The sequence below is a fragment of the Musa acuminata genome, unplaced genomic scaffold (assembly GCF_036884655.1).
Source record: "Musa acuminata AAA Group cultivar baxijiao unplaced genomic scaffold, Cavendish_Baxijiao_AAA HiC_scaffold_1137, whole genome shotgun sequence".
Lineage (NCBI taxonomy): Eukaryota > Viridiplantae > Streptophyta > Magnoliopsida > Zingiberales > Musaceae > Musa > Musa acuminata.
Window position 1 is genome coordinate 127,684 of NW_027021349.1, and position 67,295 is coordinate 194,978.

Genomic DNA, 67,295 nt, shown 5'->3' on the forward strand with positions numbered 1-67,295 from the left:
GTAGGCATTGCGATGAGTAGAGGTTCGGATATGAGATATCTGACGGAGCCCTTGTCTTATTGGATGCAGATCCAATACCCATTAGGGAAGGACCCATTAGGGTTTGACACGGGATCTCTATAAATAGGAGGGATTCACAGCCTCATAGGCTAGAGTCTTTGCTTGCCTTTCCTATTCTCCTCTCCCTCTCCACCTTAGAGTAGGCCTGGAGTTTTGAGGAGCGTCGTCGCAACCCTACTGTGTGGATCACCGCTAGAGAGGAGGACGCTTGACCTCCTTCACCCACTCCTAAGGATATGCAAGGAAACAGGGATATACGATCTCCCTAGGTAACACAATCTCTATACGCAGTTTTGTGTTTTGCAGAATTTTGCGCACCAATCTTCGCACGACGACGAACATCTTTTTGGGAATCGGGGATTTTTGTTCCCCAATGATTTCCCAACAGTGGTATCAGAGTCAAGTTGTTCGTGCGAATGAATGGTTTTGAACTGCGTGTGTTGTGTTTAGCGAGAAAGGGCAGCAATAGTTGCTGCCCTCGATCTGCGTGCGTGCAGCGCAGCCGAAGGCGGGCAGCGCAGGGGCTGCGTCTGCAGCAGCCGGCCGACGGCCTGCTTGCAGCAGGCTTGCTGCCGGCGGGGCTGGCAACCCACGGGCAGAGGCGCCGCAGGGCAGCGACGCGCGACGCTTGCCACCGCAGCACCCGCGGGCGAAACCCCCCCCCCACAAGGGCGGCCGCCCGACGGTACAGCACCGCCTGCGGAGGCAGCGGCGCCCGAAGGGGGCGCCCACCCGCAGCGGCATCGCCGCCAGCGGGCGTGCCGCCTGCAGGCTAAGGCAATGCCCTCGCCCCACCGCACAGGCGCACCGGCAGGGTGGCGGCGGTGGGAGCAGCGAAAAGGGGAAAGGGTATTAGGGTTTTCTGGGCAAAAGATAGTTTTGCCCCTCGGAATTTGAGAAATTCCAGTTTCTATCTTTTGTCCAAATTACAAAAATACCCTTAGGAATTGAGAAATTCCCTACATGTCCCTGATTTCAGAAAAATATTAATTAATTAAAAGGTTTAGTTGATTATTATTTTTTTTATTATCTAGTAGTCCTACATGATGATGATTATTTATACATGTGATGTATGATGTGTGGACGGATGATCATAGACCGTGTGATGTGTGTACTTGTGATTATTATTATTGAGGTCTGCGAACCTCCATTATATTTCTCGTTTATTGTCGGGCCTGCGTGCCTATGATTAAGTTGTAATCATATGAGGAGGTGCAGCGGGAGCGTGGATGCGATAGCGGGACCCACGAGACGGACGATTGTGATGTATGGAGATGCATCAAGATGTCGACGAAATCGACGAGGACGAGATGGACGATCACAGGGCATGGAGATGCACCGTTGCACACATAGATCTTGATGTGAGTGATTAGGCCTACTGGCTCGTGCCTAATCATATTAGATTGTGGTCCATGATCATCTGGTGTGATTGCTTATACACATACTAGATATGTATATATATTTGCATGCGATGTAGATATATATTAAATATGTATATGTGTGACATGTCATATTAGGAGACCAAATTATAGAAACATCTCTCGATAATATTAAGTCGGTAAATGTGAGACAATTAGATTGACCCACGTGGCCTTCCATCGTTATGAGTAGGAACCGATTTCCGGTGTAGGTTGAGTTGGTTGAGTCCCTCGAGACTCACCTATATCGCGATTTGCTATCTTGCTTACGACATAGAGATGTCACCGGTGACCTGAGGACATGGTATGCTTGGTCGAGTCCCTCGAGGGTATATCATCAAATCAGAATCATCTTGTAACGAAGGTGTTGACTTAACCAAGCATCATGGTTGGTCGAGTCCCTCGAGGCCATGGTGATTCGGAGGCCGAATAGGACGGGAATCACAAGGAGTTGTGATCGGCAAGAGTTGCCTACCTTTTAGGCTTAGTGTGATTGGTCGAGTCCCTCGAGGTTACACTAAGACGCTGATTGGATCCTGATCCCCACTAGAAGTCTGCCGGAGACTTCCGTTTCACGTGCTGAGGGTGTCGCGTGACTCGTTAGTAAAATAGTGTGAGCATATTAAGATAGAAGTCCATATCTTGATAGTTTATTTCTTGCAAAATCTGCATGTTATTCATTTCTGCTACATCTTTATTTTCAGAAAATGTCGCTTTCAAATCCCTTACGTGGCATACTTGATGTCAACCGCCTCACTGGTCCAAATTATACGGATTGGCTTCGTAACTTGAGAATTGTTCTCACAGCGGAGAAAATCGTGTACGTCCTTGATACAGTGATGCCTACGCCCGAAGAAGGGGCAAGCGAGGATGAGATCGCTCGCTACGTGAAGTACATTGATGACTCCACTCTTGCTCAGTGCTATATGTTGGGCTCTATGACTCCAGAGTTACAGAGACAACATGAAAAGATGGATGCCAGATCCATTCTCCTACATGTCCGCAAATTATTTAAGGAACAGGGAAGGACTCAACGATATGAGATATCCAAGAGCCTTTTCCGCGCTAGGATGACTGAGGGGACACCGGTTCAGAACCATGTCCTAAAGATGATTGAGTGGATAGAGAAACTCACAGGTCTAGGAATTGTCCTAGAGGATAACTTGTGTGTGGACATTGTGCTTCAGTCCCTACCAGATTCCTTTTCACAGTTCATAATGAATTTTAATATGAACAAGCTTAAGGTGACTCTCCCAGAGCTCCTCAATATGTTGAGGGAGGCAGAGAGTACTATTAAGAAAGAGAAGCCAGTTCTCTACACTGGTGAGACCAGAAAGAAAAGGAAAGCAAAAAGGTCCCTTAAGAAGGGAAAGGGCAAGGGCAAACAAGGTAAAGCAAAGGTTGCTAAGAAAGACCCAACAAAGGACAAAGGCCAGTGCTTCCACTGTGGTAAAGATGGGCACTGGAAGAGAAACTGCAAAGAGTACCTTGCAGAAAGGGCGAAACAAAAGCTTGATGAAGCTTCAGGTACATTCATGATCAGTCTCTATTTGTCAGACTCTTATGATAACACATGGGTATTGGATACCGGTAGTGCTTATCATATATGCAATTCGTTGCAGGTTCTGGCAAGGCCTAGGAGACTAGAGAGAGGCGAGATGGACCTCAAGATGGGTAATGGAGCAAAAGTTGCTGTATTAGCTATTGGCGAGGTCGCCCTACATCTGCCTAGTGGAGCTTTTATTGCATTAGATGCATGTTATTTTGTTCCTTCTATTATCAAAAACATTATCTCCACTTCATGTTTAACAGTTAGTGGATATAAATTTGTTTTTTAGAACAATGATTGTTCAATATTATTAGATGATAAGATCATAATGAAAGGAACATTGCATAATGGTTTATTTATGTTAGACACCACTCCACATATCATGAATGTAAATGTGTCCAAAAGGAAACGAGATGAGTTGAACAGTGCATACCTGTGGCATTGTAGGCTAGGTCACATCCATGAAAGAAGGATTCAAAAGTTGCTAAATGATGGATATCAAGATCCATTCGACTATGTGTCATATGCAACTTGCGAGCCTTGCCTTGGTGAAAAACTGACCAACTTTCCATTTAGTGGAACTGGAGAGAGAGCCACTGAGTTGTTGGAACTCATACATAGTGATGTATGTGGACTCATATCAACTCATGCCATTGGAGGTTACTCCTACTTCATTATATTTACTGATGATTTCTCAAGGTATAGGATATGTGTACTTAATGAAGTACAAATCCGAGGCCTTTGAGAAATTCAGAGAGTATAAGAATGAGGTGGAGAACCAGACTAGAAAGAGTATCAAAACTCTTCGATCAGATCGAGGAGGTGAGTACTTAAGTACAGAGTTTACTCAGTTCCTCAAGGACCATGAGATATTATCCCAATGGACACCTCCTTACACACCTCAGCTCAATGGTGTCTCTGAAAGGAGAAATCGTACGTTATTAGATATGGTACGGTCCATGATGAGTTTCGCTGACCTACTTCTAGGGATATGCCCTAGAAACCGTAGCTTACCTTCTGAACAGAGTTTCAACTAAGTCGGTAGTGTCTACACCATATGAGATATGGAAAGGGAAGAAGCCTGATCTTAAGGTTGTTAAGATTTGGGGCTGCCTTGCCCACGTTAAAAGACACAACCCCGATAAGTTAGAATCAAGGACAGAGCGATGCATATTTGTGGGATACCCCAAGGAAACTTGTGGGTATTATTTCTATCATCTCGAGGACAAAAAGGTCTTTGTAGCTAAGAGAGCAGTGTTCCTTGAGAAGGAACACATTCTTGGCGGAGACAGTGGGAGAATGATAGAGTTGAGCGAAGTTAGAGAACCAAGCTCAAGCACCACTCTACAGCCTGAGTCTGTTCAGGTACCTAATACACAAGTTTCAACTTTACGCAGGTCTGATAGAGTATCTCATCCTCCTGAGAGATATGTGGGACATATTAGAGGAGAGGATGCAGAGGATATTGATCCTCAGACCTACGAGGAGGCTATTATGAGTATAGACTCCGAGAAGTGGCAAGAAGCCATGAATTCTGAGATGGATTCTATGTACTCCAATAAGGTTTGGAACCTAGTTGATGTGCCCGAAGGTATTGTACCCATCGGTTGCAAGTGGATCTTTAAGAAAAAGATCGGAGTAGATGGAAAGGTAGAGACCTATAAAGCAAGGCTAGTGGCTAAGGGGTATCGTCAAAGGCAAGGTGTTGACTACGACGAAACCTTCTCACCCGTAGCAATGCTAAAATCCATCAGAATTCTATTGGCTATTGCAGCACACTATGATTATGAGATCTGGCAGATGGATGTGAAAACCGCATTCCTCAATGGGAACCTCGAGGAGGAGGTGTATATGATGCAACCTGACGGATTCATGTCCAAGAACTGCCCAGATAAGGTGTGTAGGTTGCTTAAATCCATTTATGGACTAAAGCAAGCTTCCCGAAGTTGGAACATAAGATTTGGTAAGTCAATCAGATCTTATAACTTCGTTAAGAACGAAGATGAGCCTTGTGTGTACAGGAAGGTAAGTGGGAGCGCTATCACCTTTTTGGTGTTATATGTGGATGACATCCTCATCATTGGGAATGATGTAGGAATGCTATCCACAGTAAAGACTTGGTTATATAGACACTTCTCCATAAAGAACTTAGGGGAAGCATCCTATATCTTGGGGATTAGAATCTATAGAGATAGATCCAAGAGGATGCTTGGCTTGTCCCAGTCCAGGTACATAGAAACCATTGTCAAAAGGTTTGGCATGGAAAATTTCAAAGGGCAAACATGAATATGATACCTTATGCCTCAGCAATACGGTCTATCATGTATGCCATGCTATGTACTAGGCCTGATATAGCGCATGCTCTGAGTGTCACGAGCAGGTATCAGGCGGATCCAGGCTTGGAGCACTGGAAAGCAGTAAAGTGTATCCTTAAGTACTTGAGAAGGACTAAGGATCTTTTACTAGTATATGGAGGTAATAGCCTTAAGGTTGAAGGCTTCACTGACTCAAGTTTTCAGTCTGATGTCGATGATAGCAAGTCGAATTCAGGGTATGTGTACACCTTGAATGGAGGAGCAGTGTGTTGGAAGAGTTCCAAACAAAATACCACTGCTGACTCGACCATAGAGGCGGAGTATATTGCTGCATCAGATGCAGCAAAGGAGGGAGTTTGGGTGAAGAAGTTCATCACAGATTTGGGAGTCGATACAGATAGCGACAAGTCGACTTCCTTATATTGCGACAACTATGGGGTGATTACTCAAATAAGGGAACCCGGGTCTCATCAGAAGTGTTCTGAGGAGGTTCCAACTTATCAGAGAGATCGTAACCCGAGGAGATGTAGCAGTGGAAAGAGTTCCATCCGAAGATAACATTGCAGATCCACTAACAAAGCCGTTGTCTCAGATTATCTTTGAGCGTCACAGGAGTCTGATGGGGATCAGACACATAGGTGATTGGCTTTAGGTCAAGTGGGAGATTGCTAGTCATAGGTGCCCAGCAAGCCAATCACGTGAGTGATGGCACGTGTGACTTGATACAGAATCTTTTTGCTTATTATATTTTGGTGTATATCACTTTATAACTATTGCATAAATGCATATATATATTGTGATGTCCTTGGATTTGTGCAATGGGAATCGGATCGTGATGAGATCACGATAATGAGATCGATTCACCTTTAAACACATATCCTAAATAATCCCGGTCATAGGTTACTCGAGAGGGACATCGTGATAACCGGATAGACTGGTGTGTTGTATACCCGTCCATATGATGGATGCAGCTAGTCTCATAGCTGCTCGTGTAGGGACACTAGGGATACAGTACATATGCTCATTGGAGAATGAGTTCACTGATTGATCCGCTTACGGAATGCTGGATGGTTGATGATGCCTTATTGTCAGACATCGATTCCGTAGTCCTAGTGGTGTATCTGGTCCTTAGACTTGAGACACCAAGGATGTCCTGTATGAGTGCTCCACTCTTTGATACCAGACTTATAGGTTTGGCTATCCCCAGATCTAGTACAACTGGTCATTGGGAGTGGTAGTCGACCTTACGAGGGCTATTGAGTGTCAATAAAGGATCATCCACTCTCGGCGTCATGAGAGGAATATCCTATGTGTTCTTGCTCAGACAAATCCCTGGCCAAGGTCATTCGGGTTGAGAGAGAAAGAGTTCTCCGGGAGAATCCGATTAGAGCGAGACTCGAGTAGAAACCGTATGGGTCTGACAACACCATGCTCGATATACGGTCTCTAGGATATTAGATGGATGAGGGACTATAGGTATATGGTAACTGAGGACAGACAGGTCCAATGGATTGGATTCCCCTGTATCGTCTGGGGACTATGGCGTAGTGACATAGTACGTCCGTAGTCGATGAGTCGAGTGAATTATTACAGAGATAATAATTCACTGAGTTAGAAGGAGTTCTGACAGGTATGACTCACGGCCAGCTCGATATTGGGCCTAGAGGGTCACACATATATGGTAGACATTTCGATGAGTAGAGGTTCGGATATGAGATATCTGACGGAGCCCTTGTCTTATTGGATGCAGATCCAATACCCATTAGGGAAGGACCCATTAGGGTTTGACACGGGATCTCTATAAATAGGAGGGATTCACAGCCTCATAGGCTAGAGTCTTTGCTTGCCTTTCCTATTCTCCTCTCTCTCTCCACCTCAGAGTAGGCCTGGAGTTTTGAGGAGCGTCGTCGCAACCCTGCTGTGTGGATCACCGCTAGAGAGGAGGACGCTTGACCTCCTTCACCCTCTCCTAAGGATCTGCAAGGAAACAGGGATATACGATCTCCCTAGGTAACACAATCTCTATACGCAGTTTTGTGTTTTACGGAATTTTGCGCACCAATCTTCGCACGACGACGAACATCTTTTTGGGAATCGGGGATTTTTGTTTTCTTGTTCTTCCGCTGCGCATATGATGTCGCCCCCCAATGATTTCCCAACAACATCAACTTATCAAGTATGAAAGGTTTGCCTCAAAACCTTCTAGCTTTCCACTGCCTCAACCCAATTTATATATTTTAGCGAGCGATAAGCTATCCTGAAAAAAATTATATAGCAACAAAGTGAGCATATAAAGCTTAGTAAGTGACTAACATATCCATAACAAATAGGATCATTTCGAACAAATAAGATTTCAAAATACAATGCCGAGATACAAGAATTCAAAGATGCCACTCGACAAATGCAGAGTTACAATGTCATTTCATTCGATGTATGTTTTGTTCATAATAATGAAGTAAGGGCTAATTGGTGCATATCAGTGGCAGAAGAAGTATATCCATAGCATATGGTATATTTCAAAGTATATCATAAAGAGTATTTCGGATATCAATGACATATGAAATATTTCGGAATATATTAATGGCAGATGCAATACTTTGGAACGTATCAATGGCATATGGAATGTTTCAGATGTTGGGCTGATGGCCCATATTCAGCCCATGTGGGCTTTATCAGCCCACAGCCCACACCTCCTCTTAACCTAACCCTAATTAAGATTAGGGGGGTGTGGTGGCTACGTTTTAGAGGCAGATTAAAACTATAAAAAGGCAGCAACGAGGCAGATCTTTGGAGCCACGAGATTCCAAAGAGAAGAAGGAGAACAAGACAAAAAAGGAAGAGAAAGAAAGGGAAGAAGACAAGGACAACGCAGAGAGACTGTTCTCAATCATCTAGCAGTGTTCTCATCTCAGGTTAGATCAAATCTACAGTAGGCTCTTGCTGTGATTACTTGGGAGTTTTAGATATTGTGGGCAGTGACGTGATCCTTGTATCCCAGTTATTCTCTTGTGGTTGTTGCTAGGGTTTTGGGCAAGAGATTGAGATTTGTACATTCATTATTCTCATAGTGGATTATCTCTAGTTTGCCCCGTGGTTTTTACCCTTCACATTGAAGGGGTTTTCCACGTATATCTTGGTGTTCTGTTTGATTGTGTTTCCATTTTATTCCGCTGCATATTTTGGTCTTCTAGTATTTGTTCCTATACAAAGGTTATTCCTGTTTATATCCCCATCAACTGGTATGAGAGCGGGGTTTTGGTGATTTAATTTTTTGTATTTGAACATGGAGGCCAGTAATATTTCTCGCATGATTAGTTTGAATGGAAATAACTTGATGATATAGAAACCAAGAATGGAAGATCTCTTGTATTGCAAAGATTTGTATGGACCTTTGCAAGGGAATAGTGCAAAACCTACAACTATGACAGAAGATGAGTGGAAGAGGTTAGATCGAAAAATAATTGGGTTTATTAGACAGTGGCTTGATGATAGTGTCTTTCACAATGTTTCTACTGAAATTTCTGCATATTCTCTTTGGAAAAAATTGGAAAGTCTCTATGAAAGAAAACAGCTGGCAACAAAGCTTTTTTGATCAGAAAACTTGTGAACCTAAAATATAGAGAGGGTGCTTCTATTGCTGAGCATTTGAATGAAATGCAGAGTATTACTAACCAGTTATCCTCTATGAAAATGTCTCTTGATGATGAGTTGCAGGCATTGTTACTTCTCAGTTCATTACCAGAAAGTTGGGAGACACTGGTGGTTTCCCTCAGTAATTCTGCACCAGATGGTATTGTCACTATGAGTCAAGTAACAAACAGTTTGTTGAATGAGGAGTTGAAAAGAAAGAGTTCAGCAACATCTCAGAATGATTCACAGGCACTTATCTCAGAGAACAGAGGAAGGTCAAAGTCCAGAAGCAGTTCACGTATGGGTAGGAGCAAGTCAAGATCAAGAAAAGATATTGTTTGCTATAACTGTGGTGAGAAAGGACATTACAAGAACCAATGTAAGCAACCTAAGAAGAACAAGAAAAAGGGAAAAGAAGTGGAGTCTACGGAGTCAAAGGATAATACTACAGCTATAGTGCAGGGTGGTGATTATTTGATTTTGTCTCCTTCTGATGATATTTTTTCTTGTGTGTGTCAGAATCTTGAGTGGGTGATTGACACAGGTGCTTCTTATCATGCTACACCTCGGAGAGAGTTTTTTGCTACATACAGGTCTGGAAACTTTGGTGTTGTCAAGATGGGCAATTATGACACAGCAGACATCATTGGCATGGGTGATATCCATTTAAAGACCAACCTTGGTTGCAAGTTGGTACTTAAGGATGTGAGGCATGTGGTTGACTTGAGGCTGAATTTAATTTCAGTTGGAAGACTAGATGATGAAGAGTATGAAAGCAGATTTCACAGAGGGCAATGGAAGCTCAGTAAGGGTTCTCTTGTTATAGCTAGTGGAAAGAAATGTCATACTTTGTACAGGTTGCAGGCTAAAGCTTATGGTGAGCAGTTAAATGCTATAGAGAAAGACTTCAGTATGGAGTTGTGGCATAGGCGATTGGGACACATGAGCGAGAAGGGACTGCAAGCTCTTTCCAAGAGAGAGGTATTACCAGATCTCAGAGGTATACATCTGAACCCTTGTATTGATTGTTTGGCTGGTAAACAACATAGAGTTTCATTTGCTAGTGCTGCTTTGTCTAGAAAAATGCATGCCTTGGACCGTGTTTATACAGATGTATATGGTCCTTTGAGGACAAAAACTCCTGGTGGATCTGTTGATGTTCTTGGTATAAGTTGTGCACTTTATTTTGTTACTTTTATAGATGATTTTTCCAGGAAAGTTTGGGCTTATGCTTTGAAGACCAAAGATCAGGTTATTAATGTCTTCAAAGAGTTTCATGCCAGGGTTGAAAGGGAGACAGAAAGGAAATTGAAATGCATAAGATCAGATAATGGTGGTGAGTATATAGGATTGTTTAATGACTATTGCAGGTCACATGGGATCCAACATGAGATGACAGTTCCTGGTACACCTCAGCATAATGCAATTGCAGAGAGGATGAATCGCACCATCATGGAAAAGATCAGATGTATGCTTTCACAAGCCAAGCTACCCAAAAGGTTTTGGGATGAGGCTTTGAGGACTACAGTTGATGTGATCAACTTATCACCATGTACAGCCCTAGATGGTGATGTTGCAGAGCATGTATGGTCAGGGAAGGATGTTTCCTACAGGCATTTGAGAGTGTTTGGTTGTCGCGCATTTGCACATGTTCCAGATAATGAGAGGTCCAAGCTGGATGGTAAGTCTAAAGAATGTATTTTTCTTGGTTACTCACATGATCAGTTTGGTTACAGGCTTTGGGATCCAGAAAAGCAGAAGGTGTTCAGGAGCAGAGATGTGGTCTTCTTTGAGGATCAAACCTTTGAAGATTTGAAGAAGAAGGCACCAGCCAAGACTTCTGTAGAAGGATTAGCAGATTGTGACCCAGTTATTCCTCCAGTATATCAGGGTGATGGGGGAGATGTACAGGAAAATAGTGTAGAGCCTAATGTTGATTTACCTGCAGGACATGTTGAGCAAGAAGAAGTAGGAGAGCAAGTTCCCGCAGAACCTCAGTTGAGAAGATCTTCTAGACAATGTCAACCTTCCAGAAGATACTCTACAGATGAGTATGTGATGCTTACTGATGCAGGTGAACCAGAGAGTTACCAGGAAGCAGTTGAGAGTGAGCAGAAAGAGAAGTGGTTAGTTGCTATGCAGGAAGAGATGGATGCTCTTCAGAAGAACCACACTTATGATTTGGTGCTGCTACTAAATGGAATGAAGGCCTTGAAGAACAAGTGAGTTTTTAGGTTGAAGACTCAAGAATATTGTTCTCAACCAAAGTACAAAGCTAGATTGGTTGTGAAAGGCTTTGGTCAAAAGAAAGGTATTGACTTTGAAGAGATATTTTCTCCTGTTGTTAAAATGTCTTCTATTCGTGTTGCTCTTGGTATTGCTGCTAGCCAGGACTTGGAGGTTGAGCAGTTAGATGTGAAGACAACTTTCCTTCATGGTGATTTGGAGGAGGAAATTTATATGGAGCAACCAGAAGGCTTCAAAGTCAAAGGTAAAGATAATTTTGTCTGTAAGTTGAAGAAGAGCTTGTATGGGCTAAAGCAAGCTCCAAGACAGTGGTACAGAAAGTTTGATTCATTTATGACAGAAAATGGATACAAAAGAACGGCTTCAGATCATTGTGTGTACATCAAATGGTTTAGTGAGGATTTTATTATTCTCTTACTTTATGTTGATGACATGCTTATTCTTGAGAAAGATATGTCTAAAATTGACAGGTTGAAGAAGGAACTGAGTGAGTCTTTTGCAATGAAGGACATGGGGCCAGCAAAACAAATACTAGGCATGCAGATTTCCCGTGACAGGAAAAACAAGAAGATTTGGTTGTCACAGGAGAAATACATCGAGAAGGTATTGAAAAGATTTAGTATGAGCAATGCTAAGCCAGTTGGTTCTCCTCTTGCAGGTCACTTTAAGTTGTGCTCAGAACAGAGTCCGTCAAGTGATGAGGAGAAGGAGAAAATGCAAAAGGTTCCTTATGCTTCAGCAATTGGAAGTTTAATGTATGCAATGGTATGTACGAGGCCAGACATCGCATATGCAGTGGGTGTTACTAGCAGATTTCTTGCAAATCCAGGCAAAGAGCATTGGGCAGCAGTGAAGTGGATTTTTAGATATCTCAGAGGGAGCTCTAAGGATTGTTTAAGCTTTGGAGGTGGACCACCTGTGTTAATAGGTTACACAGATGCAGATATGGCAAGAGATATAGATACGAGGAAATCTACTTCAGGTTATGTACTTACTTTTGCAGGGGGAGCTGTGTCATGGCAATCCAGGTTGCAAAGGTGTATTGCTCTCTCTACCACAGAAGCAGAATATATTGCTGCTACAGAGGTATGCAAAGAAATGTTATGGATGAAAGAATTCTTACAAGAATTGGGGCTGAAACAGGAAAATTATGTGGTGCATTGTGACAGCCAAAGTGCCATCCATTTGTGTAAGAACCCAATGTTTCATTCCAAGTCAAAGCATATAGATGTCAGATACCACTGGATTCGAAATGTATTTGAAGAGAAGCAGTTGCAGCTTCAGAAAATTCATACAGATGACAAAGGAGTAGACATGTTGACGAAGACCTTACCAAAAGAAAGACAGGAGATATGCCGACAGTTGGTCGGCATGGCTTCACATTGAGGAGTCATGGGACAGCCTCCCTTATGGGCTGAAGGGGGAGGTTGTTGGGCTGATGGCCCATATTCAGCCCATGTGGGCTTTATCAGCCCACAGCCCACACCCCCTCTTAACCTAACCCGAATTAAGATTAAGGGGGTGTGGTGGCTACGTTTTAGAGGCAGATTAAAGCTATAAAAAGGCAACAACGAGGCAGATCTTTGGAGCCACGAGATTCCAAAGAGAAGAAGGAGAACAAGGCAGAAAAGGAAGAGAAAGAAAGGGAAGAAGACAAGGACAACGCAGAGAGACTGTTCTCAATCATCTAGCAGTGTTCTCATCTCAGGTTAGATCAAATCTACAGTAGGCTCTTGCTGTGATTACTTGGGAGTTTTAGATATTGTGGGCAGTGACGTGATCCTTGTATCCCAGTTATTCTCTTGTGGTTGTCGCTAGGGTTTTGGGCAAGAGATTGAGATTTGTACATTCATTATTCTCATAGTGGATTATCTCTAGTTTGCCCCGTGGTTTTTACCCTTCACATTGAAGGGGTTTTCCACGTATATCTTGGTGTTCTGTTTGATTGTATTTCCATTTTATTCCGCTGCGTATTTTGGTCTTCTAGTATTTGTTCCTATACAAAGGTTATTCCTGTTTATATCCCCATCATCAGAAGCATAAGAAGTATTTCAGAACATATCAAAGAACAAATACAAAATAGAAGCTCAAACATCGCATTTGATGTTGCATACATTTCATTCTTATCCAAAGCACATATAGAAGCATATAACCAAAGCTTTAGATATCATATCAAACAGATATAAGGTGAAGTGGGATCCCAAACATAATCTTCCATGTTTATATATTCATTATTCTTATAGTGGATTATCTCTAGTTTACCTCATGATTTTTACCTTTCACGTTGGAAGGTTTTTCTACGTAAATCTTGGTATTTTATTTGATTATGATTCCATTTAATTTCGCTGCGTGTTATGACCTGCTAGTATTTGTTCATATACTTCTGTCTTATATCCCATCATTTAATTTCGAAATAATTATGATATTTCGAAAATCTTAACTATCATCGAGGAAAATTTTAAAGTATGTATCTGAAATACAAAACGGTGTTTTGGACCTGCATGTATGACCAAGTTTTAACTTTCGTACAGTGCTAGAATCGCTTAAGAAGCGTTTAATAGGACCTCTAATTTTACATTTGGCTTTATGCATGTCAGATGATCAATGACTGATCGAGTTTACCCGCAAGCTTTGAACAATTATATCGAGTAATAATATATGACATCATATGGAACTTTTATAATCTGCCAAAAGAGTTGTATTTAACCATCATCTCTATTTTCTTTCGCATGAAGCCTCAAATAAAAATAAGGTATCCTAATTTTATATTCTATGTAAAGACTAGAGAATTTTTTGGAAAGCGTGGATCCATGAATGCCCAAGAAAATATGCATAGCTAATTTCAATGTGTCAATAGAATCTTTAATTTTCATGTACATAAATTTAATTTTCATTTATCGTTAGAACTCTATTAGTTTAACTGATTACTGATTAACCTTTCGTTCATCATCATACGATCAACATAACATCATTAGCTGTTGATTAGCCTTTGGTGTTATATATATATATATCATGCGACATAGGGGTATTTGGCTGAATTTTGTCGGGTATGCTTGTAGAATCTCCTCCAATGTATGTGGCCAATATCCTTTTCTTTATGCCATTCAATTTATCGCTCACTTCAGATGATCAATGAACGATCAATGAAAGAGTTATTATAAAAGCGTTATCATAAGCATCCCAATAGTGAGTGAAGAGCTTCAGCGAATATGATTGCCGACATTGATTGAAAACAATGAAACAATTACTTATTTCTCATCTTACAATGTTCATAAAAAAACTTGTGTCTATTAGTATAGAACTAAAGAGCGCACTGAGATACTTGATCCAACTAATGAACGGCATTGGAATATCAATGGAAACCAGCTACTTCATGTCCTAAATCATTTAGAGACTTTGTACCTACACAATTCTCGTGAGCAGGAAATGCACATGGTAGATAGTACAGGAGGTAAGAGGATCCAACAAACGCTGTCCAAGTCCAGTCTTCTTCTTGTCTTGTCAAACTAAATCATCAGAGCTAGAATAACCATTACGTAACATGTGAGAACCATGGCAGATGGTCCTAGGCAACTTCGTGTACGAATTCTCTGCGATCGTGCCACCCAAAGTAGAATGTTAGTCGATTCAAGCCAGCAGCTTCTAATTAATGAATTCACAGGGAAAAAAAATACTGCTAAATTAATCATGCCTCAGTTATCGTTTATACTAATTAATACAATATTGTTTATTCTCAGTTCCAAAAAGCAGAAGCATATTACTAAGAAGAATCCAAGAAACTGATACCGTGAGTGACAAGAGAGATGGAGATGCACTGGAAGGCTTCAGGCCATGTAAGCCAATATTGTAGGATATGCTCCCGTCGGCCTTGAATAGCCCGTAGTGCTTCTCAGAACTCGGTCCTGGCTTTAAATCCTCATTAAACAAAGCAAAAACATAAGCCTTAACCACCATCTTTGGCCTCCGTGGAGTTCCTTTCTTCTTGAAAAGTCGTTTCCGGAGATTAAAATTGTAAGTCCTTGCATTCTGAAGAGTGGCTCCAGCTTCATTTTCATCCCCACCGGATGCCCAACCTGTCTCCGAAACCCGGACTTCCATCTTGTCATAACCGGCGGCTTCGAGAGCAGCATAAGCTGCATCTATTTGAGCATCGAACATGTTGTCATAGTGCAGGCCAGTCTTCGCATCATGGATTCCGGCGTTCGACCGGAAAAGAGCATAATTGATATCGATATGCTCAGGATCACTTTTGTAAGCTAAAAATGGATATGCATTGATATAGAACGGACTACCGATCTGCGAAAAGAAATCCAAGATGGGCCTCATGTAGACGAGGACATCTTCTCTGAAAATGCAAGATGAGGGAGGGAAGGAATTAGCGAACACAGCCGCGGAATGTGGCGTTGACACCTCGATATCACCCGCCAATTTAAGCCTGTCGAGGGCATTGTACACATTTTTTGCGGCACCCAAAAGAGCTCCTGCCAGTTCTTCATCTGTGCCTCCTAAAACTTCGTTCCCGATTGCAATTCCTGTGATGTGGGTGTCCGGCAGAAATGGCTGCACATTTTCCTTGATCCAACTCATAGCATGATCTTCGTACACACTAATGTCTTTTAGATACTCATTGCCGATGGCCACGATCAGTTCGAGCCCAGACCCCTTGAATGCATTGAGCACGCTGTGATCCGCATCGTAGATTCTCACATTCCTTATCTTTGCTAATTTCAAAAGTGTGACGACGCTTTCAGGTGGAGGAAGATTGTCAGCAATCCTGCCATAGTTTATCCCATAGGTTCCAGTAAATGCCTCAACCTTCAGTGGGCCTTCATATCAACAGAAACAGCATGCTTACTAACACAACATTTTTTGTGCCTATATTATTATTATTATTATTATTATTATTATTATTATTGTATGACTCTCATATTTCAACCCTCGATAGAATCATGTTATTAAATTCATTAGCGGACTTTTATAAATTTCGGTTGGATGAAAAAACAAATAAAATTACATTTTGGTGTTTTAAAATATCAAAAGTACCAAAAGGAATAATTGGAAAATGAATGATAAACCAAAAATAAAATGCAAACTGTCATGAGAGAAGATTAAACGGTTCCTAATATGATCAAAAAGCAATCAGCGTTAACATGGAAAGAGTGATGTCAGATGAAAGGTATAATAAAGGAGAAGAGCAGGAGAAGAAAGAATGGAAGCTTTTATGATTGTCTAGTACGATGGAAAATAATAAGGCAGAATTCAACAAGGATTGATAAGAGGTTTCAAGGAGTGACGGGATCATGAGGATTTAACGGAGCAAGTTGTACAATCGAAACAAAAGAGAAAAAAAATCAATTGTTTATAGCAAATTAAAAAGTCCTGATCGATCAAAACTGGGGGATGCAATCGCCTTTAACCAACCGAAGAGAGGGTAGCTTGGGAGTGGGCACGGGAGGTGCAAAAGCTTACCATGATGCGAAAGGGAGAAGAAGACGAGGCACCAGAAGAAGAGCGGAGATCGAGAATCCCGCATGCTTTCCTTAGCAATAGGCAGCGGAGGGGCGTCGTAGCCGCACGAGGACGAGGAGGAGACGGCGATGAGAACTGCAGAGGTTTCGGAGGAGGATGCCATGTGTAGCAACAATGGGATGCTTGCTTTATCTGGGGGCATGCCATAGATCAGATTCTTGGCCTCCAGCCGCCACCAGCACCACGATACGCCGTCGAAAGGAAAGCAAAGAACCAAAAGCAGCAGGGATTGATGGATGGATGGATGGAGAGAAGTAGAAGGTAGAAGGAGAGAGATCGCGACTGAAGCAATCCGACCAAAGGAATCGATTCCTTGGGCCTAACCAATCTCTCGGCATGTCTCTCTTCCTTTGATTCCCACTTCGGAGCAAGGGAGGTAACTACCAACCGTCACAGGAGGAGGGGATGCCCCACAGACCATCGGGGCCACGCTATCTTCTACGAGTCACCAGCCCTCGTTCCCTTGCCTTCCTCATATGGCTGCAGCATGTTGCTGAGGATTTTGTGGATCTATTATTATATTACTTATGGTTACATTGTGCATCTCCTTTAACTCCCACTGTTAGTAAAGGAAAAAAAAGTTGTCGTTACAAGATGTCAATCACAAAGTAGAGTATCTATTGGAATTTTTTTTCGTTTTGAGCCTAGATGACTAAATCCGGAGCTCAACCGTCCATCGAATGTGTTCTTCAGGGCAAAGATGTAAAAGAAAAGTTGGATATTGCATTTGCAAAATTAATGTATGATTGTTTCATTACTGTTAATGTTGTTACAAAGGATCCAACTTTCATAATCTACGTAGTTATCTATTAGGAAAACATGTATTCAACAGCGTTAAATATACTCTTGGAAGCTATATTGTCAAGGACAACCAGTTTCCTTCTTGGATTTGCTTTTTCAGCTAGCGAATCTGCGCTGCAATAATACCAAAAAAAAAGTGATCAACAGCTAAATAAAATACATAATTTCATTGGCATCAATTGGGCAAAAACAAAAAAAATGAGTTTAGAGACTATTTATCGTAAAGGTTCCATGGTTTAAATCATAAATGTTAGCAAGTATTGCATCTAACTTCATGGTAGCAACCAGCCTCGGTGGAGCCACATATAAACTCCTTTGAATATGAATCTACACTTGGATGGCATCATTACTATAATAAAATCTTTCTTGAATCATGATTGAGACCTTTTGGAAGTCCTTCTGAAAGTGGTCTTCTTGTTGCATGAGGAGACTAGCAAAGGCATAAATAAGAAAGGAAACTGGAGTTGCAAGGATTCAGGTTACTGTGTACAAAAAAAAGGTTCTCTCAACGGTAAAAATTTCACCACCAACATCAATCGAACAAATTTCTTTTAAGCATTAAAGACAAACACCACAAGACAAACACAGTGATGCATAAGCCTCTTCTCATAGTGGAACAAAACACAGTAAGTGAATAGAAACTCTGGAGTGATATATGGTGCACAAAAGACCCAGCCAAAATTTCCAATATCAACCTGTCGGATACCAGCATCAACACGTTATCAGAATGCTTAGGCAATGAGGTCCACAAACAGAAAACTGGAAGCACACAGATGGCTATGCTTAATGAACATGTTAATTTGACCCTCGGCAAAACGAATGACTTTAAACTATCCATTCTATCCCACGTGTCCTAATTAAGGAGATCTAAGATTCTAATAGTTGCTCTTGATAAAATATAGAATGACTATGTTATTGTCTAGCCATTAGACTTATGAATACCAGACGAAATATTTTCTCAGCAACAAGCCTTCCTTTCTTCTCTCTCCTCCCCTTTTTCTGTTCCTATGAAATTATCACTTTTTGTCTATAACTATTTGACAATGATTCAGCCATAGTTCTCCATAGAAATTTCAATCAGAAGTCAGTCACAAGTTCCTTAAGAGTTGAAATCCATCAAAATAATGTAACCACTAGATGATGCTATTGCATTATAGCACGGCAATCCTACACGAGACCCCAATTGGTCATCTTCTATGAGGTCTTCAAAATGGTGATTGTTAAATTAAAACTACATGACACATTGAGATGCAAATTGATTGAGCAAACACAAAGTTCAGAGCTCGTTATTTTTGTCAAAGTGATATAAACTGAAGAACATCCTGATACCAAAAGATATCCTGATATCATGATCTGACCAACTGAAGAAAGATTGGAAGATGCATTGAAGATTAAATCCATCAAGAGCGAAAGGGTTCACTGTAAACATTTAGATCTATTTATCCAAAAATAAAAAGTTATGTTTCCTTTCTAAACAATAGTAAAATCAAAGACAGCAATTAATTAGAAAACAAAGTCAAGCTACAGATTTTCACCATAAACTTAGGGAAAATGAAATCCACATTCTAATGCTATGTCGTCTGTTTTACATGAGCATTATGCTGCAATATGTGAAAGAAGCATAGTCTAGTGTCAAAGTTTTTGAAATACCAAAGAGATCAAAGCACCAATCTGAATCCATTTGCTGCATGACCTATCGATTCTAGTATGACTTGTAAGCACATGAAATTGGGAATAGTTTCCCTCAGAATCTCACTTTTCCATCCTACTAGAGACATTTAGAATGTCAAAAGCGTATTACTGATAAGAGATGGTCTAAAAATTTAATCTCTCTACACAGTCAGAGGCATGCATCTAAAAGTCAGTGATAAGATAACACTTCAGGTAAGTAAGATTGACACTTCAGGTAAGTAAGATTGAGTGGCATGTACTGATAATAACTTTTGTCAAAAAATAATGTAAGCTACAAAGAAAGGAACAGTACCTGAACAGGCTAGCTCATGAAGCTCATTCTTATTAACTCCAAAAAGCATTTTAAAAAGAGTTGTTCAGACAATCTTCACCATGTGAAGGAAAAAATACCATGACACAGTTGAAACAATTATTCGACCTACTCAATCTGTAATCTTCTCCTCTTCATCATCATCATAAACTTTATAGTCAGTCATGTCAATGATCACGGAAATTAAGCAAAACTAAACAATTGCCTAATCAAGAGTTAGACTCTTTTTCATAGTCTCATAAACTAGATAAGTAATACTAGCAGATGGTACTACTTTGAGCAGATTCGGAAAAATCCCTTTGTAGAATCCTGAAAATCCTTCATTTCGAAGAGTTTTCCAGAACACATCAGACATTCCATTATAAGCGGTAGATGTATTGGTGCACTGGGCTTGCATTCTGCAAGTAAATAGTAGATTTAACATTATTTAAAGTTATAAACAAATGTGCATTAACTATAGAAGACTACGACAATGTAATCATCAACTACCTTGTTCTGATAACCTGCAAAGGGTAAACACATGTTGCTCCAAGAGCCCCTGAGATAGTTCCACAACCAAGTTGCACAAGCGGACCAGGCTCTACACGATAGCATTTGAGACTACTAGGTCAGATTGCAGAAAGCAAATTATAGAGAAATGTGAAAAAGACCAAATATTAAAAAAGAGCTTACCACTATCCTTCAGAATGTACGTTCTAGACATATCTTTCAATGTCTCATATGCAGTAAGATCTATACCAGCATATGGAATAATTCCAAGAAGCGATGGGACAAGCCCTCTATAGAAAGCTCGAGGCCCTTCATGAACCCATATGTCTTTTGTCAAAGTAGCAAGATTGGGAACTTTACCACCTTCACAGGCATAAGTCTGCAGCCGTGTTTTCACAAGATCTAGTGGATAAATAGCAGTTTGTGCCACCGCACCTGCTAAACCACCAGCGGTCAGACGCCCAGATGCACCAATATCACTCTTCTCTTCACCTTTGGTTTTGACAATGAAATCTTTTAGCATTTCAAATGTATAAAATTTAATTGCACTTTCAGGTGCAACCTTCATCACATTTAAACCATTCCCTCTGAAAAAACCCAGGAAATGCCCCTCTCTCCATATGTCTTTTATTGCAGGCACAATACGTGCTTGTGTTGTCTGTACTTGCAAAACTACCTTAAGACGATCAAGAGGAGCAGTAGCCGTACGAGAAGCTGCTCCAGCTACCCCTCCTGCAATCAAGTATTGGCTTGCATTTACATGTTTACTTATCCCTTCTGGGATAGCGGCTTGTTCACCAATATCCACAAGACAAACCCTTTCCCAGTACTGATAGATGTTCTCAATTGTTGCTTCATGTGGGTAGAGCAGCAGAAAATCTCTCCATTCCTCAAAAGTTATAATCCCATTATTATCCTTATCCACATGCTCCACAAAACGGGCAAGTTCCTCATCATCAATCTCAATTCCTGAGGAAGAGAAACGAACAGGCCTTATATAGTAAAAGAAAATGCTGAACGCATTATAGAAAAGCGATTACAAAAGAAGCATTCACAGTATAATGGAAAGATGAAAAATATGCCTAGATGATCTTATATGCTTCTAATCGTCAAAATGCTCATGTCCGCTGATTCGAAAAACTGTGACAGCCATGATCAGATAACTAATGAACTCTGTTTATGAAAATCAAAGGAAACTGTCTGAACTTTCTTAGAATTGACATTGCTAATGGAATATCGGAGCAAACTATCTTGACCTCACTCAATAAAAAATGAACAGAAACCTCATTCGCTTGAACATGGAGTGGGTAAACAAGCTACGCAGATCTCTTTTACCTCCCCACCAATGCACCCACAATAATAAGTCTTGCTTCAGAAGAGCACAATTTCGATATTGGAGAGAAGAAAATGAAAAATGCAAGTAAACTTACAGTTAAACCCTGCCTTCATTCTCATCTTGGTACTCTTGAACTCTGTATTTATCTCAATTCAGATTTTTCTCCTCCAAATAACTCGTAAAACTTCATGAATTTATACATTCCAAGCATGGTTACCAAATCTTCTAATGATAGTAATTTCTTCTTATACCTACCTACAAGAAGCTCCCCTTCCTCCAATTCATTCCATATCCTTGCTTTCATTCAACTTTATCGATTTTCTACAGGTTTTTAAAAGTTCCACGGCTTTTTACAAACCTGTTTCAATGCAGAAAGCCTACAACAAATTACATGCAATGCAGCCCACTCATAACTGCTAATGAAGTCATGATAGCACGCAAATGATATATGTAAGTGGTTTAATGCAAATCTAATCCAAATATGATCATGAAATCCCAGCTGACAACAAGTTTCAGATAAATAAGCCATGGGCCCTGAATATTAAGGCCAGACATCTGTCTTCTCTCACCAGCATGCACACAGACTAAAATATAGCACCACAATTTGAATGATCTCCCATCCCAACACGTATTGCCCTAGAAGAACCATCGATCATAAAAATGTAATGAGCATTTCTTCAGGTGCAATGACAACCACTAGGAACAATAATTCACAACCAAGCATAACAATAATAATCTGTCGAAGTCAAACAAAAGACACAGGCACCATGCATATCACATAAAATCTGTTTGCTAAACCTCTGTCCTTATACTACGTTGATTCAATGTGAAAAAAATGCGAAAGGACAAGGGAAAACAATTAACAGAAATCGAGGTCAAAATCAACAGTTCAATAATCGGAACAGAAAGAAAATGGGAAGTGAAGAAATGTCATTGTCACTGTTGACATTGAAAGCCCGAAACAGATGCTCGCAAAACATGTCTAGAAAAAAGATGATGAACCACAGATATCAAAAAGATGATCATCAGATTTAGGATGCCAAAGTCATCAAACATCTTATGGCTAAAATTGGTCTATTTATGAAGAAATATTTGACACCAGTGTTATGTAAACTAACCGAGAATCTAGAAATCTTGGTACCGCACAGATAATATGCTTCCCATAAAGCTCATTCGACATGCGTTGCAGACTCCTGTCTTATTTGGGGGGCAAGAAAAGAATGTAGCAGAACAACAGAGTGGACAATTAATTTTACCTGCCTTGATAAGTGCATCCCAGAGCTCCTCCGGCAAGATGCAACCGTTATGCTCGACGTCAATGGCCTGGAAGATGCGGTAGAGCTCAAGCTCCTTGTCGTCCATGTAGCGCCGGAACTCCTGGTAGTCGACACGGCCGTCCCGGTTGGCATCGCACACCTTAAGGAGATCCCTGGCGTACTTGTACTCGGTAGGGATACGAAGGGCGGAGAGGCCGGCCTCGATCTGAGCGTAGTCGAGGTGGCCGACGCCAGCCGCATCGAAAAAGTTGAAAAGGCTCCGGATCCGGACTTCTCTCTCCTCCTTGGTCTCGCGCAGAGCCAGGAGAACGTGGTCCATGGACACTGGCCCCGGCTTCTTCACAGGATTACAACCGCCCGGGCGCCGCTGCTGCTCTCCATCGGCCGCTGGCGCTGTCGCCTCCATCTTTGTGGGGAAGCCAATTCGGTGCTCCACCGCCTTGGCCGCGCCGGACATCTGCCGCCACTAGTTTGGGGAATCAGTAGATAAGGTCGATCCGGGGAGGGGTGGTGGACCGCATCCCCTAACTCAATTCGGGGAGGGGGAGGAGGTGGCTGGAGAGGAGATTGGGCGGAGAAGAAGAGAGTTTACCTAACAAATACTAAATGATGAACGAACGGAAGTATGTCGGAATCAGATGCATAACCCCAATTTTAATCGTAAGATGGGATGCCCATCTAACGAATTGATGGACGGGAGGTCATACGTTCGAATCAGAATGCACGCCCAAATTCTATTCGTGCTCGGAGAAGGATTCGAGAGGAGGAGGACAGAAGGGAAGAAAAGAGCACAAATTGGGGCGTTGGGAGGCAAGGCCGAACAAAAGGAATCGGCAAGGATCGGAGAGGCAGGGTAATACGAAAGAGAAGTTGGCGATCGATCGGCAGAAGCGGAACACGAGGTGAGGAGATTGGATCGGGAGATGGAACATGGAGAAAGAGAAGGCTCTCTCCTACCTATTGCCTGTTGGTAACGAATGGTAGCAGTGCCCTCCCTCCTCTCTCCCGTGTCAATATGATACTTGAATCAGTCTGTACTCGGCCAGATGGTGCAGTGTCGGACGGGGACTGGCGGAGGTGAGGAAGAGAAGAACGGAAAGGAGATGGAAGTGGAGAAGAAAAAAGAGATAAGAAACTCACTCCAATATATTTTTATATATTAATATGATTTCTCATTCCGCTTTTTGGGGTTTGGGGAAGGAATATATTCGTTCAAGTTCATACGTGTAGCCTATAATACAGATCGCTCGTGTGGTAAGGCTCCGTGGCATCTTCTCTTCCTTTTAGTTGTCCAAAAATAAATGCATTTTTAGAGTGAGTTTTGATAAAAAATACTTTTTAAAAAAAAATCAACGTGTTCGAAGTATTTTTTTTTTTAATCTTTTTCACCAAGGGAATATATTCAAAAAGAAAAAAAAAAAGTAGAGTCATCTTTTACTTTTCAAACACAAATACTGACATGCATTTCACGTTCTATACTTTGATTAGAGCGAGCAGAGTGGGAGGCTTGAAGCACGTTCCTCCTTTCCCGTGTCGCAAAATCTATGGCATCTATCTAAGTTCGTTTAACCCATTCGAACGAGTTGATGGTGATTAATCGTTTTCATAATCTACAGTGACAATTCCGATATTCTTGACGCTGGAAAAATCAACATGGAGCAAAAATCTTGGGTGTGTGCATTCATATCAATCCACTTCATCTAATATCCAAATTTATTTAAAATAACTTGATGTGCCTGCGTGTCACATTAAGCATCAGCATCAGAGGTATTGGGACGACAAACTATCACATCGGTAAAAGCATAGTAATTGGGCATCATCACAACTTAAAAGCTTATGTTATTTAAGCTACTATATTCATTTAAAAGTTACTTCTTGGCTAAAGGTTTGAGTTAACTGGGACCGGAAACAAGGATACATTGCCTGCAAATAGAAACTTAACTTGACAGACTATAAGGCCTATCGCCTCAGACAGTCTCTCTGTGTTGGGCAGAAAACTACACACACTTATTAAAAAAAATGACAGAAAAAAAAAAATAAAGAGAACGCAGACTATTCTCAATTTATTGATATAATCCTTGTATCCTAATTATTATTTTAAAATTATTACTTAGATTTTGAATAAAAAATTATAAGATTTATATATTTATTATTTTTATAGTGAATTATCTCTGATTTATCTTGTGATTTTTATCCTTCTTTATGTATATTCCCAAACTATCTAAACATTTTATCTCTAACCCTCCTGTCACAAATAGTTCTCCGTTACACTTAACTTAAACAATCATCTTAGAAACATTTTGATCTTACAGACAACATTCCACTGCCATCGAATTTACAATTTATGACACCTAATCATGTTAAACTACCACGCCGGTGCGTGATGCTTCGACAAGGTTTTGAGTTGTCAAGCAGCATGTTGTATTGCTCCCTCTCCTGGATATTTTCTGCCACTGTTTTATCTATGTAGTCACAAAGTTTGAAGAGAACCAAAAGATACTTACGAAAAACACTAAAATTATTATTCACTCCAATGATTTTTGGTACATGATGAAACATCAAATCCTACGCTAGTTGATGGTATGATATATAAAATGATTAGAACCAGGAACAAATGTAATAAATATGTAAATAATGCTCTATGGTATTAAGAAATAAATATCTCTGATTTGATTTGATATATATGATCTCTTGAATATGATTTAATTTCATGATATGTATGATCTTAATAAATATGATTTGATATTTATAATACATGTAATCATGCTCTCGTAAGACTGATACTCTTATTGAAGAAAGCAACCTGAAATCTAAGTAAGAGAAATTAAGACTTTAATAGAAATTTTATGTGCATAGGGTCTATCATGTATGACATGCTATGTACTAGGCCTAATATAGCGCATGCTCTGAGTGTCACGAGTAGGTATCAGGCGGATCCAGGCTTGGAGCACCGGAAAGCAGTAAAGTGTATCCTTAAGTACTTGAGAAGGACTAAGGATATTTTACTAGTATATGGAGGTAGTAGCCTTAAGGTTGAAGGCTACATAGACTCAAGTTTTCAGTTTGATGTCGATGATAGCAAGTCGAATTTAGGGTATGTGTACACCTTGAATGGAGGAGCAGTGTGCTGGAAGAGTTCCAAGCAAGATACTACTGCTGACTCGACCACATAGGCGGAGTACATTGCTGCATCAGATGCAGCAAAGGAGGGAGTTTGGATGAAGAAGTTCATCACAAATTTGAGAGTCGTGCCAAGTAGCGAGGAGCCGATCTCCTTATATTGCAACAACAACGGGGCGATTACTCAAATAAGGGAACCCGGGTCTCATCAGAAGTGTTCTGAGGAGATTCCAACTTATTAGAGAGATCGTAACCCGAGGAGATATAGGTGCCCAACAAGCCAATCACATGAGTGATGGCACGTGTGACTTGATACAGAATCTTTTTGCTGATTATATTTTAGCGTATATCACTTTATAACTATTATATATATATATATATATATATATATATATATATATATATATATATATATATATATATATATATATATATATATATATATATATATATATATATATATATATATATATATATATATATATATTGTGATGTCCTTGGATTTGTGCAATAGGAATCGGTTCGTGATGAGATCACAATAATGAGATCAATTCACCTTTAAACACATATCCTAAATAATCCCGATCACAGGTTACTCGAGAGGGACATCGTGATAACCGGACAGATTGGTGTTCTGTATACCCATCCATTTGATGGATGCAACTGGTCTCATAGTTGCTCGTGTAGGGACACTAGGAATACAGTACAGGTGCTCATTGGAGAATGAGTTCACTGATTGATCCGCTTACGGAATGCTGGATGGTTGATGATGCCTTATTGTCAGACAACGATTCCGTAATCCTAGTGGTGTATCTGGTCCTTAGACTTGAGACACCAAGGATGTCCTGTATGAGTGCTTCATTCTTTGATACCAGACTTATAGGTTTGACTGTCCCAGATCTAGTACAACTGGTCATTGGGAGTGGTAGTCGACCTTACGAGGGCTATTGAGTGTCGATAGAGGATCATCCACTCTCGACATCATGAGAGGAATATCCCATGTGTTCTTGCTCAGACAAATCCCTGGCTAGGGTCATTCGGGTTGAGAGAGAAAGAGTTCTCTGGGAGAATTCGATTAGAGTGAGACTCGAGTAGAAACCGTATGGGTCTGACAGCACCATGCTCGATATACGGTCTCTGGGATATTAGATGGATGAGGGACTATAGGTACACGGTAACTGAGGACAGACATGTCCAATGGATTGGATTCCCCTGTATCGTATAGGGACTACGGCGTAGTGGCCTAGTACGTCCATAGTCGATGAGTCGAGTGAATTATTACAGAGATAATAATTCACTGAGTTAGAAGAAGTTCTGACAGGTACGACTCACGGCCAGCTCGATATTGGGCCTAAAGGGCAACACACATATGGTAGGCATTGCGATGAGTAGAGGTTCGGATATGAGATATCCAACGGACCCCTTATCTTATTGGATGTAGATCCAATACCCACTAGAGGAGGACCCATTAGAGTTTGACAGGGGACCTCTATAAATAGGAAGGATTTAGAGCCTCATAGGCTAGAGCCTTTGCTTGCCTCTCCTATTCTCCTCTCCCTCTCCACCTCAGAGCAGGCTTGGAGTTTTGAGAAGTGTCGTCGCAGCCCTGCTATGTGGATCACCGCTAGAAAGGAGGACGCTTAACCTCCTTCACTCTCTCCTAAGGATCTGCAAGAAAATAGGGATATACGATCTCCCTATGTAATACAATATACTCTATACGCAGTTTTAAGTTTCGCGGATTTTGCGTACCAATCTTCGCACGACGACGAACATCTCTTTGGGAATCGGGGATTTTATTTTCTTGTCCTTCCGCTGCGCATGTGATATCGCCCCCAAGATTTCCCAACAGGAGGTTGTGCCATGACGGTGCCACCTATTAGGTCACTATTTGGGCATTTCATTAGGCCCAACACAGTCCATACATGGGCCCAAATGGCCCCTAATTGGGTTGGCCTAATTCCAATTCCAATAATATGCTAACTATGAAATTTAAGATATTTACTAAGCTAAACAAGTCCGTAAGTCTAGGTTTCTTCCGGCGAGCTTCTAGTGATCTTCTGGCGAACTTCTAACAATCTCTCGGTAATGTTCCAGCGAACTCCCGGTAAGCTCCTGGACTTCATGACGATCTTCTTAGCGAGTTCTGATGAGCCTCTTTGGCAAGCTCTTGGACTTCTCAGACAATTTCGGTGGAACTTCCGACGAACTCTCGAACTCCCAATGAAATCATGCTCTTGACTCCGGGACTTCATTTTGCTTTATACCTTGCTATCGTAGTTAATCATGTACACATAAAACCTACTTCGATCTAAACAATTATTATAAAGCAAATCAAGTATTGTCCGACATGTCATTGGTTTATCGGTGCTTCGTCCGAATCTTCGGCGCATCGTCCTCTCTTACGGCCTATTGCCCAATCGGTCAATTGACCTCTGCAACTCCGATTTACTTGACTCAATTTTCGCTCTTCTTGGCCCGATGCTCGAACTTATAGCCCAAAGCCTTCTGCTAATATGCCGACCGATCCTTCGGCTTGACGTCCAATCTTCTGACATGTTTTTCTCCGGCCTAACATGATTCTTCTTACTTTAATTGTCTCTCTCTGATTGAAGCATCCTGCATCATTCAAAATGCAGATCAAATCATAAACACTATCAATTGGTTTCATCATCAAAATCTGAGATTCAATATATTGGGTCTCACCTAATGGATCCATTAAAATAGGGATAAAGGAGACTTCTTGGATATCTTATATTTAATTATCTATTCGTCGAGTCATCTGCTATATGTGTGTGACCCTCTAGGCCCAATACTAAGCTGGTCATAAGTTACACCTATCAAAACCCCTTTTTGTTAGGATCAATAGTGGCTCTAAGAGGGGGGGGGTGAATTAGTGCAGTAGAAAATTCTTCGATTTCGTATAAAGTTCATCTCGATTCAAATTGTTCGAAAAGATGTTGAACTTAAAAACTTTCGTAAGAATGTAAGGAGAAGCTCAAGGAGATTTGCAGTAAAGTAAATTTCACAAAAGGAAAAGTAAATCAGAATTTAGAGTGGTTCGGTCAATGAGACCTACATCCACTTCGGATTCTTCCTCCGTCAATGTCACCGGTGTCCACTAAAGGCCTTCCTTCAATAGGCAAAGACCAACCATCTTTTACAACTCTTTCTCCTTTTGTTGGGTTTAGGAGACAGCCCTTATAAGTCTCACTCCTCTTTCTTGGATGGTTACAAGGCTAAGAGAGGGAGAAGGAGAACTCTTCTCACTTTTATAATACTTTTCATACCCCAAACACTTAGAATTTTTCACACATATAATACCACTTTATTACCCTTTCATACAGAAAAGGGTGGGGTATTTATAAGCCCTAATGGCTTCAAATATAGAGCCAAAAAGTGTCTCATCCCGGATTTTCGGGGTACTGGCGGTACCACCGCCATTATTGGGCGGTACTACCGCCTGCAGTTTGACACTAAGCGGTACCACCGCCTAAAAGAGATCGGAGATCGAGCTCTAGTGGTACCATCGCCTAATGGGGCGGTATGTTAGGACTCTTTTTTTTAGCTTTTGAATAATGTTTATTGAGTCAGTTTAGTTCAGTTGTTTATTGAGTCTGTTTAGTTCAGTTAGAGTCGGGTAAAAGTTTATTTAATATTTAATTATTATTAAGAGTCTAAGTCTTGATGGACTTTAGGTAAAACTCTATAAATAGTGATGTAACTTTCTTTAAAACAATCAAGCAATCAATGAAATATTATTCAAGTTTGTTATGACAAACCCTAGGAGACTGATCACCTCAAAGTGATCAAGGAGGTTGATCCCCTCGAAGTGATCAAGGAGGTTGATCCCCTCGAAGCAATCAAGGAGGCCAATCCTCTCGAAGTGATCATTATCATAAGGAGACTGATCCCCTCAAAGTAATCATTATAGCATCCCTATTTTTTCCATTTCTTTAACGATAAGACCTTAGGGTCTTATCATTTGGTATCAGAGCAGGGTACGATAAGACTTTAGGGTCTTATCATTTGGTATCAGAGTAGCGATCCTTGACGTTCTCACTGTAGTATTATCGTAGCTATAAAAAAAAGATAAATTTGTGTGAGGAAGGGTGAATCCGGCAGCCACGAACATCGATCCTTCTCAACCAAGAAGGAACCTCTACGTTTTGGTTAGTGACCATTGTTGCCCATTCTCCACCGTTGTCGCTACTACCCAGCTAGCAGCCGCCACCACCGTTGCTGCCCCCTTGCTGCAGTTACCTTCATCTTCAAAAAATAAAAAAAGAGAGAAGAAGAAGAAGAAGCCACAGCCACCCCTGCTTCCGGCTAGCCCACTCGTCGTCACTGCTCTCCGATCAGTGATCACTGTCGTCGTTGCTTCCCGGCCGAGGGACCACCACTGCCGCCGCTATTGCCTAGCTAACAGCCACCACCACTATCGCTGCCCCCACCCGGCCAACGACCTCTCCTCCTCGCTTCCCCATCTCGCTCGAGCGAGAAGGACCGTCGGTGTCGTTTCCCAGCAAGCGGACCACCTCATCACTGCTTCTACCGTCGACAACGCTGCCCTAGTCCGCCATCGTGTCACCTGCACGCCCCCCCCCCCTTGGGTCGCAGCCACAACCGCCGGTTGCCGCAGCCCCTCCTTGCAGTGGTTGCAGAAATAGAGCTTCCTCTGTTGCCGCAGCCCCTCATCGATCCCAACCAGCGGACCACCCCATCACCGCTTCTACCATCGGTGATGCTGCCCTAGTCCGCCATCGTGCTGCCCCCCCCGCCGCCCCCGCCCCCCCCCCCCCCCTCCCTTGGGTCACAACCGCAGCCACCGGTTGCCTCAGCCCCTCGTCGATCGCAGTCGCGACCCTCGCTGCCTCCTTCTCCACCACCACCGCTGCTTTCTAGCTGCTCAATGATTGTCGGCACTGCTCTCCAACCAGCAACCTCCCCTCCTCGTGGCAACCGAGAAAGGGCCACCACCGCCATTCCTACTAGTGGACCACCCCCTAGCAGCGCCTAGCCTCGATGACCGTTTGTTGCTCCTCACCCTCAACGACCTTGCTCCCAGCTGCACCACCACTGTTACCTCTCAACCCTGGCAGCAACCTTCCCTTCTCGCAGTGATAGAAACAAAGCATTGTTTCTTGTTTCCAGTCGTGCCACCATTGCTTCCTCTGCTTCCGGCTAGCGACCCCTATCGCTGCTGCGCTCCGGCCAGTGACCACCCCTGCTGCAGTCGCCCTCCAGCAGCATACGCAGCAACTGCCTTTGCTGCTCCTCGCCCTCGACGACCTTGCTCCCAACCACACCGTGACACTGTTGCCTCTCAACCCTAGCAGCAACCTTCCCTTCTCGCAGCGATAGAAATAGAGCATTGTTTCCTATTTCCAGCCATGCCACCACTACTTCCTCTACTTCCGGCTAGCGACCACCATCGCCGCTACCCTCTGGCCAATGACCACCACTGCTGCAGCTGCCCTCCAACAGCATATGCAACAACCGCAGCAAGTTCTTGTGCGGCCCTACCTCAAACCCGGCAACGCACACACCGACTCCTCTTTTCAACCTTGGCCGCTTCAACGCCACCCTCCCTCGCTGTTGTTTCCCAACCAGTGGACCAAACCCCTCATCGCTTCTATCGTCGACGATGCTGCCCCCAATCACGCCACCATCGCTGCCTCCCCTTGGGTCATAACTGTTAGGATCGAGAGCACTAAGAGGGGGGGGGTGAATTAGTGCAGCGGAAATCTTTCAGCGATTAAAAATGAAAGCTGCGTTCGTTCAATAAAAACGATTTCGATGTAAAAGCCAATTTTAAGATTACTTAAGATTAAGCGCAGTTTTACTTCTTAACACAGTTTACATCTAAACCCAGTTTGCATCTAAGCGCAATTTACATTTAAATGCAGTTTGCGTCTAAACGCAGTTTTACGTCTAAACGCAGATTTACGTCTAAACTCAGTTTACGTCTAAAACGTCTAAACACAGTTTGGGCAGTTTTACGTCTAAACGTAATTTTACGTCTAGACGCAGTTTCAAAGGGATCTGAACTTAGAAACTCGTTCGTAAAAGCGCAGAAGACAGTTTTGCAGAATCAAGGCGTAAACGTAAACTGCAATGTAAATATCATACGAAAACACTGGTTTACGTCTGAAAGCAGATTCGGACAGATCAGCACTTAGAAACTTGTTCGTGAAGGCGCAGAAGACAGTTTTGCAGAATCAAAACATAAACGTAAACTGTAATGTACGAAAACACCGATTTACGTCTGAATGCAGATTCGGAAAGAACAGCACTTAGAACTTGTTCGTAAAAGCGCAGAGAGCAGTAGTTATGAAGGAGCTTTGCAGTAATGATAAAGTGCTCAAAATAAACGCAAACCAGAGATTTAGAGTGGTTCGGTCAGTCTTGACCTACTCCACTTTTGGCTTCCTCCACCGACGAGGTCACCGACGTCAACTAGAGGCCTTCCTTCAATAGGCGAAGGCCAACTGCCCTTTTACAGTTTCTCTCCTTTTGACAGGCTCAGGAGACAACCTTTACAGACCTTTCTCTCCTCACTTTACAACTCAAAACTTGAAGAACAGAAGGAGGAGACTTAAAGGCTTTACAACACTTTTGAGCTCTTAGAATCACAGAAAAGATCAAGATTTCGGTGTAGGTCTGTATCTTTTCAGTGCTGAATGGGTGGGGTATTTATAGGCCCCAACCCAATTCAAATTTGGAGCTCAAAACGATCAAATGACGGAATTCCGGGATCAGGCGGTTGCACCTCTTGACTGGAGAGGTTGCACCGCCTGGCAGAGCTCGAAGACTGAGCCCAGGCGGTTGCACCTCTCTGTCAGGGGCGGTTGCACCGCCTGAGTCTGGTTCGGAGACTGAGCCCTAGGCGGTGCCACCTCTTGACTGAGGCGGTTGCACCTCTCTACCAGAGCTCGAAGATCGAGCTCAGGCGGTGCCACCTCTCTGTCAGGGAGGTTGCACCGCCCAGTCTTGCTCGAAGACTGAGCTCAGGCGGTGCCACCTCCTGCCTGGGGCTGTTGCACCTCCCAGTCTCGCTGGGAGACATAGCCTGGGCGGTGCTACCTCCAACCCTAGCGGTGCCACCTCTTTCACTATTTCAGCTCACTTGGTTTGGCTCCAAACTTGGTCCAAACCAGTCCGAACTTGGGCCTAATTGACCCCTACTTGGGTTATAGGATTAACACCTAATCCTAACCCTAATTAACGTGCTAACTATGATTTTAAAGACATTTTCTAAGCTATTACAAAGTTCGCAAGTCAAGACTTCTTCTAGCGAGCTTTCGGCAAACTTCCGGCGGTCTTCCGATGAACTCTCGGAAACCATTCTGCGGACTCCCGGCAAGCTCCTAGACTTCACGATTTGATCTTAGCGAGTTCCAACGAGCTTCTTCGGCAAGCTCCGATCTTTCTCGGCGAGCTCCGCGAACTTCCAACGAACCTTCCGGCAAGCTTCCGAAAATCCTTCGGCAAGCTCCCAACTCATTCTTGGCTAGTTCCGGTAGTATTCCCGATGAACCTTCGGACTTCCGTCGAACTCTCGAACTTGCAATAAATCCTTCGCGCTTGACTCCGACACTTTGTTTCGCTTTATGTCTTCATCGTTATCATAGTTAATCCTGCACAATTAAAGCAAAACTTCGATCGAGACAATTAATCCTAAGCAATTAACCAAGTTGTCCGGCATGTCATTGGTCCCTCGACGCTTCGTCCGATTCTTCGGCGCATCGTCCTTTCCTGCAGCCTATTGCCCAATCGGCCTGTTGACTCCGCAACTCCGATATCCTTGGCACAATACCCGCTCTTCTTGGCCCGATGCCCGAGTCCACGGCCCGAAGCCTTCTATCGATACGTCGACCGATCCACCGGCCCGACGTCCAATCTTCTGACATGTTCCTCCGGCACAACATGATTTTCCTGCTTTAATTGTCTCATCCTAATCGAAGCACCCTGCGTCACTCAAAACGCAGATTAAATCATAAACATATATCAAGTAGTTTCATCATCAAAATACGAGATTCAACAATAACTTCAGTCGCTCGACCATCCCTCTAATGGGATATAAAGAGAAATAACTTTTATATATGAACAAATACTAGCAGGCCATAACACACAGCGGAATTAAATGGAACCACAATCAAATAGAACACCAAGATATATATGGAAAACCCCTTCAATGTGAAGGGTAAATACCACTGGACAAACTAGAGATAATCCACTATAATAATAATGAATATACAAATCTCAATCTCTTGCCCAAAACTCTAGCTACAATCACAAGAGAATAACTGGGATACAAGGATCACGTCACTATGCATAATATCTAAATCCTCCCTAATTCTCCCTAAGTAATCACAGTAAGAATCTACTATAGATCTGATCTAACCTGGGATAAAAGCACTGCTAGATAATTGAGAACAGTCTCTTGTCCTTGTCTTCTTCTCTTTCTTTTTCTTCCTTTTCTGCCTTGTTCTCCTCCTTTTCTTTAGAATCTCATGGCTACCAAAAACTACCTCGTTGTTATCTTTTTCTGTCTCTTTTTATAGCAACCATACCCCCTAATATAAATTAGGGTTAGGTTATGAGGGGGTGAGATGTGGGCTGATAAAGCCCACCTTAGGCTAAATATGGGCTGTCAGCCCAATAACCTCCCCCTTCAGCCCATAAAGGAGGCTATCCCATAACTCCTCAATGTGAAGCCATGTCGACCAGCTGTTAGCATATCTCCTATGTTTCTTTTGGTAAGGTCTTTATCAACATGTCTGCTCCGTTGTCATCTGTGTGAATTTTCTGAAGCTGCAACTACTTCTCTTCAAATACATTTCGAATCCAATGGTATCTGACATCTATATGCTTTGACTTGGAATGAAACATTGGGTTCTTACACAAATGGATGACACCCTGATTGTCACAATACATCACATAATTTTTTTGTTTCAGCCCCAATTCTTGTAAGAATTCTTTTATCCATAACATTTCTTTGCAAACCTCTGTAGCAACAATATATTCTGCCTTTGTGATGGAGAGAGCAAAACACCTTTGCAACCTGGATTGTCATGATATAGCTCTCCCTATAAAAGTAAGTACATAACCTGAAGTAGACTTCTTTGTATCTATATCTCTTGCCATATCTGCATCTATGTAACCTAACAACACAGGTGGTCCACCTCCAAAGCTTAAACAAACATTAGAGTTCCCTCTGAGATATCTCAAAATCCACTTCACTATTGCCCAGTGCTCTTTGCCTGGATTTGCAAGAAATCTGCTAGTAACACCCATTACATATGCGATGTCCGGCCTCGTATATACCATCGCGTACATTAAATTTCTAACTACTGAAGCATAAGGAACCTTTTGCATATTCTCCTTCTCCTCATCACTTGACGGACTCTATTCTGAGCACAACTTGAAGTGACCTACAAGAAGAGAACCAACTGGTTTTACATTGCTCATACTGAATCTTTCCAATACCTTCTCGATGTACTTCTCTTGTGACAACCAAATCTTCTTATTTTTCCTGTCACGAGAAATCTGCATGCCTAGTATTTACTTTGTTGGCCTTATGTCCTTCATTGCAAAAGACTCACTTAATTCCTTCTTCAACCTATCAAATTTAGACATATCTTTCCCAAGAATAAGCATGTCATCAACATAAAGGAAGAGAATAATAAAATTCTCACCAAACCATTTAATGTACACACAATGATCTGAAGCTATTCTTTTATATCCATTTTCTATCATAAATAAATCAAACTTTCTATACCACTATCAAGGAGTTTACTTTAGCCCATACAAGCTCTTCTTTAACTTGCAGATAAAGTTCTCTTTACCTTTGACTTTGAAGCCTTCTGGGTGCTCCATATAAATTTTCTCATCCAAATCACCATGAAGGAAAGCTGTCTTCACATCTAACTGCTCAACCTCCAAGTCTTGGCTAGTAGCAATACCAAGAGCAACAAGAATATAAGATATTTTAATAACAGGAGAAAATATCTCTTCAAAGTCAATACCTTTCTTTTGACCAAAGCCTTTCACAACCAATCTAGCTTTGTACTTTGGTTGATAATAATATTCTCGAGTCTTCAACTTAAAAACCCACTTATTCTTAAAGGCCTTCATTCCATTTGGTAGTAGTGTCAAATCATAAGTGTGGTTCTTCTGAAGAGCATTCATCTCTTCCTGCATAGCAACTAACCACTTTTCTTTCTGCTTACTTTCAACTGCTTCCTGGTAACTCTCTGATTCACCTGCATCAGTAAGCATCACATACTCATCTGTAGAGTATCTTCTAGAAGGTTGACGTTGTCTAGAATATCTTCTCAATTGAGGTTCTGTGGGAAGTTGCTCTCCAACTTCTTCTTGCTCAACATGTCCTATAGGTAGATCAACATTAGGCTCTACACTATCTTCCTGCATATCTCTCCCATCACCTTGATAAACTAGAGGAGTAACTGGGTTACAATCTACTAATCCTTCTGCAGAATTCTTGGCCAGTGTCTTCTTCTTTAAATCTTCAAAGGTTTGATCCTCAAAGAAGACTACATCTCTGCTTCTGAACACCTTCTACTTTTCTTAACCAAAATGATCATGTGAGTAACCAAGAAAAATATATTCTTTAGTCTTACCATCCAGCTTGGACCTCTTAATATCTGGAACACATGCAAATGCACGATAACCAAACACTCTCAAATGCCTATAGGAAACATATTTTCCTGACCATATATGCTCTGCAACATCACCATCTAGGGTTGTACATGATGATAAGTTGATCACATCAACTGCAGTTCTCAAAGCCTCATCCCAAAACCTTTTGGGTAGCTTCGCCTGTAAAAGCATATATATGATCTTTTCCATGATGGTGCGGTTCATCCTCTCTACAATAGTATTATATTGAGGTGTACTAGGAACTGTCATCTCATGTTAGATGTCATTATCTAATCTTATGTATTTCAATTGTCTTTCTGTCTCCCTTTCAACCCTAGCATAAAATTCTTTGAAGACATTAATAACCTGATCTTTAGTCTTCAAAGCATAGGCTCAAAATTTCCTGAAAAAACTATCTATAAAAGTGACAAAATAAAGTGCACCACTTATACCCGGAACATCAATAGATCCACCAGGAGTTTTTGTCCTCAAAGGACTATATACATCGATATAAATACCGTCTAAGGCATGCATTTTTTTAGACAAAACAAGATTAGCAAATAAAACTCTATGTTATTTACCAACTAAGCAATCAATACAAGGGTTCAAATGTGTACCTTTGAGATCTGGTAATACCTCTCTCTTGGAAAGAGCTTGCAGCCCCTTCTTGCTCATGTGTCCCAATCGCTTATGCCACAACTCCATGCTGAAGTCTTTCTATGTAGCATTTAACTGCTCACCATAAGCTTTAGCCTGCAACCTGTATAAAGTATAACATTTCTTTCCACTAGCTATAACAAGAGAACCCTTACTGAGCTTTCATTGCCCTCTATAAAATCTGCTATCATAGTCTTCATCATCTAGTCTTCTAACTAAAATTAAATTCAGCCTCAAGTCAACCACACACCTCACATCCTTAAGCACCAACTTACAACCAAGGTTGGTCTTTATGTGGATATCACCCATGCCAATGATGTCTGCCATGCCATAATTGCCCATCTTGACAACACCAAAATTTCCAGACCTGTATATAGCAAAAAACTCCTCCATGGTGTAGCATGATAAGAAGCACCTATGTCAATCACCCACTCAAGATCCTGACACACATAAAAAAAAATATCATTAGAAGGAGACAAAATCAAATAATCACCGTCATACATTGTAGCTGTTGTTGGGAAATCTTGGGAGCGACATCACATGCACAGCGGATGAACAAGAAAATAAAATCCCCAATTTTTCAAAAAGATGTTCGTCATCGTGTGAAGATTGGTGTGCAAAAATCCGTGAAACAAACTATGTATAGAATAGATTGTGTTACCTAGGGAGATCGTATATTCCTATTTCCTTACAGATCTCTAGGAGAGGGTGAAGGAGGTTAAGTGTCCTCCTCTCTAATGGTGATCTACACAGCAAGGCTACGACGACGATCCTCAAAACTTCAGGCCTGCTTTGAGGTGAAGAGGGGGAGGAGAATAGGAGAGGCAAGCAAAGACTCTAGTTTATTAACCATTAAATCCCTCCTATTTATAGAGGTCCCCTATCAAACCCTAATGGATCCTCCCCTAGTGGGTATTGGATCTGCATCCAATTACCCAAGCCTTTTAGATTAGTGGATCTCTCATGGGCTCTTATTGGATCTCGTCCATAGAATCCAATAATTCAAGGGCTTATTAGATACCCAATAAGATAGAGGCTTCGGCAGATATCTCATATCCGAACCTCTACTCATCGCAATGCCTACCATATGTGTGTGACCCTCTAAGCCTAATATCAAGCTGGCCGTGAGTCATACTTATTAGAACTCCTTCTAACTTAGTGAATTATTATCTCTATAATAATTCACTTGACTCATCAACTACGGACGTACTAGGCCACTCCGCCGTAGTCCCCAGACGATATAGGGGAATCCAATCCATTGGACCTATCTATCCTCTCATACGATTTCTTCTCGAGTCTCGCTCTAATCGGATTCTCCCGGAGAACTCTTTCTCTCTCAACCCAAATGACCATGGCTAGGGATTTGTCTAAGCAAGAATATATGTGATATTCCTCTCATGATGTCGAGAGTGGATGATCCTCTATCGACACTCAATAGCCCTCGTAAGGTCGACTACCACTCCCAATGACCAACTGTACTAGATCTGGGACATCCAAACCTATAAGTCTGGTATCAAAGAGTAGAGCACTCATACAGGACATCCTTGGTGTCTCAAGTCTAAGGACCAGATACACCACTAGGACTAAAGAATCGTTGTCTAACAATAAGGCATCATCAACCATCCAGCATTCCGTAAGCGGATCAATCAGTGAACTCATTCTCCAATGAGCACCTGTATTGTATCCCTAGTGTCCTCACACGAGCAACTATGAGACCAGCTACATCCATTATATGGACGAGTATACAACACACCAGTCTATTTGGTTATCTCGATGTCCCTCTCGAGTAACCTATGACCGGAATTATTTAGGATCTATGTTTAAAGGTGAATCGATCTCATTATCATGATCTCATCACGATCCGATTCTCATTGCATAAATCCAAGGACATCACAATACATGCATACATGCAATAGTCAATATAAAGTGATAAATGTCAAAATCTAATATGCAAAAAGATTCTGTATCAAGTCACACGTGTCATCACTCATGTGATTGGTTTGCTGGGTACCTATAACTAGTAGCTGTGATATTATTTTTGACTCTGTAGACTCCACTTATTTTTCCTTTTTCTTATTCTTCTTAGGTTGCTTATATTGGTTCTTGTAATGTCCTTTCTCACTACAATTATAGCAAATAATATCTTTTCTTGATCTTGAGTTGCTCCTATCCGTGCATGAACTGCTTCTAGACTTTGACCTTCCTTTGTTCTTTGAGATAAGTGCCTATGAATCATTCTGAGATGTTGCTGAATTCTTTTTTCTCAACTCCTCATTTAACATTGCTTGTTACTTGACTCATGGTGACAACACCATCTGGCGCAGAATTACTAAGGGAAACCACCAATGTCTCACAACTTTCTGGTAATGAACTGAGAAGTAACAATGCCTGCAACTCATCGTCAAGAGACATTTTCATAGAGGATAACTGGTTAGTGATACTCTGTATTTCATTCAAATGCACAACAATAGAAGCACCCTCTCAATATTTTAGGTTCACAAGTTTTCTGATCAAAAAAGCTTTGTTACTAGTTGTTTTTCTTTCATAGAGACCTTCCAATTTTTTTCCAAAGAGAATATATATAACTTTCAGTAGAAACATGGTGAAAGACACTATCATCAACTATCGAATAAACCCAACTATTTTTTGATCTAATCTCTTCCACTCATTATCTATTATAGTTTTGGGTTTTGCACTATCCCCCTGCAAAGTTTCATACAAATCTTTGCAATACAAGAGATCTTCCATTCTTGGTTTCCATATCATCCAATTATTTTCATTTAAACTAATCATGCGAGAAACATTACTGGCCTCCATGTTCAAATACAAAAATTAAATCACTATAACCCTGCTTCGATACTAGTTGATGGGATATAAAAAGAAATATAATTTTGTATATGAACAAATACTAGTAGGCCATAACACATAGCGGAATTAAATGGAACCATAATCAAATAGAACACTAAGATATACGTGGAAAACCCCTTCAATGTGAAGGGTAAAAATCACAGGGCAAACTAGAGATTATCCACTATAATAACAATAAATATATAAATCTTAATCTCTTGCCCAAAACCCTTGAAACAATCACAAGAGAATAACTAGGATACAAGGATCACGTCACTGTGCATAATATCTAAATCCTCCCTAATTCTCCCCAAGTAATCACAGTAAGAATCTACTATAGATCTAATCTAACCTAAGATGAAAGCACTGCTAGATGATTGAGAATAGTCTCTCTGTGTTGTTCTTATCTTCTTCCCTTTCTTTCTCTTTCTTTTCTGCCTTGTTCTCCTCCATTTCTTTGGAATCCCATGGCTACTAAAAAACTACCTCGTTGTTGCCTTTTTTTGCCTCTTTTTATAGCCACCACACTCTCCCTAATATAAATTAGGGTTAGGTTAAGAGGGGGTGAGCTGTGGGCTGATAAAGCCAACCTTGGGTTGAATATGGGCTGTCAGCCCAACATCGTCCTCGCGGTGATCAAAACAAGGCAACCACGACCGTCGCAACCACCATCGTTTCCTCAATCGCACGCGATCCCTTAGCGTCACTAGCACCTCCTTTTGTAGTGCGATAAAGACAAAGCAACATTGCCTTCCATCCACTCCATCGCAGCTACCAACGCTCTCACCCCACGCAATTGCAACCACACTGACGTAGTCGCCTTCTAGCCCCCGGCACTCTCACCCTATGCAAAAATAGAAACAAAGCAGCAACTCTTCCTCCAACCCCGTGATCATTACACTACCCTCGAAGTCCGCTTCCTCGGCAGCTTTGCATCGATAGTGTTGATGCCCATGACCAGACATTAGAAATAAGAACTGGGGATTACAGATTTGCAATCTTATGTAATGGCCATCGATAACTCAGTGGAAGCACAAATGGAAGCATTGGAAATCAGAATTGAGAATCAGTTGCAAAAAACACTTAATGATTTCAAAAAGAGCCTACTGGAGAGCCTTAGCAAATTTCAACAAGATAGGGGCTCAAGTTCTACATTACACGAATCTGAAAATATAGGAAAAGGGCCCCAAGATTGTGACACAATCTACTCACACATGAAGGTGGAATTTTCGAGATAGGAAGATGGGGATCCGACTAGTTGGATCTCTAAGGTGGAAAATTTTTTTCGTTTTCACAGAACCCAAGAAGAATCTAAGGTAGAGGTGGCCTCAATCTAGCTCGATGGAGATGCAATCCAATGGTACGATTGGTATAAAACTTTCTACGAAGTTCCTTTGTGGGAGTAGTTCAAAAGAGGGCTTCTTGTTCGCTTTAGCCCATCTGAATATGAGAATATTGATTGCCAGCTCATCAAAATTCGTCAGACTTCTACAGTGTTGGAATATCAGAGTAGGTTTGAAAGATTATCAAATCAAGCTAGAGATTGATCGGAACGATAACTTCTGGGTACATTTATTGAAGGGCTTATTCTAAAGATCTGGTGTGAAGTTAAGGCTCATCAACCCCACACTATGATAGCTGCGATCTCATTTGCACATCTACATGAGAGAAAAATTAACAAGGAAAGATCAGCAAGAGGTTTGTACTATGATAAAAAGTTGAGTATGGAGCACCGATGTAAACAAGGGTAATTTTTTATGATTGAACCAATTGGAGAGGAACCAAAAGCTAAGAATGTTGACTCCGATCATGAAGGTATAAATTCTAATAAAGATGTTGGACCTACCATACATACAATGCATGCATTAGCCGATTACTCTAACCCGCAAACTATGGAAGTTGGCAACTCTGGAACATCAGCCTGTTATAGTTTTGATTGATACTAGTAGCACTAATAATTTTATGGACATGAAAGTTGTAGCCCGATTAGCTTACCACATTGAAGGCTATGACAAATTCGAAGTAAAGATCGTTGATGGACGAATTTTAACTTGTGATAGCAAATGTTCAAAGATAATATTGATTATATAGGGCCAGGAGTTTCTTGCAACGATTACTACACTGAAAGACCGACTTGTTTCTTACACTGTCAAAAAGTGGAGACCATACTTACTTGATCAATGGATTATGATGCGTTGCAGATAGCCTATGATTGAAGTGCTGAAAGAGAAGCTCCTCGAGTTTGATGCTGCTCAGCTTTGAGGACAAGGCGGATTTGAAGAGGGAGGAATTGTTAGGACCCTTTTTTTGAGCTTTTGAATAATGTTTATTAAGTCAGTTTAGTTCAGTTATTTATTGAGTCTATTTAGTTCAGTTAGAATTGGGTAGAAGTTTATTTAATATTTAATTATTATTAAGAGTCCAAGTCCTGATGGAATCTAGGTGGAACTCTATAAATAGTGATGTAACCCTTTTTTTAAAGTAATCAAATAATCAATAAAATATTATTCAAGTTTGTTATGACAAACCCTAGGAGGCCGATCCCCTCGAAGCGATCAAGGAGGCCGATCCCCTCGAAGTGATCATTATCATAAGGAGGCTGATCCCCTCGAAGTGATCATTATAGCATCTCCATTTCTTCCATTTCTTTTACGATAAGATATTAGGATCTTATCATGGTACCACCGCTGGTAGCATTAACCGCCAGCGGTATCATCGCCTATACCACCTAGGAGAACGGGTCTCCCAGGCGGTGCCACCACCGGCCATATTTTCAAGGGCTGAATGGGTTGTTCAATCCAACCCAATTCAGCCCTGTTAAGGGCCCAATTGGCCCCTAATCAAGTTAGTGAGATTACCTTTCAATTCTAACTCAATCTACTGTCTAACTAAAATAACTAAGACATAATCAAAGCACTCTTGTTCAGGTATGTCAATTGCTCTTCCGGCGATCTTCCGGCTATCTTCCGATGAACTCTCGACAATATTCCGGTGGACTCCCAGCAAACTCTCAGACTTTACGACGATCTTCTTGGCGAGTTCCAAGAGCTTCTTTGGCAAGCTCCTGAACTTCTCGGTTGGTTCCGGTAGAACTTCCGACGAATGTCCGGACTTCCGATAAACTCATGAACTTCCAATGAGATCTTAATCTTGACCCTGGCACAACATATGCTTTATATCTTACTGCTATCGTAGTTAATCTTATACACTTTTCTCAGCATATAGATTAGATCAAATAATTAGTAATTGATTTCATCATCAAAATTCGAGATTCAACACTTTTGACTCAGAACTTTTTTTTGACTTAGTAAATTATTATCCTCATAATTGTTGAATCTCGTATTTTGATGATGAAACTACTTGATATATGTTTATGATTTAATCTGAGTTTTGAGTGACGCAGGGTGCTTCGATCAGGATGAAACAATTAAAGCAGGAACATCATGTTGTGCCGGAGGAACATGTCAGAAGATTGGACGTCGGGCCGGTGGATCGGTCGACGTATCGACAGAAGGCTTCGGGCCGTGGACTCGGGCATCGGGCCAAGAAGAGCGGGTATTGTGCCAAGGATATCGGAGTTGCGGAGTCAACTGGCCGATTGGGCAATAGGCTGCAGGAAAGGACGATGCGCCGAAGAATCGGACGAAGCGTCGAGGGACCAATGACATGCCGGACAACTTGGTTAATTGCTTAGGATTAATTGTCTCGATCGAAGTTTTGCTTTAATTGTGCAGGATTAACTATGATAACGATGAAGACATAAAGCGAAACAAAGTGTCGGAGTCAAGCGCGAAGGATTTGTTGCAAGTTCGAGAGTTCGACGGAAGTCCGAAGGTTCATCGGGAATGCTACCGGAACTAGCCGAGAATGAGTTGGGAGCTTGCCGAAGGATTTTCGGAAGCTCGCCGGAAGGTTCGTTGGAAGTTCGCGGAGCTCGCCGAGAAAGATCGGAGCTTGCTGAAGAAGCTCCTTGGAACTCGCTAAGATCAAATCGTGAAGTCTAGGAGCTTGCCGGGAGTCCGCAGAATGGTTTCCGAGAGTTCATCGGAAGACCGCCGGAAGTTTGCCGGAAGCTCGCCAGAAGAAGTCTTGACTTGCGGACTTTGTAATAGCTTAGAAAATGTCTTTAAAATCATAGTTAGCACGTTAATTAGGGTTAGGATTAGGTGTTAATCCTATAACCCAAGTAGGGGCCAATTAGGCCCAAGTTCGGACTGGTTTGGGCCAAGTTTGGAGCCAAACCAAGTGAGCTAAAATAGTGAAAGAGGTGGCACCGCCCCAGCCAGGAGGTGGCACCGCCTGGGCTAAGCCTCCCAGCGAGACTGGGCGGTGCAACCTCCCCAGCCAGGAGGTGGCACCGCCTGAGCTTAGTCTTCGAGCAAGACTGGGCGGTGCAACCTCCCTGACAGAGAGGTGGCACCGCCTAAGCTCGGTCTTCGAGCTCTGGCAGAGAGGTGCAACCGCCTCAGTCAAGAGGTGGCACCGCCTGGGCTCAGTCTTCGAGCTCTGCCAGGCGGTGCAACCTCTCCAGTCAGGAGGTGCAACCGCCTGATCCCGAAATTCCGGGATTTGATCGTTTTGAGCTCCAAATTTGAATTGGGTTGGGGCCTATAAATACCCCACCCATTCAGCACTGAGACAGCAAGAACTTACCCGAAATCTTGATCTTTTCAGTGGTTCTTAGAGCTCAAAACTGCTAGTTTTCCTCCTCCTTCTATTCTTCAAGTTTGAGTTGTGAAGAGAGGAGAGAAAACATCTGTAAGGGTTGTCTCCTAAGCCCGTCAAAAGGAGTGAATCTGTAAGAGGGTAGTTGGCCTTCGCCTATTGAAGGAAGGCCTCTAGTTGACGTCGGTAACCTCATCGGTGGAGGAAGCCAAAAGTGGAGTAGGTCAAGACTGACCGAACCACTCTAAATCTCTGGTTTGCGTTTATTTTGAGCACTTTATCATTACTGCAAACCTCCTACATAGCTACTGCTCTCTGCGCTTTTACGAACGAGTTCTGTGCAGTTTACGTTCACGTCTTAATTCCATTTACAAACTGCAAACTGCTCTTTGCGCTTTTACGAACGAATTCTGTGCAGTTTACGTTTACGTCTTGATTCCATCTACAAACCACAAACTGTCTCTCTGTGCTTTTACAAATGAGTTCTATGCAGTTTACGTTTACGTCTTGATTTCACTTACAACTGTAAACTGTCTTCTGCGCTTTTTTACGAACAAGGTTCTGTGCATTTTACGTTTACGTCTTTTGATTTCATTTACAACTGCAAACTGTCTTCTGTGCTTTTACGAACAAGGTTCTGTGCAGTTTACGTTTACGTCTTGATTTCATTTAGAACTGCAAACTGTCATCTGCGTTTAGACGCAAACTGCGTTTAGACGCAAACTGAGTTTAGACGCAAACTGTGTTTAGACGTAAACTGTGCTTAGATGCAAACTGCGTTTAGACACAAATTGCGTTTAGACGTAAACTGCGTTTAGACATAAACTGCGCTTAGACGCAAACTGTGTTTAGACGCAAACTGCGCTTAGACGCAAACTGTGTTTAGACGCAAACTGTGCTTAGACGCAATCTGCGCTTAGACGCAAACTGCACTTAGATACAAACTGTGAATTAGCTTTTGCATCATAATAGTTTCTATCGAACGAACGCAACTTTCGGTTTTAATCGCTGTAAAATTTCCGCTGCACTAATTCACCCCCCCCTCTTAGTGCTCTCGATCCTAACAATTGGTATCAGAGCGGGGTATTTCTCATTTCGGATTTACACCCGAAAGAAATGGCTCTTCAAGAGGGCTTTTCGGTCTTTCGTCCACCGTTCTTTAACGGATTGGACTACACTTGTTGGAAAACTCGAATGAGAGTTTTCTTGATTTCTCTAAATATGGATTTATGGAATATCGTTGAAAACAGTTTTCAACTTCCCTCTAAACCGATGAACGAATGGTCGGATTTAGAGAAGAAGTATTTTTCTTTAAACGCAAAGGCTATGAATGCCTTATTTTGCGCTTTGGACAAAAATGAGTTCAATCGGGTTTCTTTGTGCGAAACGGCTTTCGATATTTGGCGCACTCTTGAAATCACGCACGAGGGAACTAGTAGAGTCAAAGACTCGAAAGTTAATATTTTACTACATGATTTCGAGCTTTTTCATATGAAACCTAGGGAAACCGTTGTTGACATGTACACTCGTTTTACGGATGTCGTCAATGGTTTAAAATCACTTGGTAAAAGCTTTTCGGATTTTGAACTCGTTAACAAAGTTTTGCGCTCACTTTCTAAAACTTGGGATTCAAAAGTAACTGCTATTCAAGAAGCTAAAAACCTAAACAACTTACCACTTGAAGAACTAATTGGTTCATTGATGACATATGAAATGGTGCACAATGCACATGATGAACATGTTGAACACAATCACCTTCCAAAGAACAGGAAGGATTTGGAACTCTGGACAAATGAATGCCACTTGAGCGATGACTCAAGTGATGAGGACAATGATGAACAAAACAACCTTCCAAAGAACAGGAAGGATTTGGGACATAGAACATTTGAAGACCACTCGAGCATAAGCTCAAGTGATGGTGAACTTAAACTACAAATGAAACGAAAATTAAAAAGCAAAAAGAATGGAACTACTTGCTTTAAACGCAAGAAGAAGAACAAAAATTGGGATGAATCGAGCTCCTCCGAAGACGAAGAAAAAATCAACAAAAGCGAGGCGGTAAACTACGCCTTAACAGCCTACAACGTTGAGGTAATGCCTTTGGTTTATTTTGAAATTACTTGATGCTTTCATGATGTAGTTTTCTTTTTTAGTTTAGAATTAATTTTCTTGAAAATTACATGTTAAAAAAAAATTACAAAATTATGATCATGCTAGTAATTTCGAAAATGATAATATTGCATATTTTATGATAAACAAACAAAATTATTTTGATTGAAAATATGAAATCATGGTTAAGAAGTAATAATGTGTATCATGTTTGATTAACATTGTTGAATGAAATCACGTTTGTTTTAAAGTAATGCATAATAATATTAAATGGTTATGATACAATGATTAACAATTTTATGCATGAGATTTTAAGTTATTCATGATCATGAGCTTGTTTGATCTTCATGATTTAAATTCAAAATCTATAGCAAAAATCATGTCTGAATATATGAAAGTGTTAATTTCATTTTCGGATTCACTTAAAAAGTGGTATCCTAACAATCGGATTTACTCATACACTTATGAAAAATAATTTTCTAAAATAGATTTGATGAAATGATCCCTGCTTATAAATTCCATCTTGAAATATGAATGATAGTATTTTTGCTTGCAAAGATTTGTTTCACATACATATCTCCTATGATTCATGTGCAGAAAAAGAATTTATAAATCATAATATAATGAGATTTCTTATGCAAAAATAAAGTGCTTTTGTGATTCATTGCTAAAGAGAATAATTATTAAAATCATGATCTTGATAATTATAACATGAAGCTCGTTATAAATCAAGATCGTTCATTATGCTTATCAAAAAGGAGTTCTTCAAATGAAATGCAACTTGTCTTTTGATTTCTTAGAATTCAATGAAGTGTCATATTAATATCTTAAAACTTGGAATATTTTAAAATGTGATCTTGATAATAATGTTTCAAGTTGCTCTTTGTACTATATCTTTTCAAATGAATCATGAGCCTTGATATCATATATTTCATAATATAGAAATAACAAGATTTCTTTGCCTTTTGTCTTGAACCTTCATGCTTATCTTAATTTGGCATATAAAAACTAAGGCATGATTAGATGAAAAAGAATCTCTTAAAAAATACTTTTCCCATCTGATCGAGATTAATGATTTCATGATATTTTGTGAATCTCGAAATTAATTTTAATGACTTGATTATGAATTTCAAGTTAATGATTTGATTTGAATAAGTTTTATCTAAATCATAATCTTGATCTTGCAAAATTGAAGTCACAAATAATATCCTGTGGTATTCATGAATTGATACTCACAATATGAAAGCATTGATATTCATGACTTGAATTGGATTGAAACATTGTATGCTTAAATTAATCATTCTCCTATGTTTCAAAAATTCCTTAAATGCCTTATGTGATGATTGAAAACTAACTTGCTTTATGATGAATCACGAATCATAACTTGATCTATGATGCCTTGAAATGATTAAAATATTTAACACTTTTATGCTCTACCCCCTACTTTCTTCTTGTTTTCAATGATAAAATGGGGAGAAGTTTTGATCATGCATGGTAGGATATAATTTGACAAAATTGATACCATCATGATATGAAACATTTATGATGTGCAATTATGCATGCAATACTTGTGCTTTCTAATTATGATGTGATGTGTTGCATATGATATAAATCATGATTTAAAATGCTATGAGTGCTAAGTTACACACTTTGAGAAGAAATTGCTATATTGAAACATTAATGTAATTATGAATGGTGATATGAAATTATGCATGTAATACTTCAACCTATGATAACGATGCATGCAATGATAAAATATTCATGATGAAAAATTGTCTTGACATTCATAACTTGATTATTCATCCTTTGTCATGATTTTGAAATCGTTGTAAAAGGAAAAAGAACTACAAAACTGTATTCTTTCTTTCTTTTTGACAATGACAAAGGGGGAGATAGCTAGCTTGCACAAGTCAAGAAGATGCAAAAACTTGATTACTAACTTGCTTATTTCAAGAAGCAAAAATTGTCTTCTTGAAAATCACTATCTTGAATATCTCAAGAAGCAAGACTTGCAACCTGCACATTACAATAGGAAGCAATAATCATGAGCCTACACAAGGAAGTTATCTTGCATTTGCTTTCGAAGTTTTTGCTAGCCTGTATATTGCGAAACTTGTATATCGTAAAAATTGCTAGCTTGTAGTCTAAAGAGAAGCGAAAAGTTGCTATCTCAAAAGAAGCATATGTGCTATCTTGCCTATCTCAAGAGGCAAAAATGCTAACTTGCACATCTAGCAAAACTTGACAAATTTGCATATCTCAAGAAGCAAGAGTTGCTTTCTTGAACATCTCAAAACTGCTAGCTTGCATGTTCTAAAAGTGCTATCTTGTATGCTGTAAAACTTGCATATCTAAAACTTGATAGCTTGAATATTCTAAGCATGATTCAACACTTGCTATATGTCCTAGCAAAATTGCATAATAATAAAACTTGATATTATGTTTTTCATGCAATGAGTTGAACCAATATCACAAACACTTGATTGTGATACTTCTCCTTTTTGTTGATGACAAAGAGGGAGAAGTATGTTGATGAAAGTATGTTGATGACATGACATGTGATGCATAAGTTTCTGCATATGTTCATGTTGACGTGTTGCAAGTATTCATGATGAATATTGCAATGACTTGAATTCAGTTTGAATTCAAGGTTCTATCAAGATGGCATATTGATAGGGGAGTTTGTTTAAACTCCAGGAGTTAAGTTTAACTCCGTCATAAAGTGGTTGTCATCATCAAAAAGGGGGAGATTGTTGAATCTCGTATTTTGATGATGAAACTACTTGATATATGTTTATGATTTAATCTGCCTTTTGAGTGACGCAGGGTGTTTCGATTAAGATGAAACAATTAAAGCAGGAACATCATGTTGTGCCGGAGGAACATGTCAGAAGATTGGACGTCGGGCCGGTGGATCGGTCGACGTATCGACAGAAGGCTTCGGGCCGTGGACTCGGGCATCGGGCCAAGAAGAGCGGGTATTGTGCCAAGGATATCGGAGTTGCGGAGTCAACTGGCCGATTGGGCAATAGGCTGCAGGAAAGGACGATGCGCCGAAGAATCGGACGAAGCGTCGAGGGACCAATGACATGCCGGACAACTTGGTTAATTGCTTAGGATTAATTATCTCGATCGAAGTTTTGCTTTAATTGTGCAGGATTAACTATGATAACGATGAAGACATAAAGCGAAACAAAGTGTCGGAGTCAAGCGCGAAGGATTTGTTGCAAGTTCGAGAGTTCGACGGAAGTCTGAAGGTTCATCGGGAATGCTACCGGAACTAGCCGAGAATGAGTTGGGAGCTTGCCGAAGGATTTTCGGAAGCTCGCCGGAAGGTTCGTTGGAAGTTCGCGGAGCTCGCCGAGAAAGATCGGAGCTTGCTGAAGAAGCTCGTTGGAACTCGCTAAGATCAAATCGTGAAGTCTAGGAGCTTGCCGGGAGTCCGCAGAATGGTTTCCGAGAGTTCATCGGAAGACCGCCGGAAGTTTGCCGGAAGCTCGCCAGAAGAAGTCTTGACTTGCGGACTTTGTAATAGCTTAGAAAATGTCTTTAAAATCATAGTTAGCATGTTAATTAGGGTTAGGATTAGGTGTTAATCCTATAACCCAAGTAGGGGCCAATTAGGCCCAAGTTCGGACTAGTTTGGGCCAAGTTTGGAGCCAAACCAAGTGAGCTGAAATAGTGAAAGAGGTGGCACAGCCCCAGCCAGGAGGTGGCACCGCCTGGGCTAAGCCTCCCAGCGAGACTGGGCGGTGCAACCTCCCCAGCCAGGAGGTGGCACCGCCTGAGCTCAGTCTTCGAGCAAGACTGGGCGGTGCAACCTCCCTGACAGAGAGGTGGCACCGCCTGAGCTCGGTCTTCGAGCTCTGGCAGAGAGGTGCAACCGCCTCAGTCAAGAGGTGGCACCGCCTGGGCTCAGTCTTCGAGCTCTGCCAGGCGGTGCAACCTCTCCAGTCAGGAGGTGCAACCGCCTGATCCCGGAATTCCGGGATTTGATCGTTTTGAGCTCCAAATTTGAATTGGGTTGGGGCCTATAAATACCCCACCCATTCAGCACTGAGACAGCAAGAACTTACCCGAAATCTTGATCTTTTCAGTGGTTCTTAGAGCTCAAAACTGCTAGTTTTCCTCCTCCTTCTGTTCTTCGAGTTTGAGTTGTGAAGAGAGGAGAGAAAACATCTGTAAGGGTTGTCTCCTAAGCCCGTCAAAAGGAGTGAATCTGTAAGAGGGTAGTTGGCCTTCGCCTATTGAAGGAAGGCCTCTAGTTGACGTCGGTAACCTCATCGGTGGAGGAAGCCAAAAGTGGAGTAGGTCAAGACTGACCGAACCACTCTAAATCTCTGGTTTGCGTTTATTTTGAGCACTTTATCATTACTGCAAACCTCCTACATAGCTACTGCTCTCTGCGCTTTTACGAACGAGTTCTGTGCAGTTTACGTTCACGTCTTAATTCCATTTACAAACTGCAAACTGCTCTTTGTGCTTTTACGAACGAATTCTGTGCAGTTTACGTTTACGTCTTGATTCCATCTACAAACTGCAAACTGTCTCTCTGCGCTTTTACAAATGAGTTATGTGCAGTTTACGTTTACGTCTTGATTTCACTTACAACTGCAAACTTTCTTCTGCGCTTTTTTACGAACAAGGTTCTGTTCAGTTTACGTTTACGTCTTTTGATTTCATTTACAACTGCAAACTGTCTTCTGCGCTTTTACGAACAAGGTTCTGTGCAGTTTACGTTTACGTCTTGATTTCATTTAGAACTGCAAACTGTCATCTGCGTTTAGACGCAAACTGCGTTTAGACGCAAACTGCGTTTAGACGTAAACTGCGCTTAGACGCAAACTGCGTTTAGACGCAAACTGCGTTTAGACGTAAACTGCGTTTAGACGTAAACTGCGCTTAGACGCAAACTGTGTTTAGACGCAAACTGCGCTTAGACGCAAACTGTGTTTAGACGCAAACTGCGCTTAGACGCAATCTGCGCTTAGACGCAAACTGCACTTAGATACAAACTGTGAATCGGCTTTTGCATCATAATAGTTTCTATCGAACGAACGCAGCTTTCGGTTTTAATCGCTGTAAAATTTCCGCTGCACTAATTCACCCCCCCCCCCTCTTAGTGCTCTCGATCCTAACAATAATAATTCACTCAACTCATTGGCTATAGATGTATTAAACCATTATGTCATAATCCTCAAATGGTATTGAAGGATCTAATCTATTAGAACTATCTACTCTTAGTTACCATATATCTATAATCTCTTATTCATCTAATATCCTAGAGATCATACACCATGCATGGGGTTGTCAAGCTCATATGGAATCCATTTAAGTCTCACTCTTATCGGATTCTCCCAGAGAACTCCTCTCTCAATCTGAGTGACCCTGGCTAGGGATCTGCCTAAGTGAGAACATACGGAATATTCCTCTAATGATAGTAAGAGTAGATGATACTTTATTAATACTCAATTACCTTCGTAAGGTTGGTTGTCATTCCCACTGATTGTTTATTCTTGGTTTGAAACTTCTAAACCTATAAGTTTGGTATCAAAAAATGAAGTACTCAAATAAGACATTCTTGGTGTTGAATCTCGTATTTTGATGATGAAACTACTCGATATATGTTTATGATTTAAACTGTGTTTTGAGTGACGCAGGATGCATCGATCAGGATGAGACAATTAAAGCAGGAAAATCATGTTGTGCTGGAGGAACATGTCAGAAGATTGGACGTCGGGCCGGTGTATCGGTCGACGTATCGACAGAAGGCTTCAGGCCGTGGACTCGGGCATCGGGCCAAGAAGAGCGGGTAATGTGCCAAGGATATCGGAGTTGCGGAGTCAATTGGCCGATTGGGCAATAGGCTGCAGGAGAGGACGATACGCCGAAGAATCGGACGAAGCGTCGAGGGACCAATGACATGCCGAATAACTTGGTTAATTCCTTAGGATTAATTGTCTCGATCGAAGTTTTATTTTATGTGTGCAGGATTAACTACAATGGAAGAAAGACATGCAGCAGGAGTTGCACCAGATTCAAGACAATGATCACGTTGGGAGTTCGAGAGTTCAACGGAAGTTCGAACAGTCGTCGGAGGTTCTACGGGAACAAATCCGAGAAGTCCATAAGCTTGCCAAAGAAGCTCGTTGGAACTCGCCAAGTGAATCGTCGCAAGTCTAGGAGTTTGCCGGAAGTCCGCAGGAGCATCACCGAGGGTTCATCGGATGATCGACGGAAGTTCGCCGGAAGAATCGATTGACGCACCGGAGCAAGTTGCAGTAAATGTCTTAGGAAAAAACGTAGTTAGCACATTGATTAAGTTGGAAATGGGAGGTGATCCCATTAACTAAATCTTGGGGCAATTGGGCCCCTGAAAAACCCAAATTGGGCCGAATGGATCAACCCATTTGGACCCTGATTTCTGGCGGGAGGTGCAACCGCCCAAGCTAGGAGGTAGCACCGCCTAGGCTAAGTCTCCAACCGAGACTAGGCGGTGCAACCGCCCCAGCCAGGAGGTGGCACCGCCTGGGGCTTAGTCTCCGAGCAAGACTGGGCGGTGCAACCTCCCCTGACAGGAGGTGGCACCGCCTGAGCTCAGTCTTCGAGCTCTGCCAGGCGGTGCAACCGCCTCAGTCAGGAGGTGCAATCGCCTGAGCTCGGTCTTCAAGCTCTGGCAAGAGGTGCAACCGCCCCTGACAGGAGGTAGCACCGCCCAGAGGCTCAGTCTTCGAGCTCTGCCAAGCGGTGCAACCGCTCCAGTCAGGAGGTGCAACCGCCTGATCCCGGAATTCAGGGAATTGACAGTTTTGAGCTCCAAATTTGAACTGGGTTGGGGCCTATAAATACCCCACCCATTCAGCACTGAAAGAGCACAGACATACACCGAAATCTTGATCTTTTTCTGTGATTCTTAGAGCTCAAAATTGTTGTAAAGGTCAAAAGTTCTTCTCCTTCTTTTCTTCCAAGTTCTGAGTTGTAAAGAGAGGAGAGAAAATTCTGTAAGGGTTGTCTCCTAAGCCCGTCAAAAGGAGTGAAACTGTAAAAGGGTAGTTGGCCTTCGCCTATTGAAGGAAGGCCTCTAGTTGACGTCGGTGACCTCATCGGTGGAGGAAGCCAAAAGTGGAGTAGGTCAAGATTGACCGAACCACTCTAAATCTCGGTTTGCATTTACTTTGAGCATATTATCTTTACTGCAAACCTCCTCTGAAGCTTACTGCTTTCTGCGCATATACGATCGGGTTTCAATCCTTTCACTTTTCTAATCAGCGTTTATACATAAATCTGCTTTTTCGTACGATCATCATATTTCAGATCGCGTTTACGTTTTGATTTCTACCATAACTGCAAACTGCCTTTATACCCTTGTTTAAACTGCATCTCGCCTAATCAAGTGATTTATGAATCAGCATTTAGACGTAAATCAGTTTCTTCGTACGAACGTCGTATTTCAGTTTGCGCTTATATTCTGGTTTTCATCATAGCTGCAAAATGCCTTCATAGATTGACTTTAACATCATCTTGCTTGATCTTAAGTTAAAGTAATCTTAGAATCGACTTTCACACAGAAATCATTTTTATTGTTTTATCACAGTTTTGTTTTTATCGTCGAAAGATTTCCGCTGCACTAATTCACTCCCCCCCCCCTCTTAGTGCTCTCAATCCTAACAATTGGTATCAGAGCCCGGTATTTCTCATTTTGGATTTACACCCGAGAGAAATGGCTCTTCATGGCTTTCAAGAGGGCTTATCAGTTTTTCGTCCACCGTTGTTTAACGGATTGGACTACACTTTTTGGAAAACTCGAATGAGAGTTTTCTTGATTTCTATGAATTTGGATTTATGGAACATCATTGAAAATGATTTTCAACTTCCCTCTAAACTGATGAATGAATGGTCGGATTTGGAGAAGAAGTATTTTTCTTTAAACGCAAAGGCTATGAATGCCTTATTTTGCGCTTTGGACAAAAATGAGTTCAATCGGATTTCTACGTGCGAAACGGCTTTTGATATTTGGCGAACACTTGAAATCACGCACGAGGGAACTAGTAGAGTCAAAGACTCGAAAGTTAATATTTTATTGCATGATTTTGAGCTTTTTCGAATGTAACAAAGCGAGACTATAGGCGACATGTACACCCATTTCACGGATGTCGTCAATAGTTTAAGAGCTCTTGGAAAATGTTTTTCGGATTTGGAACTCGTAAACAAGATTTTGCGTTCTCTTTCTAAGAAGTGGGATTCAAAAGTAACTGCAATATAAGAAGCTAAAAACCTAAACAACTTACCACTTGAAGAACTAATTGGTTCGTTGATAACATATGAAATGGCGCACAATGCACATGATGAACATGATGGACAAAATCACCTTCCAAAGAATAGGAAGGATTTGGAACTCCGGACAAATGAATACCACTTGAGCGATGATTCAAGTGATGAGGACATTGATGAACTTGAACTTCGAACACTAAATCTTAATAAGTTTATTAAACAAAAATCTAAAATAGACAATGAACATGAATGAAGAAAGAGGCCAAAGAAGAAGAAAACAAAGTGGGATGAATCGAGCTCCTCCGAAGACGAGGAGAAAATCAAGAAAGGCAAGGTAGCAAACTACGCTTTCAATGATGAGGTAATCGAAATCCCCCTAATTTATTTTGAAATTACTTGATGCTTTCATGATGTATTTTTTCTTTTAGTTTAGAATTAATTTTCTTAAAAATTACATGTTAAAAAAAAAATTATGATCATGCTAAGTAATTTTGAAAATGATAATATTGCATATTTTATTATAAACAAATAAAATGATCTTGATTGAAAATATGAAATCATGGTTAAAAAGTAATAATGTGTATTACGTTGATTTCCATTGTTATTTCTCGATTTTGATTAAAAATCATGTTTGATTTGAAGAAATGCATAATGATGAAATTAAATATTTTGATTAACAATTTTATGCATGAAATTTTAAGCTGATGATAAGCATGTGTTATTTTCATGAGTATATTTGAAAAACTATGGCAAAAATGTGATCGAATGCATGAACGTGTTAAGATTATTTTTCGGACTTTCTTGATTCAAAGTTCAAATCACTTAATTGCCATGATGATTTTACACTATTACATGCCTTAATAACATGTTGGAAATTATATGTTTTGGATACATAAATTTTTATGATCATGAGCATGTTTTATCTTCATGATTGAACTTGAAAATCTATAGCAAAATCTTGTCCGAATGCATGAAAGTGTTAATTTCATTTTCGGATTCGCTTAACAATTGGTATCCTAACAATCGGATTTTCTCATACACTTATTATATGAAAAATATTTTTCTGAAATAGATTTGATGAAATGATTCCTGCTTATAAATTCCATCTTGAAATATGAATGATAGTGTTGTTGCTTGCAAAGATTTGTTTCACATACATATCTCCTATGATTCATGTGCAGAAAAAGAATTTATAAATCATAATACAATGAGATTTCTTATGCAAAAATAAAGTACTTTTGTGATTCTTTGCTAAAAAAAAATAATTAAAATAATGATCTTGATAATTATAACATGAAGCTCTTTATAAATCAAGATCGTTCATTATGCTCCCTACATTTATCAAAAGGAGTTCTTCAAATGAAATGTAACTTGTCTTTTGATTTCTCATAATTCAATGAAGTGTCATATTGATATCTTGATACTTGGAATATTTTAAAATGTGATCTTGATAAGAATGTTTCAAGTTGCTCTTTGTACTATATCTTTTCAAATGAATCATGAGCCTTGATATCATATAACAAGATTTCTTTGCATTATTGTCTTGTATGCTTCATGTGATAATATGAATACATGAAACACTTATGATATGATTTTTATGCAATTCCTTGTATTCATGAAATGTTTATCTCATCACCTAATAATTCTTCTTGATATTCCTTATGTGATGAGAAGAATACATGAAATATTCATTAATTTGTTTTGATGTATACAAATAAGAAGTTTCGATCATGTATGGTAGGATGTAATTTGACAAATTTGGTACCATCATGTTGCAAAATAAATGATGATTAGGAATCATGCATTAATGATGATTGTATATTTTATGATTTGGCAAGATGCAAGCAATGATGAAATATTCATGAATTTGAAATGATGCATGCAATACTTATGACAATGATGTACATGATATATTGCATATGATATGTATCATGAATGCTTTAAATGATGAATGTTTGGTATCATGACGAACATGTGGATAAATGCTTAAAAATTTTAATGTTTGAGTATCATGTATGATGTACCCATTAATGATGATTGATTTATTTTTCGGTATCGTGCATGAAAAATAAGGCTTTTGAAATTGTGTATGTTTTAATTTGAATATATAATGATGCACAAATAAAATTGATACTTACCTTTGTCATAATCTGAAAATTGAAAAAAGGTCTTCCCTTCTTTTTGACAATGACAAAGGGGGAGCAAGAATTTCTAGTGTGGACATCATGAAAAGAGGCAAACTAGCTAGCTTACGCAATTCAAGATAAAAGCAAAAATTACACTCCTCTAAAGAGAAGATGCAAATGTAACACTTGCCAAATTGTTTGCTTGCCTCATGTAAAACATTATCTCTTGCTAGTTTGGCATTTTGCTAGCTTGCACTTTGCAAAGAAAGCAAAAATGACACTTCTCAAAAGAGAAGAAAGAGCTTGTTATCTTGAACATCACAAGCTTGCCAAACAAAAATTGCAAAAGTGCTATCTTGCCTATCTCAAGAAGCAAAACTTGCATATCGTAAAAATTTGCTAGCTTGCAACTTGCATATTTCAAGAAGCAAGAGTTGCCTTCTTGAACATCTCTAAATTGCTAGCTTGCAAGTTCTAAAATGTTGTAACATTGCTAGCTTGCATGTTCTAAAAGTGCTATCTTGTATGCTGTAAAACTTGCATATCTAAAACTTGATAGCTTGAATGTTCTAAGCATGATGTAACATTTACTAAATTTTCTGGCTTCAAAACTGCATGATGATAAAACTTGATATTATGTTTTTCATGCAATAAGTTGAACCAATATCACAAACACTTGATTGTGGTACTTCTCCTTTTTGTTGATGACAAAGGGGGAGAAGTATGTTGATGACATGACACGTTATGCATAAGTTTATGCATAAGTTTATGATTACATGTTGCTTGGATTGTTGAATCCAAGAGTTTCTATCAATATGGCATATTGATAGGGGGAGTTTGTTTAAACTCCGGGAGTTAAGTTTAACTCCGTCATCAAGTAGTTGTCATCATCAAAAAGGGGGAGATTGTTGAATCTCGTATTTTGATGATGAAACTATTTGATATATGTTTATGATTTAATTTGTATTTTGAGTGATACAGGATGCTTCGATCAGGATGAGACAATTAAAGCAGGAAAATCATATTGTGCCGGAGGAACATGTCAGAAGATTGGACGTCGGGCCGGTGGATCGGTCGACGTATCGACAGAAGGCTTCGGGCCGTGGACTCGGGCATCGGGCCAAGAAGAGCGGGTATTGTGCCAAGGATATCGGAGTTGAGGAGTCAACTGGCCGATTGGGCAATAGGCTGCAGGAGAGGATGATGCGCCGAAGAATCGGACGAAGCGTCGAGGGACCAATGACATGCCAGACAACTTGGTTAATTGCTTAGGATTAATTGTCTCGATCGAAGTTTTGTTTTAAGTGTGTAGGATTAACTACGATGGAAGAAAGACATGCAGCAGGAGTTGCGCCGGAGTCAAGACAATGATCACGTTGGGAGTTCGAGAGTTCGACGGAAGTTCGGACAGTCGTCGGAGGTTCTGCGGGAACAAATCCGAGAAGTCCATAAGCTTGCCAAAGAAGCTCGTCGGAACTCGCCAAGTGAATCGTCGCAAGTCCAGGAGTTTGCCGGAAGTCCGCAGGAGCATCACCGAGGGTTCATTGGATGATCGACGAAAGTTCGCCGAAAGCTCGCCGGAAGAAGCGATTGACGCATTGGAGCAAGTTGCAGTAAATGTCTTAGGAAAAATCATAGTTAGCACATTGATTAAGTTGGAAATGGGAGGTGATCCCATTAACTTAATCTTGGGGCAATTGGGCCCCTGAAAACCCAAATTGGGCCGAATGGATCAACCCATTCGGACCCTGATTTTTGGCGGGAGGTGCAACCGCCCAAGCCAGGAGGTAGCACCGCCTAGGCTAAGTCTCCGAGCGAGACTGGGCGATGCAATCACCCTAGCCAGGAGGTGGCATCGCTTGGGGCTCAGTCTCCGAGCGAGACTGGGCGGTGCAACCTCCCTTGACAGGAGGTGGCACCGCCTGAGCTCAGTCTTCGAGCTCTGCCAAGCGATGCAACCGCCTCAGTCAGGAGGTGCAACCGCCTGAGCTCGGTCTTCAAGCTCTGGCAAGAGGTGCAACCGCCCCTGACAGGAGGTAGCACCGCCCAGAGGCTCAGTCTTCGAGCTCTGCCAAGCAGTGCAACCGCTCCAGTCAGGAGGTGCAACCGCCTGATCCCGGAATTCAGGGAATTGACAGTTTTGAGCTCCAAATTTGAACTGGGTTGGGGCCTATAAATATCCCACCCATTCAGCACTGAAAGAGCACAGACATACACCGAAATCTTGATCTTTTTCTATGATTCTTAGAGCTCAAAATTGTTGTAAAGGCCAAAAGTTCTTCTCCCTCTTTTCTTCCAAGTTTTGAGTTGTAAAGAGAGGAGAGAAAATTCTGTAAGGGTTGTCTCCTAAGCCCGTCAAAAGGAGTGAAACTGTAAAAGGGTAGTTGGCCTTCGCCTATTGAAGGAAGACCTCTAGTTGACGTCGGTGACCTCGTCGGTGGAGGAAGCCAAAAGTGGAGTAGGTCAAGATTGACTGAACCACTCTAAATCTCGGTTTGCATTTACTTTGAGCATATTATCTTTACTGCAAACCTCCTCTGAAGCTTACTGCTTTCTGCGCATATACGATCGAGTTTCAAGCCTTTCACTTTCCGAATCAGCGTTTAGATGTAAATCTGCTTTTTCATATGATCATCATATTTCAGATCGCGTTTACGTTTTGATTTCTACCATAACTGCAAACTACCTTTATACCCTTGCTTAAACTGCATCTCACCAAATCAAGTGATTTACGAAGCAACATTTAGACGTTAATCAGTTTCTTCGTACGAACGTCGTATTTCAGTTTGCGCTTATATTCTGGTTTTCATAATAACTGCAAACTGCCTTCATAGATTGACTTTAACATCATCTTGCTTGATCTTAAGTTAAAGTAATCTTAGAATCGGCTTTCACACAGAAATCATTTTTATCGTTTTATCGCAGTTTTGTTTTTATCGTCGAAAGATTTTCGTTGCACTAATTCACCCCCCCCCCCCTCTTAGTGCTCTCGATCCTAACACCAACCCCCCCCCCCCCCTCTTAGTGCTCTCGATCCTAACACTTGGTATCTCAAATCTAAAAACTAGATACATAACTAGGACTACGGAATCGCTATTTGACGATGAGATATCATTAACCATCCATCATTACATAAGCGGATAATTCAGTAAACTCATTCTTTAATGAGCACCTACACTATATCCATAATATACCCACACAAGCAACTATGAGACTAGCTACCTCAATCATATGGACATATTTATAGTACACCAATTTATTTGGTTAGCTTGATATCATTTTCGAGTAACCTATGACTATAAATATTTAAAGGCGAATTGGTCTCATTATCATGATCATATCATGATCTAATTCTCATTGTACAAATTTAAGGAAATCATAATATATTCATCATATAAAATAAAGTGAGAAAAATATCATTATTAATATTAACCAAAAGAGATTGTACAATGGATTACACGTGTTATTACTCACATGATTGGCTTACAAGGCACTTATAACTAGCAATCATCTCTATGATGAAATCGGTCAAGATGAAGCTTCCTCACCTATTAGTAGGAGATGTTATGGTAGCGCAAAACGAATATCGTTTGACACTGTTTTGTCCATTGAAAATCTTTTGGTCATTTAAAAATCTTGAAAAATGATAAGCATCAATCACTCATTCCGGAAAGGAAGCGACTTAGAGCTATGATTCACCCGGTTAACTATTGTATCTCCTTTATGGAAGTTGAGGGTTTCATGTTGAGGATGGCTTGCACCTTCTTGGGATTAACATCGATTTCAGTCCGATAGACCATAAAACCAAAGAACTTTTTGAAACCAACGTCGAAGGTGTATTTTGCTGATTTAGCTACATTTGGAATTTCTTGAGCATAGTGAAAGTTTCATCCAAGTCGACCATATGGGTGTCAGCAGATTGACTTTTGACCAGCATGTCTTCAACATACACCTCTTTGTTTCTCTTTATCTAAGGTTGAAATATCCTATTAGCTATCCTATGATATGTTGCATCTATGTTCTTGAGCCCGAAAGACATGATCATATGGAAATACTGTACCTAGTCAATGATAAAGTATGTATTCTTTTCATTTTTAGGCACCATCTTGATTTGGTTATATCCTAAAAATACATTCATAAAGCTAAGCAGCTCATGGTCAGAGGTCACATCGATCAACTAATCAATCTAAGACAAAAGGTAGCTACCCTTTGGACAAGCTTTGTTAAAATTAGTGGTCAACACGTTAGCAAGAACTACATTAACAAGCCACTTTAAATAGTTGACTTTGTAGATGAAATCAATATACAATAACTTATTGACTTCCTCTTTAATTGTTGCTTGTCAATCAAGGGCAAATCTCTCGGGCTTCTAGCAAATTTCTTCGGGTTGATATTGAGTCATTGTTAGGCCACAACTCGATCAATTCCAAGCATATCTCTAGGGGTGCATGCAAAAACCTTAGTGTCTTGGCATAGGAAGTTGATGAGTTCGATCTTGTTCACTTTGTTAAGCCTAAGCCAAGTTTAATAGTTTGATTCGACCTGGTGGGGTCCAATGAGACCTCTTGAGTCTAGTTGTTGTATGAGGAGGGATGTATTCTTTAGGAGCGTGATCGACGTGGGGTAGCATTGGTGGGATTTTCATGAATTGCACCTAAGTTGTCTAACACCAAGGTTAGTTGAGAACTTCAAGCTCATATGGTAGGTTGAGATGACCGCACATAGTTAGTTGAGGGTTGGATCATTGATGATGGCATTGTAAATGAACGTGACATCAACCACCACAAACTTGGTCTTAATTATCTTTGAGCAATTGTTTGACCCAAATGTGACATACAAGTATGCAATTCCCAAGGGATGATCGAGTCTTCAATGAAGCTGATAAGTGTAAAGGAGATTAGTTGTAGATCTTTAGCACTTAGACTAATCTTCTAAAACACATCATAGTATAAGATATTAACAAAGCTCATTGTATCTATTAGGATCATTTTTAATAATGTATTAACATTTCTAAGTGAGACGACAAGTGCATCGTCATGATCAAGGTCCAAATGCTCTGCCTCTTCTTATCTGAACACAATAGGAGGATCTTTAGAGGGATAAAACCCTTTGTCTTGAGGCTCCCTTACATAATTCTTATCGGATGATGCTCTAGTTCCTCCTAATATGGGTCCCCCCAACAATCACATCTACTTATTCTTTGAAAGGCTCTCGTGATCTTAGGGGCGTTTCTTAGACCATATAGAGGTAGTGATTGGAGTGCCCTTTATGAATGAGCTCCTCTATTTGTTGTTTTAGGTCGTAGTAGTCTTCCATATCATGCTCATGATCTTGGTGGAAGCGGTAAAATTGAGCATCACCATTTGGTGGTCGGAGGCGGTAAGGGCTAAGGCATAGGAAGGAGACCATTTTCCCTTATTTGCATAAATTCTTTAGTATAGTAGGTATTTAATTAAGTGAACTCCCGATGAGGGGAAACTTGATCTCCTCATGGCTTGTCATTACACGATCGCTCCAAATTATTTGGTCGTAAACCCCTTTCCTTTTTTATTATCTTTTTAGGCTCAAAGCTCCTCTTTTTTGTGATCATAGACTCTACTGATGGGGATAAAAAGAGGAATAACCTTTGTATAGGAACAAATACTAGAAGACCAAAATACGCAGCGGAATAAAATGGAAACACAATCAAACAGAACACCAAGATATACGTGGAAAACCCCTTCAATGTGAAGGGTAAAAACCACGGGGCAAACTAGAGATAATCCACTATGAGAATAATGAATATACAAATCTCAATCTCTTGCCCAAAACCCTAGCAACAACCACAAGAGAATAACTGGGATACAAGGATCATGTCACTGCCACAATATCTAAAACCTCCCCAAGTAATCACAGCAAGAGTCTACTATAGATTTGATCTAACCTGAGATGAGAACACTGCTAGATGATTGTGAACAGTCTCTCTGCGTTGTCCTTGTCTTCTTCCCTTTCTTTCTCTTCCTTTTCTGCCTTGTTCTCCTTCTTCTCTTTGGAATCCCGCTTCCTCAAAGATCTGCCTCGTTGCTGCCTTTTTATAGCCTTAATCTGCCTCTAAAACGCAGCCACCACACCTCCCTAATCTTAATTAGGGTTAGGTTAAGAGAGGGTGTGGGCTGATAAAGCCCACATGGGCTGAATATGGGCCATCAGCCCAACAACCTCCCCCTTCAGCCCATAAGGGAGGCTGTCCCATGACTCCTCAATGTGAAGCCATGCCGACCAACTGTCGGCATATCTCCTGTCTTTCTTTTGGTAAGGTCTTCGTCAACATGTCTGCTCCGTTGTCATCTGTATGAATTTTCTGAAGCTGCAACTGCTTCTCTTCAAATACATTTCGAATCCAGTGGTATCTGACATCTATATGCTTTGACTTGGAATGAAACATTGGGTTCTTACACAAATGGATGGCACTCTGGCTGTCACAATGCACCACATAATTTTCCTGTTTCAGCCCCAATTCTTGTAAGAATTCTTTCATCCATAACATTTCTTTGCATACCTCTGTAGCAGCAATATATTCTGCTTCTGTGGTGGAGAGAGCAATACACCTTTGTAACCTGGATTGCCATGACACAGCTCCCCCTGCAAAAGTAAGTACATAACCTGAAGTAGACTTCCTCGTATCTATATCTCTGGCCATATCTGCATCTGTGTAACCTGTCAACACAGGTGGTCCACCTCCAAAGCTTAAACAAACCTTAGAGCTCCCTCTGAGATATCTAAAAATCCACTTCACCGCTGCCCAGTGCTCTTTGCCTGGATTTGCAAGAAATCTGCTAGTAACACCCACTACATATGCGATGTCTGGCCTCGTACATACCATTGCATACATTAAACTTCCAACTGCTGAAGCATAAGGAACCTTTTGCATTTTCTCCTTCTCCTCATCACTTGACAGACTCTGTTCTGAGCACAACTTGAAGTGACCTGCAAGAGGAGAGCCAACTGGCTTAGCATTGCTCATACTGAATCTTTCCAATACCTTCTCGATGTATTTCTCCTGTGACAACCAAATCTTCTTGTTTTTCCTGTCACGAGAAATCTGCATGCCTAGTATTTGCTTTGCTGGCCCCATGTCCTTCATTGCAAAAGACTCACTCATTTCCTTCTTCAACCTGTCAATTTTAGACATATCTTTCCCAAGAATAAGCATGTCATCAACATAAAGTAAGAGAATAATAAAATCCTCACCAAACCATTTGATGTACACACAATGATCTGAAGCCGTTCTTTTGTATCCATTTTCTGTCATAAATGAATCAAACTTTCTGTACCACTGTCTTGGAGCTTGCTTTAGCCCATACAAGCTCTTCTTCAACTTGTAGACAAAATTATCTTTACCTTTGACTTTGAAGCCTTCTGGTTGCTCCATATAAATTTCCTCCTCCAAATCACCATGAAAGAAAGCTGTCTTCACATCTAACTGCTCAACCTCCAAGTCCTGGCTAGCAGCAATACCAAGAGCAATACGAATAGAAGACATTTTAACAACAGGAGAAAATATCTCTTCAAAGTCAATACCTTTCTTTTGACCAAAGCCTTTCACAACCAATCTAGCTTTGCACTTTGGTTGAGAACAATATTCTTGAGTCTTCAACCTAAAAACCCACTTGTTCTTCAAGGCCTTCATTCCATTTGGTAGCAGCACCAAATCATAAGTGTGGTTCTTCTGAAGAGCATCCATCTCTTCCTGCATAGCAGCTAACCACTTCTCTTTCTGCTCACTCTCAACTGCTTCCTGGTAACTCTCTGGTTCACCTGCATCAGTAAGCATCACATACTCATCTGTAGAGTATCTTCTGGAAGGTTGACGTTGTCTAGAAGATCTTCTCAACTGAGGTTCTATTGGAACTTGCTCTCCTACTTCTTCTTGCTCAACATGTCCTACAGGTAGATCAATATCAGGTTCTACACCATCTTCCTGCATATCTCCCCCATCACCATGATATACTGGAGGAGTAATTGGGTCACAATCTGCTAATCCTTCTGCAGAAGTCTTGGCTGGTGCCTTCTTCTTCAAATCCTCAAAGGTTTGATCCTCAAAGAAGATCACATCTCTGCTCCTGAACACCTTCTGCTTTTCTGGATCCCAAAGCCTGTAACCAAACTGATCATGTGAGTAACCAAGAAAAATACATTCTTTAGACTTACCATCCAGCTTGGACCTCTCATTATCTGGAACATGTGCAAATGCACGACAACCAAACACTTTCAAATGCTTGTAGGAAACATCTTTCCCTGACCATACATGCTCTGCAACATCACCATCTAGGGCTGTACATGGTGATAAGTTGATCACATCAACTGCAGTCCTCAAAGCCTCATCCCAAAACCTTTTGGGTAGCTTGGCCTGTGAAAGCATACATCTGATCTTTTCCATGATGGTGCGGTTCATCCTCTCTGCAATTGCATTATGCTGAGGTGTACCAGGAACTGTCATCTCATGTTGGATTCCATGTGACCTGCAATAGTCATTAAACAATCCTGTATACTCACCACCATTATCTGATCTTATGCATTTCAATTTCCTTTCTATCTCCCTTTCAACCCTAGCATGAAACTCTTTAAAGACATTAATAACCTGATCTTTGGTCTTCAAAGCATAGGCCCAAACTTTCCTAGAAAAATCATCTATAAAAGTGACAAAATAAAGTGCACCACTTATACCAAGAACATCAACAGATCCACCAGGAGTTTTTGTCCTCAAAGGACCACATACATCTGTATAAACACAGTCTAAGGCATGCATTTTTCTAGACAAAGCAGCACTAGCAAATGAAACTCTATGTTGTTTACTAGCTAAACAATCAATACAAGGGTTCAGATGTATACCTCTGAGATCTGGTAATACCTCTCTCTTGGAAAGAGTTTGTAGCCCCTTCTCGCTCATGTGTCCCAATCGCCTATGCCACAACTCCATACTGAAGTCTTTCTCTGTAGCATTTAACTGCTCACCATAAGCTTTAGCCTGCAACCTGTACAAAGTATGACATTTCTTTCCATTAGCTATAACAAGAGAACCCTTACTGAGTTTCCATTGCCCTCTGTGAAATCTGCTTTCATAGTCTTCATCATCTAGTCTTCCAACTGAAATTAAATTCAGCCTCAAGTCAACCACATGTCTCACATCCTTAAGTACCAACTTGCAGCCAAGGTTGGTCTTTAAATGGATATCACCCATGCCAATGATGTCTGCTGTGCCATAGTTGCCCATCTTGACAACACCAAAGTTTCCAGACCTGTATGTAGCAAAAAACTCCCTCCGAGGTGTAGCATGATAAGAAGCACCTGTGTCAATCACCCACTCAAGATCCTGACACACACAAGAAAAAATATCATCAGAAGGAGACAAAATCAAATAATCACCACCCTGCACTGTAGTTGTAGTATTATCCTTTGATTCTGTAGACTCCACTTCTTTTCCCTTTTTCTTGTTCTTCTTAGGTTGCTTACATTGGTTCTTGTAATGTCCTTTCTCACCACAGTTATAGCAAACAATATCTTTTCTTGATCTTGACTTGCTCCTACCCATACGTGAACTGCTTCTGAACTTTGACCTTCCTCTGTTCTCTGAGATAAGTGACTGTGAATCATTCTGAGATGTTGCTGAACTCTTTCTTCTCAACTCCTCATTCAACAAACTGCTTGTTACTTGACTCATAGTGACAATACCATCTGGCGCAGAATTACTGAGGGAAACCACCAGTGTCTCCCAACTTTCTGGTAATGAACTGAGAAGTAACAATGTCTGCAACTCATCATCAAGAGATATTTTCATAGAGGATAACTGGTTAGTAATACTCTGCATTTCATTCAAATGCTCAGCAATAGAAGCACCTTCTCTATATTTTAGGTTCACAAGTTTTCTGATCAAAAAAGCTTTGTTGCCAGCTGTTTTTCTCTCATAGAGACTTTCCAATTTTTTCCAAAGAGAATATGCAGAAATTTCAGTAGAAACATGGTGAAAGACATTATCATCAAGCCACTGTCTAATAAACCCAATTGTTTTTCGATCTAACCTCTTCCACTCATCATGTGTCATAGTTGTAGGTTTTGCACTATCCCCCTGCAAAGGTCCATACAAATCTTTGCAATACAAGAGATCTTCCATTCTTGGTTTCCATATCATCCAATTATTTCCAT

General features: G+C 40.8%; 2 protein-coding genes across 2 annotated transcripts; both read right to left on the minus strand.

Moving 5' to 3' along the window:
- Positions 1 to 14,445: 14,445 nt before the first annotated feature.
- LOC135671052 (glucan endo-1,3-beta-glucosidase 14-like) lies at positions 14,446 to 17,178 on the minus strand. The gene is made up of 3 exons (XM_065178934.1): positions 16,689 to 17,178; positions 15,006 to 16,045; positions 14,446 to 14,809 (listed from the first exon to the last, which is right to left on the minus strand). The coding sequence occupies exons 1-3, from the start codon at positions 16,888 to 16,890 to the stop codon at positions 14,726 to 14,728; spliced, it is 1,326 nt and encodes a 441-aa protein (XP_065035006.1). The 5' UTR covers positions 16,891 to 17,178; the 3' UTR covers positions 14,446 to 14,725.
- Positions 17,179 to 19,534: 2,356 nt separating this feature from the next.
- Positions 19,535 to 23,814, minus strand: LOC135671051 (calcium-dependent mitochondrial ATP-magnesium/phosphate carrier protein 2-like). The gene is made up of 4 exons (XM_065178933.1): positions 22,633 to 23,814; positions 20,224 to 21,009; positions 20,041 to 20,131; positions 19,535 to 19,949 (listed from the first exon to the last, which is right to left on the minus strand). Exons 1-4 carry the CDS (start codon positions 23,108 to 23,110, stop codon positions 19,757 to 19,759), a joined length of 1,548 nt encoding a protein of 515 aa, XP_065035005.1. The 5' UTR covers positions 23,111 to 23,814; the 3' UTR covers positions 19,535 to 19,756.
- Between the last annotated feature and the right edge of the window lie 43,481 nt (positions 23,815 to 67,295).

Excerpts from the sequence above, each read along its gene's own strand:
- LOC135671052 (XM_065178934.1), bottom strand. The coding sequence starts at position 16,890 with ATGCCCCCAGATAAAGCAAGCATCCCATTGTTGCTACACATGGCATCC. Across the intron at positions 16,046-16,688 it reads CTTCTCCCTTTCGCATCATG|GCCCACTGAAGGTTGAGGCA; the intron begins GTAAGCTTTTGC and ends GTTGATATGAAG. Across the intron at positions 14,810-15,005 it reads CATCTCTCTTGTCACTCACG|AGAATTCGTACACGAAGTTG; the intron begins GTATCAGTTTCT and ends GCACGATCGCAG.
- LOC135671051 (XM_065178933.1), bottom strand. The coding sequence starts at position 23,110 with ATGTCCGGCGCGGCCAAGGCGGTGGAGCACCGAATTGGCTTCCCCACA. Across the intron at positions 21,010-22,632 it reads GGATGCACTTATCAAGGCAG|GAATTGAGATTGATGATGAG; the intron begins GTAAAATTAATT and ends TCTCTTCCTCAG. Across the intron at positions 19,950-20,040 it reads TTGCAGGTTATCAGAACAAG|AATGCAAGCCCAGTGCACCA; the intron begins GTAGTTGATGAT and ends ATTTACTTGCAG.